Here is a 70,605-nt window from a genome sequence, read left to right on the forward strand (position 1 = left end):
GTCAAGCATTCAGACAGTCCTCGGGAGGCCAGCGCGTTATCACAGCAAAGTAGAGAAACTGCCAGCTGGGGGAAAAGAGGCCTGTGAGGTAGTTCACACCTGTTGGTGTTGGTCTTTGCAGATGAGTTTGTGCAAGTTTGTGACCTTGGTTGCCCCAGCCCAGAGCTGGCCAACCAGGGCCCACGGCTAAGTCTGGCTGGCTGGCTGCCTGCTCTCGTGAACAGAGTTCCACTGGAGCCAGCCTTGCTCATTGGTGCCCGTGTCCTCTCTGGCTTTTTTCACACCGCGGTGGCAGAGTTAAGTCAGAACGAGACTTTATGGACCGTAATGTCTGAAATATTTTGTCTAGCCCGCTGCAGAAGAAGTTTGCTGAGCCCCAACCTGACCTCTCTGAACGTGTCTCTCCATCTGTAAGATGGAGCGTAGCCATCAGCAGCACAGCCGCGTCCGTGAGAGGAGGTAGATTTCAGCTTCGCACAGTGATGACAGTCTTCGAAGGTACCTTAAGCCCAAGGTGAAAAATCCCTGGCAGTGATGTGAATTCATGCAAAATGCATCCATCTACTCTTTAAATATCTACCCACCATCCACGTGACATCAGGCACCAAACAAACTAAACAGTTAGGGGAATACTTGTTAAGAGAAATAAGTCCTGTTTCAGTCAGTGGTGGAGGGACCATGTGGGAGTGGGGGTGCTATGTGGGATGGCCAGCTATCTTAAAATCAAGTCTTTCTGGCATTTTTAGTGTGAGTATTGCGATGAAGGCAAACTCCCCCGTCTTAGGTTCCCTGCCCTGGTTGTTTTCCTTGCCCTGAGGTGGTTTACAGGTGCATCACACCAGCTGTTCCATCGATTTGAGATGAACTCTCCCACACTTGGTTGGCTTGGCTATCCTTGATCCAGGCCCAAGAGCCCCCAGTCACATAATGTATTTATAACCATAAATAGACGGGACCAAAGAAATTGATTGAGAAATTCTGTCTCCAGGCACCAGAGATGTTCGATGAGATGGACATCTGAGCTTGGACACAGAAGGGTTTGAAGGGCACAGGCGGGTAAGTGCAGGGTTGTCTCAGGTGGAGGGACGCATGGTCTGTACAAAGCCACGGGGGTGCGACGTTCTGGACATGTTTGAGGACAACCAGGTAGCGCGGTTTGGTGGGAAGAGGCAGGAATACAGGGGAGTGGCGGGAGGTCAGCGGGGCGCTTGGGTTCTGGGGTTACAGGTCAGGTGGAGGGTGGAGAGCAATAGGAGGTCATGGAGGTCACGGATGGCGGCCAGTTGGATTGCACTTTGCCCTGCTAGCAGTGGGAAGCTCCTGGAAGCCTGGGACAAGAGCAGTGAGCTAGTAGTTTTCTGAGTATTGGGGGCTAGTGGTGCTGCTCTGCCTGCTCTAAGCTGAACAGGGGCAGACATTTGCCAAATGGGACCAAACAAAAGACCAGCTTCTACTGCCTCAATTTCAGCCCAGAAATGTTTGGACAGGGATTTATAACAGATGGGTTCTACTGTATGAGAAACATGGGCGGTTATTGTTTCTGCACACACACGCCTTCCCTGAAGGCTTCAACCTGCTTCTCTGTAGTGTTGGCCACGGCTCCACCACTCCCCTTCCTCTGGCCGGGGGTCTTTTCCCAGCCCTGCTGCCCCACGCTCATCAGACCCAGCTCCCTGCTCAGGCTGCTCCTCCAAGTGGGCCTTGGTCTCCTCCTCCTCTCTGCCTCCTCCTGGTCCCCCTCCCCTCCCCCACCTTCTCCTTCTCCTGTGGTCCCTCAGAGCCCTCTTAGGACTCACCTCCCCAGAGAGGCCCTCCCTAACCACCCCAGTCCCCCTGGGGTCTCCCTGCTTTGTCCCATCACCCTGTCCCACTCACGTCGGCACCGCTCCCAGAATGGAGCTCAGTCATTCCGCGGGCCCACCTTGCTAAGCCTTGCTTCCTAGGCCAGGCCTATTTGCAGTGCACCTAAGGGCTCAGTCGATATTTGTTCAACTGAAGTGGACTTCCTACAATCAGACCACTTCATTTTACTAAATACGTTAGGTTTGTGTTTAAAATTGTACCACCGCCCAAGCCTTCCTCACGCAGCTCTCAGTGGACCTGAGCTTCTGCTGGGGAGCAGTGGTGCCCTGGACAAGCGGTGATGGAGAAGTGGGGGTAACGGAGCGTCTGTGCCCTGCCTCTCCCTGCAGGGGACCGATGGCTCCCATCCACGACGTAGGTACCTCAGGAGTGGCAAAAAGAAGCATCCGGCCATTTTGCAGATACAGCCTCATTTTTGTTCTCTAAAAAGTAGTTATTTAATATTTCCTGTATATCACTACATTAAAATAGTTATTCACAAATCATTTATATTTACACCTATATAAACGTGAAAGAACAAGGCCTGTTTGATTTCCATACAGACACTAGGCTTATGATTCTTCTGAGACTTCCCGGGACGTTATCCATTTAGCTCGTTGACAAATCTGAGGGGAAACGGAGTATTTTGATATGCCATTATACCGGGTGATAATTTCAGAGAGTCTCCCTTTTATTAGAATTATGCAGCATTATTCAATGCTTTGTAATTTTGTCTATAACTAAGGTCATACAGTAGGGCTATTTCTTATAAAATCCTATATTCTAGGATATTTTAACCTTACATAAAAGATACATCCGTTGAGTTTTAATTCAGTAGAGATTGTTGACTCCCACCCACGTTTTTACCTGAACCACATTTCAGAACAAGTGGGAAGGAGCCTTTGCGTGTATCTGACGTCTCACCTAAAATTCCCTTCAATTTGTCCCATTCGGGCCACTGATCATAAAGCAATAAGTGTAAAACTTGGCAATATTCCCCCTTGTCATGGCTTTCCATTTACTGAAAATTAAGTAACTCCCTGTAGAGGAGAAATCATTAAATATATAGTAAATAATGAGGTTAATTAATTTAACCCCTTCTAATTAGGAAGCTAATTAAATCAGAAAATTAAAACTGACACAAGACATTCAAATAGGGAAATTCTGAACTTAGACCTAACAGCCATCTCTTCATCCTCCACCAGCTCAAAAGAGGAAGAGGTATTAGCTACAAAAATATTAACCAGTGGACTGTTTTCAATCTATGTAGTTAAACTTTCCATACCACAAATGTTATTTTTAGAGTTTACTTTTTTCCTACTTCTATTTAATATACAATTAAATCTTGTTCAGTTTTTTAAAGAATGAATTAGAAGAAGCCCAAAAAGATGAATTTAGCCCAAATCCTGCTAGTAACTGTCATCAACCGAGCAAGTCACTTAAATTCTCTGATCCTCAGTTTTCTCATCCTCAGTGTATCGTATTAAAAAAAGTGAGATCGTCTCACAGTGTCTTGGAGATGGAAATACATCTCAGTGGGAGGAACAGATCAGGCAGCTAGAGTTGGAAAAGATGGTTAAAATCGTTATCGGTGCGTTACAGCGCAGAACCGTCCCAGCTTAGGATCTTTGGTAATTAGTTGAACAATCTGAGATAAAATTAAAGATACGTTTTCTTTTTTTTTAATTTTTATTTTTTTAACATTTTTTTATTGATTTATAATCATTTTACAATGTTGTATCAAATTCCAGTGTTCAGCACAATTTTTCAGTCATACATGGACATATACACACTCATCACATTTTTTTCTCTGTGAGCTACCATAACATTTTGTGTATATTTCTCTGTGCTATACAGTATAATCTTGTTTATCTATTCTACAATTTTGAAATCCCAGTCTATCCCTTCCCACCCTCCGCCCCCCGACAACCACAAGTCTGTATTCTGTCTATGAGTCTATTTCTGTCCTGTATTTATGCTTTGTTTTTGTTTGTTTGTTTGTTTGTTTTTGTTTTTAGATTCCACATATGAGCAATCTTATATGGTATTTTTCTTTCTCTTTCTGGTTTACTTCACTTAGAGGAACATCCATGTTGCTGCAAATGGCGTTATGTTGTCAGTTTTTATGGCTGAGTAGTATTCCATTGTATAAATATACCACATCATCTTTATCCAGTCACCTGTTGATGCACATTTAGGCTGTTTCCATGTTTTGGCTATTGTGAATAGTGCTGCTATGAACATTGGGGTGCAGGTGTCATCCTGAAGTAGGGTTCCTTCTGGATACAAGCCCAGGAGTGGGATTCCTGGGTCATATGGTAAGTCTATTCCTAGTCTTTTGAGGAATCTCCACACTGTTTTCCATAATGTCTGCACCAAACTGCATTCCCACCAGCAGTGTAGGAGGGTTCCCCTTTCTCCACAGCCTCTCCAGCATTTGTCATTTGTGGATTTTTGAAAGACTGAATCAAGAAGAAACTGACCACTTGAACAATCCGATCACTAGAAAGGAAATAGGAATAGCAATTAAAAACCTCCCTACAAATAAAAGTCCAGGACCGGACGGCTTCACCAGGGACTTCTACCAAACATACAAAGAAGAACTCATACAGGTCCCTCTCAAACTCTTCCAGAAGATTGAAAAGGAGGGAATACTCCCAAACTCATTCTATGAAGCCACCATCACCCTGATACCAAAAGCAGACAAAGACACCACAAAAAAGAATTATAGGCCAATATCACTGATGAACATAAGACACCAAAATCCTCACCAAAATATTAGCAAATAGAATCCAACAGCACATAAAAAAGATTATACATCATGACCAAGTGGGGTTCATCCCAGGGACACAAGGGTGGTTCAACATACGCAAATCAATCAATGTAACACATCACATCAACAAGAGAAAGGACAAAAACCACATGATCATCTCAGTCGATGCAGAAAAAGCATTTGATAAAAATCAACACCCATTTATGATAAAAACTCTCGCCAAAGTGGGTATAGAGGGAAGCTACGTTTTCAAAGAAGCGCAGCTCTCCCTGGGCTGCTAGAGAGATGCCTGCCACCGTCATCTTTGGGTGTAATTTCCAGCCTCTAAGAAAAGCCTCAGAGCAGAGTAACAGCAGAATGGAGATTAGAGTTGGTGTTTAGTGCCGTTGGCAAAGGTGTTTCTAAACTTAAACGTATCTAAGCAGGGATCCTGCTAGAAGGTTTTGGACTCTGCTAGCAATTGTCAAGGGCACGGAGCACTGCGGTCAAGGCCCTTTGGTGGGGTCTGCTCTGGGTGGTAAGTTAATATGGATTCCCCAAAGCCAGCACCAAAGATCACTTTGACCCGAAGGGATCCTTGACAGACATTTGGTCTTACCTACAGGGAGGTGAGTAGCCACAGTTTGTAGACAGTCTCCCAGATTCCGAGGCTCGTACTTCGTACGTGCTTCCTTACCTGTTGCCTGCGCACCGTGACAGAAGTCAAGTGCAGCCAGTCCGGGCAAGGCTTTATAAACCACTGACGGAGCACAATTTCTCCCCCCAAATTTGAATGCTTAATTCATTGATTTAAATTACTATGTGTTCTAATTCCTTGGCATGTTAATACTGCTGGGTGCTTGACATCAAATGGTCAGCACAATTCACGATGACGACTGTGTCTTTACACACTGCGAAGGCCTTAAGCGAAGCAGCTGTCAATCCTATAGCCAGCCTGCCACAAAGTGTGTAACCTTAAGGAGCTAGTGAACTATTTTCCTCCTGTACCACGGCTGCAGGACTATTCTGCACCTCAGAGTCAACAGCCTGCTCTGGGACCCCAGGATCTGCATATCCTTGGCATTTATTTTGAATTAGTTCCCATTTTTTTTCTTGTATCAAATAACCAATTACTTAATATCTAGAATGCACAGCTTTTTATTCAGTACCAACATTCTGACCTCACACCTCTTATCTGTGGTTTCCTCCGCTCCAAGAATTACCCCTTCCGCATCCACTGTATCCAAGAAGGTTGCCCCAGCTGTCAGTGGGTGCACCAGGCACTCAGGGAGCTCTTCTCTGAATCTCTGCTGCATTTATTAATAGTCCCACTAGTGTTACACTTGTGTATCCAAGTGTTTGTTAGCTTTTTGAGGACAAACATAATATCTTACTTGAAAGAAAAAAGTTCTCAATGTCCCTACCAGGTTTTCATGTTCACTATATAATTGGGGTCACACCTGGGGTAGCACACTCAAATTAGCATCATCTGAGAAAGCTTATTAATAAAAGGAGTATTACAGAGGTGCAGGCAGGATGTGTGGATGGTGACGTAACCCAGGTCCAGAGGGGTAAGAGGAAGGAAGGATGACCAGAACCTGGAAGGAGAGAGGTGTCTCGAACAGGTTACTTTGCCAGCTCAAGGACACCTGACAGGGAACCTGGAAATAGTGTAATCCCACGCTTCGCCCTCCCCTCGCCTCTCAGCTCTCTGCTGGGGTTCCTCACTCAGCTGACTGAACTGGGAGCCAGAGTACACGGGAGCCTATTGAGATACTCCTGTGAGGGCAGCATCCTGGACTGAGAACAAGGTAGAGGATGGAGCGTCGATCTGGGGGTGGAGAAAGATGAACGCAGGATACCCAGCACGTCCATTAGAGGCCTGCAGCAGACACCTGATCACTTTCTAATAGAGCACTGTTCACCCTTTCCATAGAAAGCCAACAGCCCCCAATTCAGCATGTATCTATTGGGTCACTATGTACGAGCATGGTTTTTTAAAAATTACGAATTTTTTGTTTTATGTTGTGTTGCATTCTGTAATCTTAATTTGTAGACTTGTTTTGAAAACTAAAAAAAAATGGCAGAAGTTGGCAAAATGCCATCAATCCCACTTCCTGTTCCTGGATACACAGCAAGACTACATTGCCCAGCCTCCCTTGCAGTTTAGGGTGAGGTCAGAAGACCAGGTTCTGGCCAATGGAAGTGGGTGGACAAGGAGTAAACCTCTTTGTAGGCTGGCCATAGGACCCTCTGCGGGATATTCTACTGGCTTTCTCCCGTCTGTAGAGTTGGAAGCAAGCAGCTCTCAGGGAGCAGAGCCACACGATGACTGAAGCCCTGAGTGCCCGTGTGTCCAGCCAATGGAATGCTCTAGTTTGTTACATCATCTTAAGCCAGGTTTCTCCACAGCAGTGCAAAGGACATTTTGCACAGGGTAGCTGTTGTGGGGGCTGTCCTGTGCATCGTGGGGCGTTTAGCAGCTTCCTGGCCTCGACCACTAGATGTCAGTTGTACCCCCTCCATAGTCTTGACAACGGAGAATGTTTCCAGGAATTGCCAGATGCCCCCTTGGGGGCAAAACTGCCCATACTTAAGAACCACTGATCTAAGTCCTCTTGACTAACAGGCTGACTGGGTGCCAGTCGCTGTGCTCAGAGTGAAGGGGGAGCAGTGTGTGGGCACCTTCTGACCTTGGAGCATAATGTGTAATACATTATACGTGCGTGCTTATTCTAAGATGACTGCTTCATCGCAGTATTGTCTGTGTTAAATTGGAAACAACAAACGTGCAACAACACAGTTGATTAAGGCAATTTAAAATGGGGCATTATATATTCATTAAATGATGTAATCTATTATCTACTGACATGGAAGGACATTCTTGTTTTTGTTTTTTTAAGCTGCAGAAGAGTGTGTGGAGTATAATTATTTTTAGGGAAAAAAATGTATTTGTATGGGAGTGTCTGGGAGGGTTCGGGCAGTGCTGCCTCTGGGTGAATCTGAAGTCATCTGAATTTTTCCCTTAACTCATGTTTTCTAATTTTTGTGCACTGAGTAGCTGGATGACCACTGGCGGCAACTGTGTCCTGTGGCTCAGGAGGATCTCTCCGGTGAAGAAACATGCCTTTTGGTTTCCAGGTTCTCCTGTGGTAAAACTCTGCCTTGCTTATGCCTCTAACTTAAGTACTCCCTTTCATGAAAAGGTTACATGTTGTAGTCTATAAACCCAGACTAAACACTGATAACACCTAACTTTAAGAAGTATGTGATGAGCTGAACTGAACACGAGAACAAGACTGAGACTGCTGTCTACCACACAGAGATGTTTTTTTAAAAGCCATTTGCAAATACTTAACTGCCTCGAGTCCCCCACCAGTAGGCACACTTTGAGTTAGTATTTCCAACTTTCCTTTTCCATTTTCTAATTTCACTTTTTTCCTAGCCTGGAGTTATCTCATTTTGCAAAATAGAAAATGAGATGCATTACCGTATTTATCAAATTAGTATTAAACAGGCTATTTATTCTCTGAAGTTCATCAAAATGAGCATGCTTTGAACTCAGTTGGGAGAAGTGTAAAAATATTAATGCTCAAGGGTTGTATTTAGATGTCATTGATGTAGCAAAGTTAAAGAAATACAAAGCTTCTGTTAAATGAACTGATACTTCTCCAGAACATCCCTTAGCCGCATGAAATTTGGTTTCATCTGAAGATGTTTTTCATTACTGGCAAAGTAGCAGTGTTTGATACACTCTACGGAAGGTTTTGTGGGCCACTGGACCAGGGCCTTCCTGACGCTGGTGCTGTTAGGCCCACACGTGTGTACAGCACTGACCTTGCACAATACGCTGATGGTTTACAACCTCTCACAGGTTGATGGGATTCTAATTAGATTTCTTAGTCCCACAGTCCGCCTTCTTGACTATCAAAGTCACGGTAGGGTAAACCTGCCCTGCTCAATGTTACAAGTTCTTTTTTAGCTTACAAAATAAAATACCCAGTTGAGGTATGCTTTAAGACTTTTAACATAAAATTACATGTTTAGTTCCTGTTTAGGGAAGAAAAGAGCTAAAAAAAAAAGTTCTTCTCTCACACAGGTCAATAAAGGGCATGCTAATTTTGGTTCGGTATTTATAAATAATTTATCACTCAGACATTTTTGTTAACAGGGAAGGTAAAATGTTACAAGGGTCAATACCAAATATATGCTTGGGTATTCAAAGGAAAAATATTCATTTAGGCAAGTACTCATTGTTTTTATTTGTAAAAGAAATTTGTTAGCTTTAGAATAGGGCTGTTTCAGACTGTTCAGAAGACAAATGAAAAAGACAAAACCCAGAAAACATCAGTAAGATAAAACATAAGTATATTTAAAAGGCTTACTGAGTGCTCACTTTCTGCGTGTACAAAATCATTTATTACATACATGCAAGCGTACAGTCAAAGCCGTATTCACCTGATCACAAAGAGCCAGTGCTGATCAATGAACCAATCACAACTTTTACTTTCAGAACCGATCATCAAACACTGAAAGCGACAAAACAAAGGCCTCAGAAGTGACTTAATGTTACATTAGGGTGCCACGGTAATTCTGAAAGGTTTCTTTTAACCAGTTTCGGTATATTTACTTAAAGTGGCTTTGTGTTTAGCAGCAACAGTAGGCGATGCCTTCAGCCCCGTGGGGAGGAAACGACCCGACTCGCGTTCCTCTTGGTTCGCCCGCTCCTCATGCCGCCCGGCTCCCTTGAGGACCCGGGCCGCGCAGGTGCGCCCGCGAGCCGCGCAGGTGCGTGCAGAGCGCGGAGTCCCCTCGCGCCGCGGCGCCGCCGGATGACGTCAGAGCGCGGCCGCACGTCACGGCCGGGTGTCGTCACAGGTGCCCAGAGGGAGGGCAACGGGCCTCGTTCCGACGGCCAAGGTCCCCGCAGGAGCGGGGTCGGAGGTCGAGGGGAGGCCCATGGGGCGCCTGGGCCAGCCCGTGGGGCCCGGTCCGCGACGCGGCCCAGCGCCCCCGCCCTTCAGCCGGGCCTGAGGAGTTACCTCGGGTCCCGTCAGGCAGTAGCTGGCGACGCTCCGCTCCCCTGCTCCCGAGGCCCCGACCCCAGGCCCCGGGGCGCAGGACGCGCTCCCGGTCCCGGTGCCGCCGCCGCCGCCGCCCGGCCCGCGGGCCCACCCCCTCCGCCGCGCGCATGCGCCGCCCGAGCGGCCGCGCGTGTTGACGGGAGGGGCCTCCGCGTTCCCTTCTTTCCCGGGACCGGCCCACTCTGGCTCCACCAAGGGGGGAGCGGGTTTCCCAGCGACCCCGGGGCAGCTTCCCGCGGGGGCAGCGCCGGCCACGGGCCCCTGTCTCCGGAGCGGACTGCTCAGTGGCCAGGTCCCCGGGGCCGCGGGCCGCAGCGAGGCGCTGGGCAGCGTCGGCTGAGGCCCTGCCCTCGTCAGCCTCCCCCTCAGCGGCGGGCGGGATGGTGCGTCCCGCAGGGCGCGCGCGGCTCCCGCGCTTGGGCCGCTCGGCGCGGGCGGGGGCGCGGAGGGCGGGGGAGCGGGCCCGACTCGCAGGACCGGGCCGGGGCCGCGCGGGCCGCGCCGTTGGGGAGCGGGCCCCGCGGGCCGGGCGGGGCGGGGGCCGCCGCGACCATGTCGGACCAGGCGCCCAAAGTTCCGGAGGAGATGTTCAGGGAGGTCAAGTACTACGCGGTGGGCGACATCGACCCGCAGGTACCTCGCCGCCCCCCGTCCGCGTCCCCGGCTCCCGCTCCCACCGCGGGCACGCGCCCGGCCGCGGACGTCGGGGCCTCGCCGCCGGGTCCCTGCCGGCCTGGCTGCGCGGAGGCCGGGCCTCCTGGCGCCGAGCAGGCCGGCAGCGGGCCCCAGAGGGGAGGGGTGCTGACCCTTGTCTGCGGGTCGGCGGGACCCCGGGAGCGGACCTGGGGAGGGGACTGCGGGACTCACGGCCGGGAGGGGACTTGAAGACTACATGCCCAGACCCGAGAGGAGGAGGGCACATGGGTGGGGGTCCGCGCCAATTGCCCAGCGTCGATTGTCGCCGTCCCCGCGCGGTGGGGGACCGGCGTGCTGTCGTGTGGCCGTGAGCCCCCACGCCCGCCTCGCCAGCCTCGTCCGCTTCCCACTCTGCTCCTTTCTGGAGCGGGATTCAGCCAGGGACTCCCTTCCTGCTGCCCGCTCCGGCCGCCTGGGCCCCCGCAGCGGCGGTTGCAGGCCGGGCGGGGTGACGGGGTGGCCGCGGGAACTCTAGCAGGTGGAGCTGGGAGGGACCCCAGTTCCGGGCTGCAGAGGGGACAGTCAGCCGCCCCTCGGGTGGCAGCCTCCCGAGGTCGCATGTCTGCAGCCTGAGTTCACCGGCGAATTCATATTCCTCGCTTTTCCTAATTGAGTGAATTATATAGTTAAGTGTGGGAAATACCCCGGTAACACCATCACACTAAGCACTTAATTTCTTGCCATTTGGGCTCGTGCAAAAGGATTTTGTGGCTTTTCCTAAGCTTTTCTGAGTACTGCATCTGTTTGAATGTCAGAATGTTATTCTTCCATGGTGGGAATGAACCTTAGTTAAATACTCAGATGAATGTTCACAATTTTCTTTTTCTGGAAGTTTATGGATTCAGTTATATGGCCTTGGTGTTTCCTTAGCAGTGAGTGCTGCGCCTGGAGGAGAGGCCTGTGGGGCCTGATGGACGGAACTCAGGCCTGGGCTGGATGAGTGGGGACTGACTCTTAGGCTGACGAGTAGTCTTGGTTGGCATACGGGGAACGTGGAAGGCTGAGTGGTCCTGGCCTTCTAGAGGCTTGTGTGTGGGTATGTTTGTACCTAAACTCTTTTGGAGGACCCCAAAGGTGGATTCTTTGCCTACTTTAACTGTAAGATAAAGAGGCTTTGAATTTAGAGGTAAGCGGTGCTGAGCCCAGAGTGCTGAAAATGAGCGCCCGCAAGGTGGTGGCTTTTTCCAGTGTCGGTTTTCCTTTTTTTCGCTGTCCACCGGTCTTCTCCCCACTGGCTTTCCTGCTCCCGTTTCATTTTAGGATTTTGGCCCTTAAGGGGAACTTGAACCAAATGTTACTTAAAACCTGGAACAAGCTGAACTGGAGCTGTATTGACTCAACTGTGAATCAAATCTAAGGGCTTAAAAATTTAAACTATCCTTGGTGAGCCACTCTGATCTGAAACAGTCTATTTTCTAAAAAGTTTAGAGCCAGAATATTCAATTCTGTCAATCTTCTAAGTGTGGATTCAGAGAGTTCACATGTGTGGAACATGTAGTCCGCCTCCAGACGTGGCGTGCATGCCCTGCTCCGAGTGCACAGCCTGCTCCTCCGACCCTCGCCTGGCCTCCACCTGCCCCTCAGGTCTCCACTGCGGTCTCGTGGCCTCCGTTCATTTACTGCTTCCTGCTCGGGGTCTCATTCGCTCTCCAAGCTTTGGCCCCGTCTCTCTAATATGCTGATGACTCCACTCGGGGGACCCAGGTCTTGTCCCAGATGCACTGGATGTCTTGCTAGATCTTACACTGGCAGAGAAGGACGCGCCCTAAACTAAAAGACTTCCTTGTTCCCCCACCTCTGCTGGTACTGGTCCCTGGTGAGTGGTGCTCCTGTCCCCCCAGCGCTTCTCTTCTCTTGCACCTCCGTCCGTTTCCGTCACCAAGTCTTGCTGGTTCATGTCATCTTCCCACCCCTAATGACATCCTTTAGTTCAGTTACCTGCCCTTCCACCTGGGTTACTGCAGTTGTTCCTTAGCAGGTGTTCTGGCTCCTGTCCTGCAGCCAGCCCAGTGCGTTCCTCTCACACTGACAGTGATCTTCCTGTAAGAGCTGATCACGCCACGTCCCTGTGTAACACCCTTCCACGTCTCACCAGAAGACACTCTGTACCTTATTTCAGCATAAAGTACAAATGTTTTGCTTAGTGTATGTGAAAGACCACTGATGGTCTAATTCATATTCACCTGTCTTGTGTGTTGAACCCTGCTCCCTCCACACAAAGTGTGTGGTTTTGCCTGGCTAACTTCTTTAGATTCATAAGGATTCTGCTCATGTAGCTCCTCTTCCAGAAACTTCTCCGTTTATCAGAACTATCTGTCCCCAAGCCCTCATGTTTGAGACACGGGAGTGCTGTGTGCTAGCTCAGTCTCAGCACTGCTGGTGTCGTGTTCTACTTGTCTGTCAGTCCTTCTGTCCTCAGGACAGACACTGGCTAGTACCTGATTCACAGCACCTCCACACTCACCTGTCAGTGTCCGCAAATGTGTCATTGCATATGACTCAGGGTAAAGGTTATTAATGCTATGTGGAGAACATGGTATGTGTTTATTAGAATTTTTGTTGTTTATAATAATTTGTACAAAATGAGAATGAAATGCAGTATTTTCCATTCTAATCTGTGTGGGTTTTTAAAGGTTATTCAGCTTCTGAAAGCTGGAAAAGCTAAGGAAGTGTCGTACAATGCGCTGGCCTCACACATAATTTCAGAAGACGGGGACAACCCGGAGGTGGGAGAAGCTCGGGAAGTCTTCGATTTACCTGTCGTAAAGGTCAGTAGTAAGTCTAACCTATTGTGAGCATTTCATGACGTGCCTTGAAAGCAGAACATTGATACTTCATTGCGGCTCTTCTCCAAAGTGTTTGCCAAGTGTTGTTCCGGGTGGGCCGCTGCCGGCTCCGGGAGGGACGCTGCCGGCTCCGGGAGGGACGCTGCCGGACGAGTAAAGCCCTTCTGGCACCTCGGGACCTCAGCGTAAGCTCTGTAAGCTAAGCCGCACTGTAGCAAGGTTTCTGCTTATGCACCTGATATGGGCAACCCCATTTTGTCACTGTCTGGAAGCTCCCGAGCCAAGGAAGGAAGGAGGTGGACATGCTGAAGCAGGTGAAGCCTCCTGAGAAAGTGTGTTTGATTCCGAAAGCAGGTGAAGCCCTGCCAAGGGCAGCTCCTGAGCCCCGGCCCCTCCCTCCCCGCCAAGGCAAGCGGTCCTGGTTTCCAGGTGCACAAGTTGAGGGAGCCCTGCGCCCTCTGGGCCATGTCACTGCTCTCCAGCGAGGGTCACAGTGACCGCCTTTTCCACTGTCCCCTGGTGGCCGTCTGTGCTGCTATCCAGCTTGACCGTGGGTAGTTTATTCTAGAAAATGGGGCCTCAGCTGGTGGGTGAATAGGTCAGATTTTGTTGATGTACGTATTGTGCAGCTCTGTTGCGGCTGGTAGTTGAATGGATTGCTGTTAAATGTGGGTTTTTTAATCTTAATTTTGTACTTTTGGTCCTTCAGCTTTTTTTCCTCAGCTCCTGTATTATGTACTTGTTTTAGAAAGGTTCTGTTCTACTACGGTTTTTTTCTCCCTTCTTGATGCTGTTTCATGTGTCACTTTAAGAAAAATCAGGATGGAAGTTGCTGTGGTTTGGTAACACAAGAGGTTCGAGTTGGGAGAGTGTGCCGTTGAGTCAGGCTGGCGGCGGAGACGCCGGCTTGCTGCCGGGTGGAGGTGGGGTGGGGGCGACTCAAACCTCACCAGCATCCAGGGCCTGAAACCCTGCCTCGGAAACTCAGAAACCTGGTTTTTGAAAATAAACCTGAAAGCGGATCTGTCTCACAAGAAGGTTCTCATAAACCAAACCCTCACAAACCTGCTGTTTAAGTCAAAATGACTGTTTACTTGGCAGCGATGAAATGCGGCGGTCACGTTCCGCGCGGGAATGCGTGTCTCCATGAGCCCAGCTCGTCCTCCCCCGGGCGGTCCCTTGTGAAGCCTGAGTGTCAGCGGGTTTCCTGCCTGGCGCACCTGGTGCCGCTCGGCCAGAGAGACGGCCCCGCGGACACGAGGCGGTGTCCCCAGCCGCCCTGAGCCCTGTTCTGGTCTGTGGTGTGCTTCCTTTCCTCTTTCGCTGCAGGGACGGTATCTCATCCCGTCCCTTGTCTGCAGACTTTCTTCCTCTCAGGCAGGGGCCTGGAGCCTTCTGTCTCATCATCCGAGTGATGGCACAGGTGTTGTGGGGATTTCTTAGTGAACCTTAAAAGGGTGGCTTGTTAACAGATCTGGGTGCCCAGGTCATTGTTCCCAGACCACTTACAGCAGTGCTTCTTAAATCTGGTGACCTCCCCAAGCCCTTTTTGTAGCAAATATTTTGTAACACCCCCTTTATTATCCTGAAATGAAATTCCTAGGTAAGGTAACATCACAAGACTTAAATCTCTGTTTGTGTATAAATTGCCCAAACTGAAATGGAAAGGAGAGGGAAAAAGGGAAACAAACAACAAGTGCACATTTCAGTGTAAATACTCCATCCCCTGCAGGGTGGGCGTGGAACCAGTGTCCCACAGCTGCAGGCGCCAGCTGCGGGGTGACTTTGCAGAATGGTGATCAACCCTTGCTAAAATTCTGAGCTAAACAACAGAAGTTGAATTGCCAGAAGAATCCGTCTAATATGCTGCATAAAAATCGCTGTTTCCCAGCTTCCCTGTCAGCCCCGTGTTGTCGCCTGGCTTAGTACCCCCCACCCTCCTTTCCCCGTCTTGGCTGCAGTGTTTCCCAGGGGCCCCGGGGATGCTGTTCTTCCGTCCTCTTCAGCATCCAGCCTACTTTGAATCTGTGCCAGCACCTGTGCTGTGCAGGATTACAGTGTTACATGACGGGATGACAGAGTTTCCCAGAACCGATCCAGCTGCGCCCACTCCCAGAGAGGACTGGCAGACCCTCAGGTTCCTGTCTGAACCTAACTGGCCTTTGCTGTTGGGGCTGCTCTCAGCAGTGGGGTCTGGGTCCAGCTCGAGGCAGAGGCCTGCTTCTCTGAGCCCATATTCCTTGGCCTTGACCTTAATATTAAATATGACAAATATATTTTAAAAACAAGGCATCCTTTTGCCTGGGGACAGTTTATCACATATTTGAATTTTATCGATTTTAGAACTTGCTTCTTTAGGCACTAAAACTTTTTAATTAAATTTTTAGTGTACCGCTGTACGTGCTGTTGCGTGTCAGCTGCGCTGAGCTGCCGTGCGCTTACCCTGTGTGTGCTCTTGCTTGCCGTCTGGGTAAAAGTTCCTCGTTGCTGTCCTCTCCCAGTTGCCCACTCCTGCTGTGTTACCGGCAGTGGGTCCCACCTCCTGACTCTGCGCTGTCTCACCCAGACTCACCTGAAAGCGGACCCCGGGGTGATTCTGTTCTGTGTAGCCTTTGTAACAGCCCGCCCAGCGGTAGTCAACTGGGGTACCCGCACTTACCCTCCCCAAGGCCCCGGGGGACCACCTTCCAGGGCGAGTGCTGTGTGGGCGCCTTCCAGGCTCTCGGCCTCCTTACATGGCCTTTCCTCAGGCGGCCTGAGGTCCCTCCTCAGGTCACGCTCGCTCTTCCACTGTGCCCGGGAGAGTCGTGCCCGTACCATCCGAGTCACGTTCCAGCGCGCTGACCTGGCTCTGCACCTCCTCCCGGACACCCCGCAGAGGGGTGATCGGGAACACTGGTGTAGAAAGCCGCCCTGGTGCTTCACCAGGCGCCGAGGAACCCAGGGGCTCTGGTGTTACTGCTGAGAATTAAGCTTGGCTCACGTGAAGAAGACCTGAACATAGGAGTCAGAGCTGATACGGGGCACTGATGCTGGCCAGTTCCTCAGGTTTAACTGGAGTTTCCCCAGGACTGTCAAAAGTGAAGATTCACTGGGTAAAGTGTGTGGATAGAAACACTGAATGCTTTCTTTTAGCTTGGTGCACTTTGTCCAATGTTAGTTAAAACATTTGGTGAAATTCTCACATCATCATGAAATAATTATCCCAAGTAGGACCCATCTTTATCTTGTAAAACGTTTGGTGTTTCTGCAGTGCTCACAGATGTACTTACATGGCCTGACACTGAAAGATTGCTTATGTCACCTTAGAAATGGTGGGGGTGCTTTATTTTCTGAAGTTCTTTCAAGGTGTACATGATGCATGAGAAATGAATAGGTTTCAATTGGCTGAAGTTTCTGGAAGTCACCTGGCTAAGTGGGATATTACTGTACTTTTTATAGTAATTTTTGAAGCAGAGCTATTGGGATAATGATTAATGTATTTTTCTAAAGTAAATGTAGAAGTATAAGATAATTTTTCAAAAATATAAATAACCCAATAAAGTAGTAATTAAGGAGTTTTTATAATTAATCTGAGTTTTGTAATGCATAGAAAGATTACCAGACAGAAATACTTACGATTTACAAACACTGTGTCTGCTTGGCTTCACTGAAAAAACTCATAAATGTAGACTTGACTGGACTCAGGACTCCAGAAGGGAACTTAGGAGGGGCAGTCTGTACCTTGGACGGGGGCAGGGAGGGCATTCAGCTCCCCGTCCCACCAGCTTTGAGGACAGTTTCTAGCCAGTCTAGAAGCTTAAGCAGTAATAAGTGTGTAAACCAGGAATTTAAATGTCTAGACATAATTTTTTTTAAGATCTGTGGTGTTTTATTCTATAATTGGGCTCTTTATCTTGGGCACCAATAACTAATCTTGGACTCTGGGATTTGCACAACTTGAATACTTATGGTTGTCACCTGGTGCTTTATAGTTGGTTATAACAGAGCCTTTAATTTCTAGAAGCAAAACCAGTAACATAATGCTGTTTTGATTATGAACTAGAACTGTTTTTGATTTGCTTTAATGTTTTCTTTTTCAGCCTTCTTGGGTGATTTTGTCCGTTCAGTGTGGAGCTCTCCTGCCGTATCCTTTTTGGGGAAGCGGGGAGGGGAGGGCTAACTCTGGGTTTGAGACAGAAATGAGCATCACTTACTGAAACGATCGTCAGTGAGGACAGACTGTGTTGTGTGCACTGTGTCCCTGCTCTTTTTCATCCCGCATCAACTTCTGTGTACCTTGTCCTTGTCATTCCCCACGGGAAAGGGGACCAGCTGTGCGGAGGTAGCTCCAGGCTGGGCACAGAGGGACAAATTCTGGTTCTCCTACGACTTGGCTTTCTGGTCTTGGGCAGTCTGGACCTCCGTTTTCTGGTCTTTGTAACAGTTTTTGTGCTGTCTAGTTAGATGGAATAGTTCAAAATTCTAAGTCTATGTGAACCAAATCATGAATTATTTGAAGAATGGATTGGGGAAAAGAACGTCAGAACATTTTTAGCTTTATAGCATGCACCCTAAAGTATGCACGTCATCGGAGAGCGTAATCTGATTTTGGAAATCACCTCTGTTGAGAGTCCTGCTCCCATACAGTTACGACGCCCCAGTGTAGACCCGGGCAGAGACGGAGTCGTTCACACTGCTTTGTTTTGCAGCCGTGCCAGGCCGATCCTGCAAGTGCGTTTGTTACTGAATAGACCACCGTCTGCCAGATAGAGGGACGCTTCCTACATTAAATACTTACGGGGGCCTCAGATGGAGAAAATACCCCTTCATAAGCAGTTCTTGGAGAATGTGCACAACTTGTAGCAACTCTGTCTCAAAAATTCTAAGATTTCTCTTCCACAGTACGAAGAGTTACAGAAAATTGGCTCCTGGTTAGTTTCTGGCTTTGGTTAGTTAGGGGTTTGAGGTCTGTGGTTTGACTTCTTTATCAGCACAGGTGGGAGAGTAGGAGCAGGGGTGACGTTTTTGAAGATAGGAGGCTTGTTCCCTTCCTCCACTGGGTCCAGTGCTCTCCACGCAAGATGCCCTGAGAAGCTGTCATCTTGTTTGAGCTCCTGCTGGCCGCTCCCGAGAAGATTAAAGGGACAGAAAGGAAACTCCCAGACTTGGTTAGACAACACATTCGTAATTTGCCTTTGCTCATGTTTCCCCAAGTCTCTGGAAGTAGGAAATCCCCAAACTGAGGTAGGAGGTGGGAAACATCTTGGATAACGGGCTGAAGGCACGGTGCTGGGGCCTGCAGAGCGCAGTGGCAGGCAGGCTCGCGTCTCCACGCGGTTTCGCGGTGGGCCTGTGCGGGAGACTTCCATACTGCGGTGGGACGTTCAGTCTGATCTTTTTTCCTTGGTTCACCTACCTTGATAGGTGTACTTTTCTCCTGGAGAGAGGAAGCAATGCTTGAACCCATTTTGAATTCTAGACACTCCAAAGTCTTTAAAAAGTTGTCACATTTGCTTTTGAATAGACTGTAAAGTGCAGACACCTCGAGGGGCCCTCTGCCGGTGTCTCGCACACTGCAAGCTCTCAGTAGATATGTCTGTGGATTTTAAAAGTCAGAGCTTTCGAACTGGGAAGATCTGGAGAATTGTATATGCTAACTATTTTTAGCAAACGGGAAGCTGACGCTCAGAGTTGCCTTGCCCAAGTTCACAAGGACCTATGATGTAATAAACCTAGAACTCAGTTCTTTTATGAAAGATTCTCCTGTGCTTATATTTCATTCTAAAAAATGGACTTAGGACTTCCAGTGTGCTTTTAAAATAATGGCTATGCTGTGTGTGTGCCTGTGTGTTTATATAGGTGTATGTAGTTGGCTAGCTCTCAGAGGTCTAATGTTTTCCCCTGTGAATATGATACCCATTCTCTTGATGATATAAGGGGAGAGACTGGATTTGAAGATGCATTTTGCAGAAGACCCCTCAGTTTCTGTGCTATCAGCCTCTCTTTTTCCCAGCCTGCCCTGCACATTTCTTGGGTCATCTTGAGTCTGCCTCTTTTCCTGAGTGGGTTGAGTGGGAAGGAGTGGGTGGCCAGGGTCCAAATGGGCCAGTAGAACAGGATGTGTCTGTGAAATACAGGTGGCACTAATCTCATTTCATTGGAATCTTAATAACTGTAAAACAGAGTAAATGGTTTTTCTCCAGAGTCGTGTCAGATTTTTTTTGGAATCACTGCCTGCCTCTCTCAGGTAAGCATGTTTACAGTTAGTCTTATTTATGTGTGACGGTTGTGAGTTTTTATAGATTGGATTTATGACCTATTTGTAAACCAGTTTTAGAGATGCTGTGTACTAAATTGTGTATTCAGTATGATCTTATGACACACTTATTTGAGTTTCATACTTGGTTTCAAGATTTAAAGTTTTAATGGGTGAAAATGGTCTTTCTAATCTAAAAAATTACATAGATTTAAAACTTGAATATGAAAAAATAGCAAAAATGAGATGGAAAGATGACAATGAAATTCAGAAATTTAGAATTTTTTTTTTTAGTAAATAAGGGGCTCATGGATCAACATGAAAAAAGAAGACCTCCGTAGATAAGGCAGAAAAATGAATTTACAACTTTTTATAAAGAGGAGTTAGAAATAAGTATAACAAAATGTTTGATACACTTTGTAAACAAAGAGATGAACATTTTAGTAGCCCTGAGATAAGAATTTCTCCTTATCAAATTTGTAACAGTGTATTCACTGCAGACCAGCTTCCCGTCCCTGCCGGCAGGAGTGCAGCTTTTCTAGAAAAGCTGAGCCATGTCAGAGCCTTAAAATACTTGTTTCGTCTGCAGCTCTCTGTGTTCAGAGATTTGTCCCAGGTTGATAGAAGTAAGGGCAGGTGGATGCATAAGGTGTGCAGTGCAGCAGCATTTGTAAGAGGGTAAAGTTGGAGACAGTCAGATTGTCCAGTATTTGGAGATGTTTAGGAAACCTGTACCTTAACGCAGCAGTCTAGCTCCGGCGCCGGCTTGTGGCTTTGTTTTGTGAGTAAGTGTAAGATGTGGGAAGAAAACCCAGGATATAACATAGTTACGTGCAGTATTACAGAAGCAAGTAAGGTCTGTGAGAAGTACCTAAAGGAGGCCCAGAGCATTAACGGTGGGGAGTTCTGGGTAGTGAGAGAAGTGACCGTTAGCGTTCTTCTCTTGTTTTCTCTCCCCTGAACTCCTGGTGAGAAGGGTTCCGACTATTAAACATTATAGTAAAAAATCAGGTTGGTGTTGTTTAAACTCATTTTTTAAGTTACATGGAATAATTTGTTTAAAATGAGCAGCCGTTGGGCAGGAAAAAGGCCAGTTTAGAGTGTGTGCCGCCTGTCTTCCCCGACCTCCCGGTTGCTCCTTCGGGGCTGTTTTGAGGGCCTGCTGAGTCCTCGTCTCAGTTTGAGCAGGCCGCGCATCCAGGATGCGAGGGCAGTCGGACAGGAATTTGAGCACAGTTGTGCCTGTTTCCTCACGCCTTGGTCACAGAGGGGCGTGGAACCGGCTGGTGGGCTGGGGCTGTCAGATCACCGGCCAGACTCAGCTGTTCGTGCACGTGGTCTGAGTTTGAGCCCTTCTCTGTCTACGCAATAAGGAAGATTAATTATGGTTATTACGCTTTTGTGTCTCCTGTAAATTCTGGAAGTTCTTTAAATGATAAAATCCTCCTTTTGTTTTTGCTACATTGATTTAATAGAGATCCTTGAAAAATTGGCTTTTTTCCTTAAGCTCAGGAATCCTGTTGGTATTTGTATTCAGTGTTTGTCACATTTTTGCCCTGAATGTGTACTGATGTGATGATCTTTACAGGTAACTAGCGTGAGACCTTTGAATGATGTGTATAGTGGTTACATGTCACTTTTATTGGTGTCTTTATACTTCTCTGTCTGTTCCAAACTTATAAGAAACATTGGAAAAGGTTTTTGAATGAAAACATTTTATTATTACTCCTTATGCATAAACACAATGTACTTGGCTAAAATGTGAATTTGTGTTCATTGGATCTCTGGGTTCAGAGAGTCAGAGCTCGCTATCCCGAGAGAAGAGGCGGGGGTGTGGAGTCCTGTGGGTATTTCCTGCAGTCAGGGTCACAGTGACATGGTATTTGGGAGACCTGACTTGGCGAAATGAGTAAGAAAATCAGGAGTATGTGAATATGAGATGAGTACAGGGTTTTAAGTTAGATGATTAGACATTGTTAAGTATTGACTATGAGTCTAGCACTAGAGCACCCTTTCAGTCGTGGTTACACTCAGCGGAGGTCATGATCTACATCATAGATTTTATACATTCAGCATGGAAGGTCCCAGTGTGCGCAGTGCACAGGTGTGATGTGCTCAGTCGTGGCCCGGGTGTGAGTGTGCAAGTGTGGACGGCAGGTTAGGAAGCCCTGATGGAGGCTGTCGCAAAGAACTGGCGGAGCCAGTAGGACTGGGAGCTGGGTAGGACTGGGGGCCGGGAGAGGGCGTTCTAAATGAAGCGAGGTGGAGGGGGTGGGAAGCCCAGGTGTGAGGAGATGGACCTTGACAAGGTGTGTGATTGGGCGCAGAGGAGAAGGACAAGTGGGTGGGTGGGGGCAGGAAATACGGAAAAGCATGGAAGCTGGTGGATGTATGAGTTTGAGCTTGATAAAGTAGCCGGCAGGGTGCCTCTTCACCTTTTCTTCCTTATATATGTAACCTTGGATTGCAAGTGTTTACATTAGAGCATTTGGAAAACATAGAGAAAAGCAAACAGATTAAAATAATTTGCAGTCCTGTGGATAAAGCTGGTCTGGGAGCTCTAAGCATGACACAGGGCGGAGAGTGGGGGCTGATGGGAGGGAAAGTCACGTCTTTTAGACTTGATGAAGATCTGGATTCAGGTGAGCACTGTGTAAATGAAGACAACACGGACCCTAGGAGCAGCTGGGAATCATGGCTCTTGGTGCCTTGGGAATGCTGTGGGGTAAAGGAGGAGGAGCCAGCGCTCCCAGTGGGCCTCTGCATGCGGACCCTGTGGTGGGTGCTCCACACTGAGGGCACAGGTCTGATGAGTTCCTCGTTTGAGATTAGGAGCATTGCTGCAGATGGGAAACAGGGGAGCCTGATTTTTGAGGGAAGATAGTGAAGTTAGATTGGAACACCTTGAGTCTGGATCAGCTATCCAGATGCTGGGACTTGGGGATGTGGTGTGAAGGGCTGAGAATGACTCGTTCTGCAGAGGAGGGAGAGAGAGCAGAAAATCGGGAACAGAGCCTTGAGTGATGGGCACAGTTTAGGAGATTTGGAAAAAAAGGAAAGTTGAACATAAAGAGAGATGACATTGGAGGAGCAGGGTTTTATTTTTAGCAGGCGTTTATCCAGGTGCAGAGCTCACCATGGGGGGTGGCTGGAGCCATGGTGGACAGAAAGGTGACTGTAGGGGGCTACAGCTCAGTGGTAGAGTGTGTATCTAGCATGCACAGGGTCCTGGGTTCGATCCCCAGGCCCTCCATTAAAAATAAATAAATAAATAACCTAATTACCTTCCCCCTAAAATAAAAAATAAATAAAAATAAAGATGTGAAGTTTTTTTTAAAGTGAATGTAGCAAGAACTTTCCCAAGCTTTATATCCTCTTAAGCAAATTAGGAGTAAAAATGAGAACCCAGAATCAGTGTCCTGCGCTTACATTTACAGCTCATCACTCATGCTGGTGAATTGAAATCCCCGATGTGTAATAAATACAGAAGCTTTGCTTTATTTGAATAAAGAGTGTTTAGATAAAAATGGGGAAGGCTTTCCTGGATAGTACTTACGAAGAAAGCCTGGTTAAGAAAAGTGCATGGGACACCCATATTTTGTGGTTGCTAAAAAATGTTACTTCAGTTGTAAGATACATGTTTGATGTGCATCTAAGGGACTTTGGTTCAACAGATACGTGGTGATACTCTGTGATGGGGACAGTGCCCGGGGGTGCAGATAAAGTACCGTGAATCTTTCCCCTCGGGTAAGGTACATTCTAGAAGGGGAGACAGCACGTGAACAAATACAGTCTGTTGTAACGTTTGCAAAGATGAAGTGGGTCAGGATGTGGGAACAGTACCAGGAGGGGTGGTCACGGTGCTCCCTCCGCACCCAGAGGACTCTGGGATGCCTGCAAGTGCACACGCCGGGCAGGACCCAACCATCACGAGAGGACTGTTTGCTTGGTGGTTGTCAGTGACCTTCTGTCTTTTCCCCGTCAGGGTGTTGATACAAGCTGGAGCTCTTTGTTGGAGTCTTCCAGAGCTCTCCCAGGGAGAGGGAGGGAAGGGAGCTTGTGCTGGCAGAAGTCGGGAAGCACAGACATCAGCTGCCTTCTCCTGACCCGGTACTGATGCAGGCTGAGGCCTCTGTTGTAATGTGCTGGGTAGGTTTCTGGGGTAGGTTCCGAGTGATGGAGAGCCTGGCCAGGGTCGTGATTTAAATCTGGAAGCCCTTTCCATTCTGTATTTCAATCAACAAATATTTCTTGACTGCCTGCCCATGTGCCTTGCACTGTGCTAGGTACTATCAAAGGTTCCAAAGACGGTTAAGACGTAATTCATTCAGAAGACTCCAGTCTCTGAGATGCAGGATGCTGGTCCCTAGTCAAGACTGGACAGAGAGGAGTTTACGGGAGCTCTAGCCCAGGAGCATCTGACTGGGGGAGGCCCGGAGGAGGAGGGCGCTCCTGGGGTCCGGAGGTGGGAGTGCGGGGGAGTTGCAGCCCTCTGCTCCAAGCCCCCAGAGGGCAGTGCGGGAGGGACGCGCAGGGGCGCTCAGGGAGTGGTCCGCGTTCAGGTTCGGGCAGCTTGCCTTGGGAGTGCAGGTCCAGGGCCTGGGGGGTGGGAGGCAGGGTAGGGGTGGCAGCGGGAGGAGGGCCGCTCTGGGAGGGTGCACTGCGGGAGCGGCAAGCAGCGAGGGACAGGTGAGCAGGGCCTCAGGCACCGCCTGGAGTCTGAGCCTTAAGGTGTTGGAACATCAGGCTCTCTTAGCTGAGACCAGAGTTGTAGTTCGGGAAAGTGGCTTTTTTAAAAAAAGAAAAGCAGTGTTCCCCAGTTATAAAATTAATGCTCTTGAAAATTTGGAAAATACAGAAAAGTATAAAAATGAAAATAAAAATGTCCATAATCTTGTCACCTCTAGGTAACTTAACATTTTGGTGTGGAAAAGCTTGCTTTATGTGCTGATACAGATTCATTACATGAGCTGCTGTGGGCATTCAGTCATTAACCAAATGTATGTCGATTGAGAATCTGACTCAAGGAAGTTTCCCAAGTTGCTAGAAGCTCCTCTGGGAGCTGTTCCAGGCCTCGCTTCCTCCCTGCCCAGTGGGCTTTCCACAGCGACACTGCGCCCCGCCAGATGCAGGCGGGCAAGGCGCGGGACTGGGTCTCTGCAGTCCGTGAGATAAACGTGAGACCCAGACGCGTAGCCACATCTTTGTAATAAAGGCATATCTAGAGTATGCTATTTCACTTTTAATAAAGATTATACAGTGATTCATTGGAGTAATCTGTATTATCATGTAATTAAATCTCACCTCCCCAAACGCTGCAGGACATAAGTGTTTTTGTGAAAGTCTCTAATAAAAACAGCAATCTTCTGATCCAGTCTTCTGACATGTGACACTGACCTAACTAAATTAAAGAGATTAAACAAAATGATTTTAAGGTGATTTCATAAAATTAATATGCTCTTGTTATTATTCACAGAGTAGTGTGGAATGCAAAGTAATTTCTAGAAATTTTTGTAAGATGGATGAAGGCAGCTGTAGAATGTTAGTTTTTGGCAAGCTGAGTAATGGCAGTTAAAAAGGAAAAACATGCTGTTTATCACTGCTTTAAAAAATGAACTTGAGACAAAGTTCAGGATCCTTAACCATAATTCTCAATTTATAAAAGGTTATCTAGAAAAAAATCAACTTATTATCTTAGAATAACACTCACCTATGTTTTTCTTGAATGTTTCTTTTGTCTTTCAGATTCTAAAATTTTATTTTTTAGAGATTATTTTTGGCAGTAACTGCCCTTAGAGAAGTAGTAACAAACAGTGGTAAAATACAGTTTGGAGTTAGGCCTGAGTTTAGGCAGACCTGGGTTTTAAAAGCCAGCTTTTCCAATTATTAGCTGTAATTTCCGCGAGTTCCGTACGGGTTGGGGCTAACGATCCCTACCTGCCCCGGGTCACACAGACTGGGGGTAGGTGTGAGGCACCTGGCACAGGTCCTGGCACTTAGGAGGCAGGCAGTAAATGGTAGCCGTCCTGGCTTGTCGTGAAAGCCTGATTCACAGCCTCAGCCATCGCGCCTGGGGTCGGCCTCGTCTCTTACGCAAGCATGAGAGTGACCCCTTCTATGCTTGCCTGATTTTTGTGTGTCTGAGATTCACATTTCCCCCCGAGCTTACACACCACTGTCTTTATCTTGTTACTTCATCCATTTCATACTTAGTGTTTACTTGTTACCTGTTAATTATTAAGGAGTCCTCCAACATGATTTCGATACCGTTGTGTTTACACATTCCCACGAGTGGCCTGACGGGGAGACGAGCAGCTTTCTCTTCTTTCTTCCCTGTCGTTTGTGGTATGGAGTGAAATAATCCTCCATTCAGTCTCTGGAGTGTGAATATAAGTTTTTTTATTTGGTGACAAAGCAAATAAAGTGATGTTTATAAAACTGTTATGATAGGAATAAAAGCTTCTATTATTATTATTACAAGCAAAGAGCTAAAAGCTTACCTATTTTAGGTGGATTTCATTTAATAAGGGAGAAAGTTGACAAAGCAAAAGTGTTACGATGTCACAGTGCATTTTGATCATGGAGCAAGTAGGTAAGCAGAGATGGAGGCTCGTGATGAAAGCTTGATTTCTGGTCCTGCCAGGTGTCACCTGAAGACAGAAGCGCGCTATGGGCGATGCTCACTTTCCACGGCGGGGGCTGCCAGCTGAACCTCAACAGGAAGTGCACACACTTGGTCGTTCCCGAGCCGAAGGGGGTAAGCGCCCCACGTACATCCTCCTGAGCGCCGTTCAGGTGTCTCCAGGAATCAGATGTCTTCTTCTGACTTTTAAATTAGTCACTTGATTCCATTTACAGAAGCTGATTATTATGAGTTTATATTATTTATATGTGACTTCATTCCACAAAGGATGTGAGATGATTTATAAGTTTTATTTTGAGCCAGATGTGATGTTTAAGTACAAAGAAATCTGGGATTATTTCATGGAGAAAATAGGATGGTTTTTTGAATCTCTGGAGTTTTCTTTCACATCCAATAGAACTTCATTTTTATTTGTGAAAATATGTATTTTTAATCCTCTTCACAGTTTTTTAAAAAGCTTGTGCTGAACATAATTATAAACATGCATTTGGTAAGGTTCTCAACATATCCTTCTTAATAACCTCAAATATTTAAAATTGTGTTTATCTCCTTAAGCTCAGGGTTCTTATCTCTAAAGCACTGGTGGGGCCGTAGGGATTTTGGTCCTTCAAGTGGTGTCCCCAGGTCAGTAGCACCAGCCTCCCCTGGGACCTGTTAGAATTACCTGCTCCAGGCCCCGTCAGTCAGAACCTGCCAGGACGGGGAGCCCAGGAATCTGTGACCCTCAACCCCCTGGCCACCCCCAAGAGTTCTGCTGAACACTGACCTTTGGTAAATCAAACTTTTTCCCTCCTATGAACAATTATTTGTAACTTTGAGAAGTATAGTGTATGCATAGTAGGAAGGTCTTTTTTGACTAGTTAATGTTTCCACATATCAGTCATTACCTCCTTTTTTATTGCCTTCAGTCTGAATCGGCATGGCATGACGAAACTATCTTTTGTATTCCTGAATTTTTTAAAAAGTTTAAATTGAGAAGAATGGAGGAATTTATTTAATAACAAAATCTACAGAAAAACAAAGTGTGCTGAGTAGTGTTGGGGGTGGCAGCTGGTTTCCGAGTGTGAATGTTCGCTCCTCTGCTGAAGGCTGAGCTGGGAAGAGACCCCCCCCACGGGAAGTGGGTTTGTTTTGTCAGCCGCTAGAGCAGGCTGGGGGTCTGTCAGCTGGCTGAGCCGCGTCCCAGACTTGCTGCTCTAGAGCCACTCTGTCACATGGCTCTTGGGTGACGTTTGCGGCTTGTCTCCCTCCCCTTCCACATGTTCCCTTTTGCGCCTGCGCGGCGCGCCCTCTCCCGCCTGCTGATGCCGGGGCTGCGGTCCACACCCGCGGAACCCCGTCCCTGCCCGCGTGACTAGCGCTGTTCCCTGCTGTGTTCCCTGCGTGTTTATTTCTCTTCAGCTGTAAGGTGGAAGCCTCGCTCGGTCAGAGGGCTGTTGTGTCCTGTCTTTTTTTTCCCTTTCAACACCTCTACTGTGGTGTGGTTCGTGTACAGTGAACTACACATATTTCCGATGAACAGTTTGATGAATTTTGATAGAAACCAGCACCACAATCAAGACAGCTAGCATTGCCGTCCCTCCCCAGGAGATGCAGGTCTCCAACTGCTGACTTAACTCCTTCCTGCCCCCTTTCCCCCTTGGTAACCAGAAGTTTGTCCTCCATGTCTGTGAGTCTGTCTCTGTTTTGTAGGTAAGTTCACTTGTGTCCTTTTTTTTTTTAATTAGGGGGAGATAAATGGGTTTATTTATTTATTTATATTTGGAGGGGATACTGGGGGTCAAACCCAGGCCCTCGTGCATGCCAAGCATGTGCTCTGTCACTTGAACTATACCCTCCCCTCTTGTGTCTATTTTTTTTTTTTTGTATTCCACATATGAGTGATGTCATACAGTATTTTTCTTCTTCTGGCTTACTTCATGTAGAATGATCATCTCCAGGTGTCTTATGTAGAATAAACACCTGACTGAGGAAGTTCCCACACTCCTGTGATGGTGCCTCAAGTCCTGAGGATGCTCTGCCCACAGTTACACTTTGTGTCGAGCGTTGGTCTGTGGTAGCCAGAGCTGATGGCCGTCACCTTTCATCCCAAAGAGAGTTTTTTGTGGGGTTCCAAGCGCTACGCATTGTGTCTAAAATGTCCTTTATAAAAGCTATTTTGAAACAAAATCTTTTACGACCCTTGCCGGCGGGCGCCAGACGTCCTGTGGCCACTGATACGTGGTCCGTTGTGTCCTGTGTCCCCTGGCTGAGGGCGTACCCATTTCTTGTGTGTGAAGTGGCAGTGACAGGTGCCGCGTCCCTCTCCTAAAGTGCTGTCTGTGATGCTCAGCTCCAGGGCGTCTGGCCAGACCTGCAGCTCTGTTTCTGTGTGTTTATGTTTCCCCCACAGGAGAAATATGAATGTGCTTTAAAGAGAGCAGGTATTAAGATCGTGACCCCCGACTGGGTCCTGGACTGCATATCTGAGAAGACCAAAAAGGACGAAGCACTTTATCACCCCCGGCTCATTATTTATGAAGAGGAAGAAGAGGAGGAAGAGGAGGAGGAGGAGGCAGAAAATGAGGAGCAGGGTTCCCAGAACGAGGGCAGCACAGATGAGAAGTCGAGCCCTCCCAGTTCCCAGGAAGGCTCTCCTCCTGGGGACCGACAGTTCTCACCCAAATCAAACACTGACAAGTCCAAAGGGGAACTGATGTTTGACGATTCATCAGATTCATCACCTGAAAAACAGGAGAGAAATTTAAACTGGACGCCGGCCGAAGTCCCCCAGTTAGCGGCAGTGAAGCGCAGGCTGCCTCCTGGCAAGGAGCCCGGCTTGATTAACTTGTGCGCCAACGTGCCGCCCGTTCCGGGGAGCATCCTGCCTCCCGAGGTGCGCGGTAACCTCATGGCCTCGGGACAGAACCTCCAAAGTTCTGAAAGATCAGAGATGATGGCTTCTTGGAGTCCAGCTGTGCGGACACTGAGAAATATCACTAATAATGCTGACATTCAGCAGATTAACCGACCGTCCAACGTAGCACACGTAAGTCACTCTTTAAAAAAACAGAACTTTAAGTACTGGATTTTACAATCTTTATATTATAGTTTCATTTATTGTTTTCTGCCTCTTTAGAACAGTCAAGTTACCAGCAGTGTTTATTTGCATGGGAAGTTAGTTTATGGCCTTTTATATACATACACATACACACGTACTTCAGTGTCATAAATTCTGTCATGGGAGGTGGCCTGACCGTGCGCACCTAGGGGGAGCCCTCAGCTGCGGAGGTGGCGTCAGGACCCTGGGGACGAGTGCTCTCCCTGGGAGCGTGACCTCCACTCTCACCCAGGCCAGCTGGCTCTGGGGACAGAGCGAAGCGCAAGGTTTCCCGGCTGTCCCTTGTTCACTTGTGATAGTAACACAGCAGAAGCTCACTCACTCGTTGAAGAAGCCTTAACACGAGCTCACAGGTTTATGATTGGAGCTTGTTGGTTCAGCATGGACTTGAAAAGTTTCAGTAAATTGTTTTCAATTTAAGGCAGAAAGAAGGTAGTTGAGGTGGTGTTTTGGCCCGTTTGCATTTTTGTGGGCCTTGGAGACAAAATGGTAAATCAGAAAGACCTCGTTTTAAGTGGGAAAGACAGATAGTAACCAGATAAACCTGAAGGGCTTCTGACTGGTACAGGTGTTTTGAAGACAGTAACAAGGCGTCACATAATAGCAGTTGGGGGAGGAGGCTGCTGTAAGTTAAATGCTGGGGAGCGCCTCATGGAGGGAGCAGCTTAACTCAAGGAGGCCCTGGGAAGCGCCAGGGGACGGGAACAGCGCTGTGAAGACCCAAAAGTAGGCGTGAGTTTGCTGTGTTCTAAGAAAAGAAAGTGAGACTTGAAGGCAAGGCACATTGGGTGTATTAGGGACACCGAGAAGGGGCCTTGGCACACAGGCCCCACGTCTTGCCTGAAGGGTGGCCAAATAGGTATTTCTTACTTTGAATGGCAACACCACGATTGAGTCTGATGGTGGTGGCGGCTGTAAAAAGCCTCTGTTGAGTAAAGATGTGTAAAAACTGATTTTTTTCTTCCTTCCTGCCCTCCCTTGGGTTAAGCAATAGCTAATTGATAATACCTGGTCTTGAGGTGCTGGGAGTGGGTGGAGCCAGAGAAAGGCTGAAGAAAGCGCACACTTGAGATGTTAGAAGGAAGACGGGAGACGTGTGAGCAGGGCAGGAAGAGAGGGTCAGGGATGTTCGGGAGTGAGGTTTCCAGGTGTTGACACTGGCATCTGGGAAGGCGGCGTTGCCGGAGCTGGTCAGGAGCCCGTGTGAGCTGGCGCCCCCCCCCCGCCCCCGCCCCGCGCTCAGGATGTTAGCAGGAGTGAGTGCAGCGGGTCTGACTCTGGCCAGGGGAGGTGGGGGGCCGGCGCAGGAGAGCCGCCTGCCTCCGCGGTGACAGGTGATGATGGTGACGGGGCCGGGTGGTGGGGGTAGCTGGCAGCCCCGAGGGAGGGGCCGGTATGGTAGGAGCTTGGCGTGTGTGGATTAGCGGGTTTGGGGATGCACTGGCCTTGGATGACGAGACGGAGACTGATGGGTCACATTCTGCTCAACACATTTAGTTTTGTCCAAATAATTTAAATTTGACTTCTTTGCCTAAGTTGGGAGATTCTCCATGAAGATGGCCCTTTGGCCAGTCTCGAGAAGTGGGGCATGCAGTGTAACGCGGAGCTGGGTTTGGGAGTCTGAATGGTCCTTTGGCTGAGCAGCAGCTGCCCTCTGTGAAGTGAGGCTCCGTCCGTGTGCTCACTGCCCACACCCTGTCCTTGCTTAGCTCTGCCCCGTCACACCAGTGTTACCTGCCGGGTCCTGGAGGTGAATTTTAGTTTGCAGCAGACTACAGTCTGGAGGGTGATTGGCATCGAGTGTCTGAGGGAAGGAGGAGGGGCTCCCTGAGATGAGGTGGACAGAGGACAGCAGGGCCAGGCCTCGTCAGATGGGATCACTGGGGCGCAGGGGAGAGGGGGAGCCCAGGGCCCATGGGCATCGGCCCCCAGCAAGGGCGGCGGCGGGTAAAGCAAGGCCGGGAGCAGAGTCCCAGCCAAGCCGGGCCTTGGGGAGGCCGGGGAGGCCAGAAGGGCGGGTGGGGATGCCAGGCCAGAGGCAAAGAGGGGGAGAAACTAGACATTAGAGGTGGGGGAGGCTGCCGGGGAGCTGGTCTGGAGAGACGACCTGACTGTCCCGGGGGGACTGGCCCTGCTGGCAGGCGGAGACCTGCACGTGCACCCCCAGGAAGGTCTGTCCCGCGGCGTTGGTGCGAGGATTACTGAGCCGATGTGCAAAGCCGCTGGCGGCTGGGAAGTGTTACCCTCCAGCTTCCCTCAGCTGAGGAGCTAGGGATGGGCGCCAGCTGTTTCACACAGAACGGAGTGTGCTCTGCTCTGCATTCACCTGCAGGCAGAAAGCGCTGCAGATCGGGTACGGGCACCTCTACTGCGTTCTGTGCTTGGTTTAAATCCCAAGTTCCCTGAACTTGTGTTTGGAAGTAGAGAAAATAATCTCGTGTGAAATGGCAGTGATGACTCCCCGGGGGCCCTGGGCACATCTCTACTTTGGAAGGTGTCCTGCAGGTGCGACATCCTTCGAGGGTGAACTTGCCCACTGCGCTGTGTGTGCGGAGCGGCCGGGGCACTCAGTCCACTTTGAGTGAGGGAGCGGGGTTGATCACCAGTGAGAACAGCTATGAAGAAGTTTCCTACGAGTTTTTTGGCAATGTCAGAACGTTAGGACATTTTGCTGCTAGAGATGAAGAAAACGAATCTTTGAAATGTTATGAATAAAAGACTTAGATTAAAATTAGGTCGGGGGTTGAGGAAGCAAAGCAACCATCAAAATCCTCTTTCAATCACCGATTTGGGTGGTCAGCAGCCCTGTGGTGGTGTCATGCTGCTTTTTGTGTTGTGGCACTAGGTATTAAGTAATTTAAACAAGGACTTGACAGCTGTAAGGGGAAAAGTCATACTTGACATTCATTAAAAGTTGTTTACAGTATGGCAAATTATGTGCTCAAGCAATTAAGAGTTTTTCCTTTGATTCTTCAGGATTAACATAGGTTTTCAGCCAGAGGTACCTCGGGGTTGAAAGGGGAAGGAAGGTGTGCTTAGAGGCATCCCAGTGCCCACTCCCCAGCCAGGCCCGCCGGGCTGGCCTTCCCAGACCAGCGTCCACCGTCGTTCCCGGCTGGGCTCCGGTCTCCAGTTGCTCTCCTGTAGCCTCCCAGCCACCTCTGCCCCTCAGATGGTGGTCACCTGGACAGAGGGCAAGTCCAGCCCAGGCCTGGCCAGTCTGAGAAGTGAGGGCTGAGGGGGGTGGCCCTCCTCACGTGAGATTCCCCCCGACCCAGGGTCCAGGAGCAGCACGTGGCAGACAGGCGTTTATTTCCTCCTGATTAACTTTCAAATTTATAAAGGTTGCTCATTTCGGAGGGTGAAAGAGTAATACATGTGCAAGATTTTAAAAGTTCAGAAGGTGCCGAAGGCTCCAAAGTGGCGCTCGCCGCCCTCGCCCCGACGCCCGCTGGCTGCTGCTGGGGCTGCCGAGAGGCACACGGGCAGGCGTGCCCCCGCCCACGAGCTTTCTCGTGGAAACGGCAGCATCCCAGATGCTGTTCTGCACTTGGGCAGGGCTCTGGCGGGGTTAATTCTCCATCCACTTTACTGGGTATTTTTTAATACTTGCACAGAGAAGAAATAGTTGTCCTGTTGTTTACAGATTAAAGACTTCTTTTCCTGTTTAGAGCTCCACAGAGGAGTTTTGAATGACGTGCTGAAAGTCCCCTTAGGAAGCTGTCTTACCTGTACGAGGACTGCACAGATGTACCCGAGCCCTTGAGTTTGACTTATTTCAGTTTTAAACTCATTTGTTTCATCACTAAATCCAGTCTATTACTATTGCAAATGATATAACCTTTATGTTTTAGAGTCAGTATTTAAGTGTAAGATTCATGTTAAAAACATGTGTGAGATTTTCATGTAGCTTTGATTTATGTGAAAGTTGAATTTCTGGGGTTGCATTTAAATGACAAGGGTGCTTTAATAGGGGTAAGTTGTGTTGGTTGAGTGCAGTAAGATGGTTACTGGTTTCCCTGACCGCAAGAAGCTGACTTCCAGCCTTTGTTATTTGAGCAACACGGGGGAGACTCACAGTCTGACATGTTTGTTTTGTTCTGTCCCGCACTGCGCGAGGCGGTGGGTGACCTGCTGTGTGAGGCTCGCCTGGCCTGGCGGTGTCCCCTGGCTCCCAGTGCGGCTGGTACTGCTCTCAGCTGACTCCCGTCACTGGGAAGCAGGGTGCACAAAAGGGGACGGCTGCTGGTGTCAGGGTTTCCTCCAGCCTGAGGCCCTTTGTCCTGTGTAGAGAGCCCGAGTCACTTCTGAGGAAGGCCAGCTTCCCAGCTGTGCTGATGCCCTCAGGTGGGGGAACGTTGGCGTCTCCTCTGTCCCTCGTGCATGTGCTGGCATGCAGGGTGGGGCCACCACAGATGGGGGCCTGGTGAATGCCGTTGGGGGTTGCTCATGTCCCACGCCTTCACTCTGGAGGGTTCTTCCTGGCCTCCTCTACTGCACCAGCCATGGAGGGGAGGCCAAGGTCAGGCCTTCCTGGCTCGTCACTCCCCGAGTGTCGCTGGGCTCAGAGAAGGCTTTTGGTGTGGACGGGAGAGGGACTCCGCGTGCCAGGCGGTGCAGGACTCCGACGCCCCAAGGCCTAAGAAGTCAAAGGGACAGAACTCCTCCCTTTTCAATACCAGTTGATAACCAGGACATGGAAAATTCCCAGCAGACCCACAAGAAACTACTACCAGTGGTTGTCCCCAGGGGTGGGCTGGAAGTCGGTGTTTGGAAAGGAGCATCAGTTTTTTGCCACCATGTCACTCAGCCCTAAAACGCATCAGCTGTAGGGGTTTTTGTGTCTGTCAACTTTAATTCATGGGCTTGTTCCATTTTTCTTACTCGGTTTCAAATGTTGGTGGTCTCAGAATATAAATTTGTTTACTTCCTTGAACTTGGCAGCGCTCAGTAAACACAGCTGAGAACTGGAGCACGGTTCTGAGTGTCCCCGTGGTGGGCGGTGGGGACCGTGGGGGCTGGGCTGTCACTCTCTGGACTAAGGGGACGTGAGTGCCTTTCAGCGACTCTTGATGCTGACTTGGCCTTCTCTTTGTCTTCCAGATCTTGCAGTCCCTCTCAGCACCTACGAAAACCTTGGAGCCGCAGGTGAACCACAGCCAGCAGGGCCACGCGAGCGCGGTGCTGTTAGGGCAGGTGAAGGCGACTCCTGAGCCGCATGTGCCACCGCCGCAGCCGCACCCGGTGCTGCACCTGCCGCCCCAGCAGATCGTGCAGCTGCAGCCGCCACCGCCGCATGCGGCCCCGCAGCCTTACCCCCCGCCGCCGCCACACCTGTTCCCGCAGCCACCGCCGCCCCGGCCGCCGCCACCGGCCCTGCAGCAGCAGCTGCACCAGCTGCAGCAGCACCAGCTGGCCCAGCTGCACCAGCAGCAACTCCAGCGCCTGCACCAGCCGCCGCCGCCGCCGCCCCTGCAGGGCCCGGCGCCCCCACCGCAGCCCCCACCGCAGCCCCCGCACGTGCAGCCCCAGCTGTTTGGACACGACCCGGCAGTGGACAGTCAGTGATGGGGTTTCCTTTTTTCTCCTAAAGTCCTGTGTGTACAGAAGCACTCCGGTGGGGTGCAGGGGGGCCGTATCAGAGCACCTCTCACCAGGCGGGAGCGTGGGCCTCGCTGCCTAACAAGGCACATGGCTGCAGCCTGGGGCCGCTGGGTTTCCTCGGCTCTCTGGGGCACTGCGCCCACAGTCCCTGTGTGTCCGTAGGACATCAGGCCGCCCCGGCCCAACTTAGAGCCTTCAGTGCCTAGGCATGAGCTCTGTTGGTTTCACTTTTTAAATCATTTTGTATAAACAGGCAGCTCTGTTGGTGGTAGTATTCCGAGTGTGCTCAGACCGCTGGTGGGGACATCACGGCCGAGAGTCATTAATTAACTTCGTGAATTCATATGGAACTCTGCAGAATGAGCTTTTTTATTTTTTGCACACACATTCATGGGGTTGGGCTTTTGACTTGGCTTTTCTTGTATAATTCTATTCCAGTTCCAGAAGAAGGCTTCTTACTGGGCTGCGTGTTTGCAGTTGCAGACTACCCAGAGCAGATGTCTGACAGACAGCTGCTGGCCACCTGGAAAAGGGTGAGGTTCCCGGGACACACATGTGCTCTGAGTGCTTATGGGCACTTTATTAACACTCTGTCACCTTGGGCAGATCACTTTTCTGGGCTGCAGTTTTCTTCACTGTGAGGGGAAAATGTTGGACTTTCTCCATTCTTAAAATTCTTTTCAGTCCTGACATTCTAAGGGTCATGAATTACTTATGTGTAACTGGGGCTGCCGGAAGATCTGATTTTAGTGACCTTGAGTAGGACATCGACTTGTACATGCCTTAGTCATTTCTGTGCTCCAAAGGCTAGCAGGAAAAAACCCTGGTCTCCAGGTTAGAAGGGGCCTCAGTCTTCTAGCCCGGGTGTGGAACTGTATTTTGAAATATCAGTTTAATTAATTAATTACTTTGCATGGTGGCCTTTAAAGAAAAGAAAAAGTAAACGCTTCTTCTTGCAATGCCACCACTGCATCAAAATTGAGTCAAAATGTTGTTTGAAAAAAAAAAAGAGTGTGAGCATGTCAGCTACATGTTGAATGTGCTTCCCGGCCAGCTCTCTCGGCGCTGGGCCCTGCGGTGTGCCTGGCCCGCTGCAGGGCTTGGGAGCGCTGGTGACCACACAAGGCTCGGGGAGCTGTGAGCCAGCTGGGGAAGCAGCCACACGCGCAGATGACGGTGTGGTGGGTGCGGGGGGCCCTGAGAAAGTACACTCATTAGCCCATCAGGGTGCTCGTTGAGAGGGGTCTGCAGGAGGAGTGGTTCCTGGACCGAGTCTTGAAGGACACGTAGGAGTCAGAGTTCAGGGGAAGACGTCCCAGATAGCGTGGCACAGGCAGAGACACTTGGCTGCAGAGGGGGACGGGGCGGCAGGAAACCCACACTGCTGGGGGTGGGCGGGCCTGGGGGCAGGGAGGCCGTCCCGTCCCAGACCTTATTATGTGCCGTGTTATGGAAATTGGGGTTCATCCCCGTGGTTTTTAAAGCATACAGAAAGGGGGGAGATGCACATTTTAATCGTGAGTGTAGAATAAGGAAGACTGGGGGATGGCCACGCCGTGGGCTGGTGGAGACACGGTGATGACCTGGACAGGGGCAGTGGCTGGGCCAGGGAGGGAGGCCTGTCTGAGAATCACAGCAGCAATTTTTTTTTTTTAATCATGGAAGTGTAGGAGGTAATGTTTAGAAACCGTCCTTAAAAAACTAGAACAAAACTCAAAGATTAGAAAAGGTATGCCTTTGGTTTGTGGGGGTTTTGATTTTGCTTAAGGTAAAGGGTTAGTCCAAGAGGCCCAACATTAAATAACACAGGTTTGGAGACAGGAGACGAAGGCAAGGAAGTTGAAAGGAAATCGCCTACAACCGAGGGACCAAAGGGCGCTCCTCCAGGGGAGCGGGGCCGCGGGGAGCTTGCGGGGAGCCCGAGTGCAGCTGGAAGAGCGCAGGAGCTGAGGGGTGACCATCACGAGCTGGGGTGTCTGGCTTCTCAGGCACAGCCCAGCAGCTGGAAGACAGTTGACTTATGTCTTCAAGATTCTGAGGGAAAGGAATCTCCAGCCTAGACTCCTGTAGCCAGCCTGCCAGTTGAATGAGACTACGTCAAGCTGTTTTCAGGCTTGCACCATGAAAACGCGTACTGCCCACGTGCCCGCTCTTAGGAAGCCACTGCACGGGCAGAGAGGGGTGTGGGCACCCAGGGTGGGGCTCTGGCCCCCAGAAGGAAGGGACTCGCAGGGTGAGGGGGAAGGGAATCCAGATGGACGTGGAAGCAGGCTGGAGGTGGAGGGGGGCCAGGGTCCAGCAGAGACGGCACGTGGGAAAGGTGGCAGGTGACCAGCGAGCCATAACACAGACGATGCTGCCTCAGCTGTCCAGTGCTGTGACACATGCTCCCAAAGTTTAGGGACCTAAACTACAGACGTTCACTGTCTTGTGATTTCTTCCCAGGTGGGAAAACCCGAAGTGGCTTAGCAGTGGTGGTGGCTCGGCCCCCTCAGTGTGGCGCTGGCTCCCCAGGTGTCTGACCTGTGACAGGGAGGGCGCAGCATTGTCTTTCCCAGCTTTGTCTGGAGACACGTGCCGTGGTCTGTCTGTGGTCTGTCAGCCCGGCCCATGCTCCAGGCCGAGTCCGGCTCTGGCTCCGGGAGGAGTGACAGGGGACTTGTCCACACACTTATGAGGCAGCATGTTATGTTTCTTTGAAGAGTCTGGAAATGAAACAGTGACAGGTGCCTAGAAAACTAAGACCAAGACAGGTGAGAAGGAGAGGAATAAGACATTTATTAGCACCAGGGAAAGCAAAAGTTTGTACCAGAAGGGAGCTGGTACCTGTCCTGGTATGCCTTAGGAAAGCAGGTGGCTGAGCCACATGCTTTAAATCCCAGAGACTGATTTAAACAGGAATCGTGATAGAACCTAGTCAGAAGGCTTGTGTGCGCGCGCGCGCGTGTGTGTGTGTGTGTGTTACTTGGGGGACCCTGGCTCCACAGTAGGAGGCTGGTGGGTAACACCTAAAACCAGAAAACAGGAAGAGCATGACGTGCTAGTTAGGGTCTGTCAGTGACGACTGGAAGAAACAGGTCACGAGCCAGTGTGGTGGCCTTCAGGGCGAGGACATGAGTGGGACAGGAGGCTGCTGGTTCTGTCCTGGGCCTTGTCCAACTGTGTTTATGAATCACTGTGTGAAACATAAAAATTAATTTTAAAAAGTTGTGAATGAAGTGGAGTCATTCTGTGGGGCAGGCCTTTAACATATGATCAAATTCTCACTTTTTTGGTGTACAGGGTTATGAATTTGACACGTGCCACTAGTGCCGTGTAACCACGTAACCACAACAGTCGAGGCACTGAGTAGTCCCCTCATCCCAAAAAACTGAATGTTTTTTAAAATAAATTTTTGATGCTCACCGACTTCATTCAGATTTGCTTTTTTTCCTTTTGGAATAGTGTTGCTTAAAAGCAGAGACTTTGGTGCCCCCCCCCCCCCCCCGGGGGATGTCCAGCAGTGTGTGGAACGGCTCTAGTTGTCACAGCTGGGGGAGCGCTGTCGCATAGAGTGGTTGGAGTTGGGGCACTGCCAGCCTCCCAGGGTGTGCGGGACAGCCCCTCACTCAGAACCAGCTGCTCCGAAACGTCAGTGGTGCCAGCCCAGAGACCCTGTTCTGGAAAGACACCTTCCACTTTTCTTCTTTCCCTCTGGAAATGGAGATGAGACAAGTGTTGTCCACTTCTGTTTTATAGTGATAGGTCCGCACACAGAACCAACACGTACCTTTCACACTTGGGGGAAGTGTACGGTGTGAACACACAGCAGACACTGTAATATCCGTCGTACCTGAAGTGAGTTCTTGTCTCCTGGGTGCGGACTCTGACGATGTGGGTCTTGTGTGTCTAGATAATCCGGGCGCACGGCGGCACTGTGGACCCCACGCTCTCCAGCCGCTGCACGCACCTCCTCTGTGAGAGCCAGGTCAGCGGGCTGTTCGCACAGGTGAGTGGGGGCTCAGCTGGGGCTGGGACAGGTCTGAATGTCCCTTTCTAGGGACCACGTGGGGCTCGGTAACTCCAGTGATGACATGTTTGGAAAGGGTTTGTTTCCACCGCTGGAAATAGGCGAGTTGCTTGGTTCCAGTTTCCATGGATCTTTGGTGGGATGGGTAGCTCTGTGGCCCTCAGGCTTCTCTGTCTTTGAGGAACAGGGACAGGAAGGAGAGGGTGGACACCCTTCCCCTCAAACCCCAGGTCACACTGAGCGCCCAGTGGGGATGCAGGGCTCCTCGGCTGGCGGGGGACTTGGCGCAGGTCTGTCTGGGCATGGCCTCACAGGCCTACAGCTTCCTCCCCAGCGTCACCTCCCATCCCTCCAGGTCCATTTCTCCCCATTTCTTAGAAATGTGCTTATCTGTGGGCAAACCAGCACTTTGTGTGTGTGTGTGTGTGACAAAGGGCCTCTAAGAAGCTCTTCCTAAAGGTTCACTGGTTCCACCTCCAGCTAAAAATGCGGAACACTTAAAAGAGGTTGGTCCCCCTCGAGGCTGATTTCAGGTGGGCGGTTAGTTTTTCATTACTCGTTGTGTCTGTGTGGTGATTTTGATGACCATAAACGTCATCTCCTTCCGTGACGAAGGTCATTTCCAGGGTAGCTGTCCGAGGTGGTGCCTCCCTCCGCCGGGAGGGCCCTGCTCCCTGTGGGCAGTCACAGCCTGGGCTGCAGTAAGTCCCCTGCTGCATGGCGGTAGTCTGTTACTTCAGTAAACTGGGTGCTGAGCCCGTGAAACCCCCCGATCGATGGGGCTTCCAGTGAGCCTCGCACTTGCACGCGTAGCCTGCGGCTGAGACCCCAGGCGACAAGCCCGTCCTGCTCTGTCCTGTCCCATCCGCAGGCGATGAAGGAGCGACGGCGGTGCGTCACGGCGCACTGGCTGAACGCTGTCCTCAAGAAGAAGCAGATGGTGCCGCCGCACCGGGCGCTGCACTTCCCGGTGGCCTTCCCCCCGGGCGGGAAGCCCTGCTCCCAGCACGTAAGGCACATCCCTGCCTGCTCCTCTCGGGCTCCTGTAGCATCACAGCTTCCTGCACAGGGCAGATGTTTAATTCATTCTCCAGAGTCCTTGACGCTATTCAGATTCCTAAAATCAATCAGCGTCTTACACCAGCAGTGGCCACTACCAGACAGACCTTCTCACTTGGTTACAGGTTCTCCCACCCAGATGAGCACCAAACTGGCATCAGCAAAGAGAAGGGGAAGTGACTAATATTTACATGCTTAATAAAATGACTTAACATTTTCTGAATAGTGTCATATTAACACAAAAAAGGTCCCCCCGCCCTTGATACTGAGTATGTAACATTTTTAACCGTTAACAAAACTCTGGCTTTGACATTCTTAGGAATGCTGTGACCAGATCTCTTGTAATACCAGAGAAGGGTGGGAAAGCACGTGTCTGCGAAACCGCCAGAATGGAGAGGAGGGAGTTGCGTTAACCGGGTCGCACTGCTGCGCTCTGACCTTTGTGCTCTTTCTCTTAGATTATCTCCGTAACTGGGTTTGTCGACAGCGACAGGGATGACCTCAAGTTAATGGCCTACCTAGCCGGCGCCAGGTACACAGGCTACCTGTGTCGCAGCAACACGGTCCTCATCTGCAAGGAGTAAGCACGGTTGGAAACCACGTTTCATCTTAAGTCTGCACACAGTGTAGTGGCCGCTTCGGCAGTTATGTATTTCTTCATATATCACGGTTTTGTGGTGGAAATTTGAGCATCAGAATCAAAGTCTGCTGAGAGAATGACAGTGATGTTCGTGATGATGTGGCCAGAATTACCTGTACAGCATTTGAAAGGAATTAGATTGTTTGCCCAAAACTGAAAATGATACAAAGGTCTGTCAGCAAGTGAATGGATAAATAAACTGTGGTATATCTGTACAGTGTAATACTACTCAGTTAAAAATGAAGAAGCCATGCCATTTGCAGCAACACAGATAGACCTAGAGATGATCGTACTGACTGAAGTCAGTCAAAGATAGAGACTGTGATACCACATATGTGGAACCTAGAAAAATGACACAAATGACTTACGAAACAGAGAGACACAGACATAGGAAAAAACCAAGGATATAAAGGGGAAAGTGGGGGAAGGGATAAATTAGGAGTTTGGGATGAACAGATACAGAGCTGATGGAATTTAAGTTAAATTAGTAACAGCGACGAGGCGTCGGTCTCATAGCCCACCCATACCTTCCAGGCGCACTTAATGACCAGCCGGGGGCGCTGTCAGCTTTGCAGAAACGCCCCTACCATTTCTAGTGTGAGAAAAACGTGGGTTGACTTGTTGAAAATAAATAGAAATTTGAATGTGGACAGCTTTAACATTTAATAAGTGTGTTTTCTCCCCACCTCACCCCACCCCACCCCACCTCCTCAAAAGACCCACCGGTTTAAAGTATGAGAAAGCCAGAGAGTGGAGGATCCCGTGTGTGAACGCCCAGTGGCTGGGAGACATCCTCCTCGGGAACTTCGAGGCCCTGCGGCAGATCCAGTACGGCCGCTACACGGCCTTCAACCTGCAGGACCCCTTTGCCCCGACGCCGCACCTGGTGTTGAACCTGCTAGGTGAGGGGGCTCCCCGCGGGTCAGCTCGCGCACCTGCCCGTGCCCCGCCCCGTGCCCCCGCCCCGTGCCCCCGCCACCGCGCGTGCGCCAGCCACTGGCCTCGGCTTCAGCTTCCTCCTCAGGGCTTGTTTCCTTTTCTGTGTCCTCGCCACAATTTCTCCTTCCGTGCCCGCTGCTCAGGAGTGCTTGTTGGTTTGCGGGTTTGTTCTGGGGTTTTTTCTTTTGCTTTTTTTAAATTGAAGCATAGTTGATTTATAATGCTGTGTCAGTTTCTGGTTGTACAGCAGTGATTCAGTTATACATACGTATGTTCCTTTTCATGTTCTTTATAGGTTATTATAAGCTACTGAATATAGTTCCGTGGGCTACACAGTCGGACCTTGTGGTTTTATTGGTTTGGTGTTTTTGTTTGCTTTTTCTAACGGACCCTAGAGGTGGAAGGAGCATTCGTGCCTTCTGGGTTTTGCTCTGGAGCCAGCTCCCGTTTGTCTCGTGGCCCATGGATGTGGCCTGCCCTCCCTCAGGTGTGGGCCTGCTCCTCCCCTCGCAGCTGCACTGAGCGTCTGCAAGGAGCACTACCCTGAGTGTATACATTACAGGACTTCATTTCACTACGTTTTTTCGAGTTGACCATTACTCCAGAAAATGGTCTTTCAGACTCGGTTTAACACGCTCTCTCTTCAAGCCTGTTATGTCCCGCTTTTGAATGGCTTTAATCCCGAGAAAGCACCTTATCTTGAGCCATAATCTGCTTGCTTCTCTGCGGTGTGTCTGCTGGTCTGACTCCAGCTCTGAAGCTGCCACGCAGGCTGCTGTCTTCCCTCGTCCACACGCTCTTCAGGACTCAGCGTGGGTGCCACGTGAGGGACGAGTTGGTCCCCGCAGCTGTCCCCCGTGCTGCGACCCTGTGTCAGCCGCCACGTTGTAACCCTGGGAGCTCCCAGAGCCGGCTAACGGGACAGCACACGCGGGGTGGGCGGTGCCTCTGCTGGGCCACGTGCTGCGGCTTGGGCTTGGGTCAGTTCTGCCTCGTACGGGGCACTGGGCCCGGGGCCCTCCAGGGCCACCGCTCCCTTCCTGTGCGCCCAGGCTCTCCTTTGAACTCGGTGATAGCCCTTACCTTTCTCCTTACCAGATGCTGTCAGCCACACCGCCTGTGCATCTGGGGGTACCCACTCCTGACAAGGCTTCTGTTGCAGGGCTTCTCCATGTACCCAGTATGTCTGAAAAATAACCTGTTTCTCTCTAGATGCTTGGAGAGTGCCATTGAAGGTGTCACCAGAGCTGCTGACGGTACGTCAAGCTAGCCTTACCCGGGCTGTTAGTGCGCCGTGAAAGTGCAGCAGGGCTGTGCCCGCGTCTGTGAATTAGAGACTCTTCCAGTGATTTGCCGTCATAACAGATTAAGGCTTTATCTTCTCACTGAGGTATCTGTATGCACCCCGTGTCTTGTTCTCTCTTAACTGATGCTGTCAGATCTTCATATTTATATGTGGTCGGAACATTATTTGCTTCAGAGAACTCTGTGACTGCTGACAGAACTGGAGAAGAGAACAAAATAAGACATCTGTCGTCACAGGGTTAGAGGCAGGGCTGGAGGCTCTGGTGCCTCAGGAGGGCTGCACCTACATCTCCTCCCAGGGAGGCGCGGCCCGCTGCTGCCTCACGCCCTGGGTGCGGCTGCTCCGCGTGGGCTGAGGGCTCTGATGTGACACTTTCGGGACGGGCCCTTCTGGACGTTCCAGGGCTAGAGGTGCTTCCGGAGCAGGGCTGCTTTTCAATGGGGTAGGGGTGAGGATGCAGTCCCCTCTCCGGCTGAGAGGGCGTTGCTTCAGAAAGTAAAGCCCTGTGTGTGGACAGTCCATGGTCAGGATGTGGGGGAGCGGGGAGCAGCAGCTGTGCAGAGAGGCTGGCCGAGGGAGGCCTCCGGGGGCTCCCGCTGGTCCCGGGAACGTGGGTGCCGCATCTGGGGGACCGAGTGGCCCCCAACACCCTGCCCTCCGTGGCGCCGTGACCTGATTGCCCTTAACCCTCACAGGTGAAATTTCGTATAAGGAATAGCCTTTTTTTTTTTTTTAGGGGATATAAATGAGTATGTTTTCCAAGTTCCAACTTGGGACTCAAAAGATGAAATCATTGAAGTGAAAAGTGTTCTGAAAAGTTCAGGGTTGAGGATAGAATCTGTAACAAGAACTGAGAGGGGGAGGGTCGAAGAATTTTAAGAACTGCTGGCTCTGGGAAGAGCAGAGGGCACCACTGCCTGGAGGGCTGCCCTGGAAGGCGGCCTTGGCGCCCGGCTCCCGCCCGGAGGGCTGCCCAGGCAGACGCTGGTGTTGATGTGGAGAGCTGCTTTACGCAAGGTCGATACTGGCATGTGCCTGTCTCGATGCCACCGTGTTACCTGGGAGATGGATTAAAGGAAATAATATCTTAATTACAGGGCGTAAGGCTGCCTCCCAAACTGAAACAGAATGAAGTAACTAACATCCAGCCTTCTTCCAAAAGAGCCAGGTAGGAAGCAGCACCTTACTGTCTTCTGTGGTTGGTGGCCTTTTCCAGATTTGTTTTAGAAAATGGTAGCAGTTGGGAGAGTGTCTGTAATTTTCACATTAGTAGGTTTGGAAAGATTTGCTGATCACATCAGCCCTCTATTGTGACGTCTCATTTCGTTGCCAGAGATAAATGGGGAATAGTGTTTTTCTTCCCCGACGGGGGAGGGCATAGCTCAGTGGTAGAGCACATGCTTAGCATGCGTGAGGTCCTGGGTTCAATTCAAAGTACCTCCATTAAATAAATGAACCAATAAACCCAATGATCTCCCCCCGCAAAATAAAAGTTGTCTTTGCCCAAAGCTGCACCAGCACCCCCAGTGTGCAAGACACGAGCTGCTGTGTGGAATGCCCCCTCGGACTGCAACTTCATTGTGCCCTTGGAGTCTGTGTCCTGACCCCTGACGGGAGGGGGAACACAGCAGGACCAGGTGGGAGGGGCGGAGACCCCTCCGCAGGCCCCTGGGGTGGGCATGGACGCACAGACTGTCCCGGTCTCAGTTGGTAGAGACAGGCTGGTGGGCTACTTAGGAGGGCGTGGCCCGGGCAGCCCTGGTGCTGGGGAGCATCGTCTGCTGCAGCCGCCAGTGTTTATACCTTTTTTCTTCCCTATGAATTACTGGATATTTTAGTAAAAGCCCAATTATGTGATTATATATTTTAAAGACTGCCATCAAAGTGCCACAAACAAAAATTTTTTAATAGACTATCTCAAATATAAGCTAAGACAGCTTATATTTGAAATTCAAGGAAATCCTTGATCCTTGGATTTGAAATTTAAGGAAATATAAAAAGACTGAGAGGTTCAATTTAAAACGTGTGGATGAGTCCGTGCTTCCTGGCAGAAGACGGGGCGGGCAGAAGACAGGCTGGGAGCAGGAAGACGTGGACTCTGGCGTTAGAACCATGAGCTAGAGGCCTGGGGCGGGGACCGGCGAGGAAGTGGGGACTCTGCATCTCAACCATTAGGTGAGGGGCTGCTTCCCTTGGAGGCGCCACAGTCCTTCAGGGGTGACGGTGGGAAAATGGTGGAAAGGGCAGGCAAGTCACAGCCCTTGAAGGAAAGAAACCACACACACTGAAAGCTGTTAAAGCTGGTTAAGTCCCTATCTTCTAAAGAACATTTTTACTCTTACAATGAAATCACCATTCTGTGTATTTTTATTTTATAGAATTGAAGATATACCACCACCCACCAAAAAGTTAACGCCAGAATTGACCCCTTTTGTGCTTTTCACTGGATTTGAGCCTGTTCAAGTTCAACAGTATATTAAGGTAACATTTTACTTTATTTAGCATGATGATTTCTGCTTACATTTGCTTTCGGCCAGCAGTTTTATGAAACCAACATTTAATCAGGAATAACTTACACCAGTGTTTACAATGTGTTATTTATAAACTGCTTGTAACAGTGTTTAAAGTCATTAAATCAGTGACTTCCCACTTTTAGTAGAAAAGGGGTTCAGGTGAGTAGACCAAGAGCATTTTTATAATCGTGTGAGCGTCTGCAAGGCTGCAGCAACATTATTCTCATACACACATGCACGCAGCAGCCGCGGCTTCGGGTTCCGAGTCCGCGGTCTTCTCGGGGTTGGTTTTCTTGAGAAGGACAGGCCAGTGCCAGAGAGCTGGATTTGTGTATTTAGATAATACACTTCTTGCAATAATAGTATGAGGGCTTATGGGATTTTGTTTTGTTATTTTGGGGAGGGGAGGTTGTTGATTAAGAGTATAAATTGACCTGTAGCACGTTGGATTCATACATTTTACTTTTTTTTTTTTTAAAGAAAAACAATTATAAACGCTTTTGAATTTAGTACAATTTTTTTACCTTTAAAATTGAGTAGTTATTGAGACCATCCTTTATAGTCGTCTTAGTCAATTTTTATGTCACTTTTTTAAACTAGAGACTATCTTAATGTGCCTCACTGACACTCATTTCAGCTTGAAGTCTGGGCACGTTTGTCCCCTGCAATGTGCGCTGCGCCGTCCTCGGGGCAGTTTACTTACTCACAGGAAGGCCTGAGTGGTGTCCAACAGTGAGTTCAGCCTTTAACCTTGAGTTGTTGCAGGGCACCAATCGTAGAAACACACACTGGAAGTTCTAGTTTCTACTCCTCTCCTACGGTGGCGGAGGCTTGGTCTGGCCTTACCAGCTGCACCACTTTCCACGGCTGGGAATGCTCCGTAACCTTAGCTTCCTCTGAGCCACGCCTCTGGCTCTGCAGACTTAGCTCTCACCTGTGTCCATGACCTCCAGAAGCTCTACATCCTTGGCGGGGAGGTCGCCGAGTCTGCGCAGAAGTGCACCCACCTCATCGCCAGCAAGGTGACACGCACGGTGAAGTTCCTGACGGCCGTGTCCGTGGTGAAGCACATCGTGACTCCGGAGTGGCTGGAGGAGTGCTTCCGGTGCCAGAAGTTCATTGGTGAGTCGCAGCAGCGGGCCCTCAGCGAGTTTATCTCCACCTTCATCCCAGCAAACATCTAGCTCGTTTCTTAACTCACGGGTGTCCATTTAAATTTGTAAGTTTATTCCATGTCCCAGTGAGACAGTGGCTGGGTAGCTCTGCGTACTGGCTGTGGTGGTTTGGATGGTGTCCGTAGGAAAGTAAGCTCTGGGCCCCTGCTTTGTCGTGTCCTGATCACTGTACTTTGGAAACGTGGCTGTTGAATGAGGTTCCACCTGCAGTACAGCAGACAGGAAAGTGAGGGGAGGCCAGGAGTGTCCTGTGAACATCAGGTGGGGGGACAGGGTGTGACCCCCGCTGCGCAGAGCACCGGACGTGAACCACCTTTGCTGGCACTCACACTTGGTACGGAGTGTTCCTGGAGCCTCGCTAGTGAAGCAGCGCCGAGTGTAAATCCAGAGGCTTCTCTCCCCGCGGAGGCGCTCCAGTGGGACGGACTTGCAGCCCCGTCGGCTCGGGCAGCAGCGGGGTCTTCCTCGACGTGCAGGCGCGGGTGCCGTCGGGACAGAACCCCTAAGCCCACCCCACGTCCTCAGCCCCCGTCTGGCTGGAGCAGAAGAGGCGCTTGGCCCGGTAACGAGCTTCACTGCAGTCCCAGTGTTGTTTCTCGTTTTGGGTATTTACACCCCAGTCAGAGGGCACTGCACCCTAACCACCACCACCCCCCACCCCCGTCACGGCACAGGGCGCACACCCCTAGCTGTGCTGCCGTGCTTGGCCCTGTGCTCTGCTCGCACCTTCTCACAGCCCACCCTTTAGGTAGTGGAATGAACACAGCTGCCCAAGGACAGGCAGGCGGCATGGTCAGGGGACCCGCAGAGACGTCAGGGGCACACCCTGTCCCCATGGGCCCTGTGCTCTTCTGACTGAACTAACCCCTCACTACTCGTGAGGACAAGGCATGGGTGAGTTAACATATTTTACATCCGTGTCTTCTTGGCCTTTGGTATCTTTAGTGTTAATAAAAGTACACATTTTAAAGTTCAAAGGTCATGTAGTCTAATCTTACAAATGAGGAATTAAGACTGAGAAAAAGATTTTGAAGTTTACTATTTGTAGCAAAGTTAGAACCAAACTTAAAATTCCCTGATAGTAAAACCTAGGAAAGAATAAATCATCAATATGAAAATCAATACGAAAAAAACTAAATCCGAGGACTTCCAGTCAAGATGGCAGAGTGGTAGGACCATGAGCTCACCTCTCCCCACGACAACCACCACACCACAACTGCATGCTAAGCAGCCATTGGAAAAAAAGAGAAACCTAGCAAAAAAGCTCTTCAGCTGGAGACATGAGAGGGGGAACCACAGCAGGACAGCACGAGGGGCGTGCCCACAGTATGCTCAGGCCCATTCAGCCCAGGGGGCGACCCACAAGCTGAAGAACAGTTTAGTCGCAGAGGCCCTTCCACAGGAGGGAGAGTTCTGAGCCCCACGTCAGGCTCCCCAGCCCGGGTTCTGGCACTGGGAGGAGGAGGAGACCGCAGGACATCTGGTTTTGAAGGCCAGCAGGGCTCAGCTCCAGGAGCCCCAGGGACTGGGGGAAACAGACTTCACTCCCTTGGGAAGTGCACACAGACTCTTGTGTGCACCAGGTCCAAGGGCAGAGGTCGTGATTTCATAGGAACCTGGGCCAGGCCTGCCTGCTGGATCTGGAGGGTCTCCTGGGGATGTGGGGGATGGCTGCGGCTCACCCAGGGGACATAAAAGCTGGTGATGGACATTCAGGGAGTGTTCATCTACTTGAGCTTTCCTGGAGGCTGACATCTTGACTGGATCTTTAGCACCAAGACCAAGCCCCACCCAACAGCCGGTAGGGAGGCCTCAGGCCAGACAACACACAGGGTGGAAGCACAGCCACACCCAGCAGCAGACCTCCTGAGCCACAGAGGCCTCTAGACACGGCCCTACCCACCAGAGGTCCAGGACCAAGCTCCACCCAGCAGGGGAGAGGCACCGGCTCCTCCTGCCAAGAAGCCTACATAAGCCTCTAGTCCAGCCTCATCCACCAGGGCAGGTACCAGAAATGAGAAAACAATAATCCCAAAGCCTGTGGAAGAAGTCCACACACACAGGCCAGACTCCACACTGGGACCAACAGGACCCTGGCCCTTGGGGGACAAGAGGAGTGCGCTGCTGGGACACACAGGACATCTCCCACAGAGGGCCACCTCGCCAAGGGCGAGAAAGAGACTAACCTACCGAAAACTACATGGATAGACGACATGGGGCAGCAGCGGAGTGTGTCCCAGGCCAAGGCACAAGACAGAATCCCAGAAGAAATAAGTGGTGAGGCGATAGGCAGTTTACCCAAGAAAGAGTTGAGTAACGATGGCGAAGATGATATTCAGAGAACTCAAGAGGAGTACAGATGCACAGAGCGAGGTTATAGCAAAGAAAGAACTGGAAAATATAAAGAATACGCAGAGTTGAAGAATAAAATCACTGAAATGAGTAACACACTAGAAGGAACCAAGAAGAGACTAAATGAGGCAGAAAAGATCGGTGAGCTAGAAGACAGATGAGTGGAAATCACTACTGCAGAACAGAAGAAAAAAAAAATGAGGGTAGTTTAAGAGAACTCTGGGACAACATGAAGTGCACTGATATTCGCATCATAGGGGTCCCAGAAAGAGAAGAGAGAGAGGACCTGAGAAAATTTTTGGAGAGAGAATCACTGAAAACGTCTCCAACTTGGGAAAGGAAACAGTCACCCAAGTCCAGGAAGCGCAGAGAGTTCCACCCAAAATCACAGAGGATCCACCCAAAGAGGGGCACACGAAGGCACACAGTCATCAAATTGACAACAATTAAGGACAAGGAGAAAATATTAAAATCAGCAAGAGGAAAGAAAGAAACATACAAGGGAGCTCCCATAGGTGATCAGCTGATTTCTCAGCAGAAGCCCTTCAGGCCAGAAGGGAGTGCCATGATGATATAAAGTGATAAAAGGGAAAAACTTAGAACCAAGAATACTCTACCCAGCAAGGCTCTCCTTCAGATTTGAGGGAGAAATCAAAAGCTTCACAGATAAACAAAAGCTGAATGATTTCAGCACCAAACCAGCTTTACAACAAATGTTAAAGGACCTTCTCTAGTCATCAAACTACAGGAAAAGAGAACAAAAAGAAGAAAGAAAAAGCACACCTACAAAATATTGCTTTGGCCATTTGGGGTCTTTTGCGGTTCCTTATAAATTTTGGAATTGCTTGTTCTAGTTCTGCAAATATTTTGACGGGTTGCGCTGGATCTGTGGGTTGCTTTGGGCAGTGTGGCCGTTTTGATAGTGTGGATTCTTCCCATCCAAGAGCACAAGGTATCTCTCCATTGCTTTGTATCTTCAATTTCCTTCATCGATGTTTTAATTTTCTGAGTATAGGTAACCTCCTCTGTTAAGTTTATTTCTGGTGTTTTATTGTTTTTGATGCCATGGAAATGTTTATGCCAGTTACAAAATTCTGGTTTTTGAAGCACACAAAAAAAGTGAAGAGCCACAAGTGGCAAGATACCCTTCTTTTATGTGGGTGCGGTGTGTTCCATCGCACATGTGAGCAACAGCTTTATCCAGTCGTCTGTTGATGTGCACTTGGGATGCTTCCATGTCTTGGCAATTGTAAATAGTGCTGCTTTTAACAGCAGGGTGTATGCATCTTTCTGAATTAATGTTTTTGTTCTTCTCGGATATGTTCCTGGGAGTGGAATTGCTGGGTCATATTCTAGTCTTAGGTTTTGGGGAAACCTCCATTTTGTTTTCCATGGTGGCTGCACCAGTTTACATTCCCACCAGCAGTGTCCAGGGTTCCCTTTTCTCCAGACCCTTGGCAACATTTGTTACTTGTGTTCTTGACAATGGCCACTCTGGCAGCTGTGGGACGATGCCTCGTGGTTTTTATTTGCAGTTCTGTGATACTGGAGATGTTGAGCGACTTCTCATGTTCCCGTGGGCATCTGCATTTCCTCTTTCGGAAAAATGTTCAGTTCTTCTGCCCTGTTTTTAATGGGTTGTTTGCTTTTAAATTGAAGTACAGTTGATATAAAATGTTGTGTTAGTTTCTGGGGTGCAGCATGGATGGACTTGGAGGGCATCATGCCGAGTGAAATAAGTCAGACAAAGACAAATACTGTAAGATACCACTTACATGTGGAATCTGAAAAATACAACAAACTAGCGAATATAGCAGAAAAGAAACCGGCTCACAGAGGGAGAGAAGGAACTCGTGGTACCAGCGGGGGGAGGGGGGGGAGGGGCAAGGCGGGGGGGGTAGTAAGAGGTGCAAACTCTCAGGTAAAATAAGCTGCACGGACGTGCTGCGCAGCACGGGGAACGTGGCCAGTGCTTTGTAACAGCTGTAAACGGAGTATAACCCTTACAAACTGTGAATCACTATCTTACATACCTGTAACATGTAACATTGCACATCAACTGTACTTCAATTTTAAAAATATATTGTAAAATAAATACATAAATTAAAAACTACACCTGCAGTAATAGTTGATTCTTGTTACGGTGCCGTGTTCTCTAAAGTGGCTACAGTGATGATGGAATTAGTGCACGTTGACCCGTGGCTCCCGAGGGGTGGGTTCCTGTGAGCCTCAGTCACCTTGTCCTCAGCTGGTGGTACATCACCTTGTCTGTGTCAGTAAAACTTTGTTGCATGTGTGTGGTTTATGACGCCTTACTGCATACACAGTTCATCCCTGAACACAGATTTGAACTGCACGGTCCACTGATACGCAGATTTTTTTCAATAAATGTGTACAGACCTCACGACCCACAGTTGGTTGAATCCAAGGACACGGAGGGCCAACTGTAAAGTTATAAGCAGATTTTTGACTACGAGGCAGCGGGTTGGCACCCCAGACCCCGTGTCATTCAGGGGTCTCTGTCTCCTCGATTTGTTAACACTGAACTCCCGGCCATCATGCTGGACTCCGCCTGAACGAGGTCACACTGCTCTGCGAGGCCAGACAGCCTCTGGCCCTCGGGGCTGGACAGCACGACGCAGGGCCACCAACAGATGCACAGGACTGTGGAGAGAGTGGCGCTAAACATGCCACGAGCAGGACAGTGAGCTGGACCGTGCGCCCGGCGGGGGCCCCACGCCTGTCCACAAGTGACCCGAAGGCCTTGAGCCCTGGGAACAGGGCAGGCAGAAGGGAGACGCAGGGACAGCTCCCGTCAGTGTGGGTGTCAGCGCTCAGTCCTGTGTAAGTTTTAACATTCACAGTGAGAGTCTGTTCTTTAAATGAAATGTGAGGGGCTTAATTATCAAGCTTACCAGTTTGTAAAAACATTTTTTATCTGCTTATAAGCTTTATAACATTTCTTATTTGATGAGAGATTTTTGGTTGACTTTCATTTCTTTATGGCATTAATGCTTGTCGTGTCGATCTGAGGGTCCTGAGGTGGTTCAGTCACGCTGTAACCATTTCACATGCAACACTAATGAGCCAAACGTTTCATATCTGATCCTTCAAGTTTCAGGATTTCTTAAGAGAACTTTTCTAGTTTATAGTAATTGCCTTTTCCAGAATGTCCTAGAGGCGGAATCATGTAAGATGCATCCTGTTCAGACTGTCTTCTTTCACTTAGGGACACACATTTAAGCGCCGTCTGTGTCCCTCTGGCTTCACAGCTCATTTCTGTTTAGCCCCAAGTCCTGTTCCGTAGTCTGGACGTGGCACTCCCCAACTGAAGGGCATCACGCTGCTCCCGAGCTTCTGGTTTCACAGATGCAGCTGCGTCCTGTGTGCGGCTTGTGGGTGGATGTAAGTTTTCAGCTCCTCTGGCTACGAACCAAGCAGTGCGACTGCTGGACCAGGAGCACGTTGCCAAATTGCAGTACCATTACCCCTGACGCCTGAGCCTGTTTCCTACGAACGGGGACGTTCTTGTGGCTGGTCGTGACACAGCCCTCAAAGGACCACTCCGTCAAGTCGGTGTAACTCACCTGTTCCTTTTCAAAGAGCAGAATGCCAGCCGCAGCTGGGACAGGACTGGTTTACTGCTGTTACTCAGTGTCATTTATGATGAGAGAACAAGTACTGACTCCTTGATGATGCTCACGGTTCTTCAGAAGGCCTGCCACCTGTACTTTTGCCCAAGAAGCTGACATTTCAAATGTCTCATGTGTGTCAGCACTTTGTTTTCTAATTCATCGCCTCTTGGTGATTCTTCCTCCACCTGACACGGTGCAGCAGCCTTACTCACCTGCTGGATGACCCTGTATGTCTGGCAGTTGTGAAACAGACCTCAGCGTCTCCTTTCAGCGTCTCCTTAGTGATAACGATTGCTCTGCTCAGAAGTGAACTAAGAACGGTCTTTACGTTTTTAAAGCATTTTTTTTTAAAGGGCATGTAACGGAAACAGTATGTGGCCTGTAAGTCCTGCGGCAGGTGTCACCTGGCCAGCCCCCCGCCCAAGACGCCCCCTGTCTTGAACCCTTCGCATTACACTTCTTGGTTGTTTACAGAACATGAGACATACTCATGAGAAGACGAAAACACATTGCGATCTTTTGACTAATTCAGAAACCTTCAAAACTTGGCAAGACCATCCTTTATAAACTGCCCTGCACATTCACATACTTAAAAAGCAATGTTTTTAGTAAATCTATAAAATTTAATTGATTCTCAGATGATTGAGTCTAATGTCTCTAAGTCACTGTGTCCTTACATCACACCCTGGGTGTGACAACAGCTTTCAGCTTGTCCCTCTGGGACTGGGGTCTTAACCTGGGGCCTGTGGGCTTGGAGAGCGTGGAAACTCCCTAAAACGGTGAGGGGGCCGGGGGCGGGGTGGTGGGGCCACAGCTCTCAGTACATCTTTTCCAAGAAGCTAAGAAACACTGACCTAGGAGGAGGAATGTCTTCCCTTGGCCTGCTTGTTTTCAGGCGGAAAGTGAAATGTAATAGGTGAGACTTACGTGTTCAAAGGTTTCACAGGGAAACGCCTGCCAGCCGGGAGCCCCAGAGCAGGCCACACACGTGCGTCCCGGGCGCCGGCCGCTTTTCCGAGTGTGTGCTGCTCTGTTTTCCAGATGAGCAGAACTACCTCCTCCGAGACGCTGAGGCTGAGGTGTTGTTCTCCTTCAGTTTGGAAGAGTCCTTGAGGAGGGCACACGTCTCTCCGCTCTTTAAGGTACAGCTGGAAGGGAAGTCATAGGCCACCTAGACGCTCCAGGCAGCACGGCTGCGGGGACGGGGCACAGCGGCAGGCTCGTCCGAGGCGCGGGCTTCTCCCCGCATCCTTCTCGCGCTGGTCCTCCTGGGCTGTGCTGCTGGGGGCCCCCACCAGAGAAGCCCAGGGCCTCCGAGTGCTGCTCCCCACCGCGTCTCGTCGGGCTGAGAAAGGTGAACAGATCTGTGAGAGAGATGTGTTACAGACCCGGGCTCGGAGAGTGTGCTTATGAAAAACTTAATTGTAAGACATTTAAATTGATTTTTCTGCTTTGTTACTTAGTACTGTTTTCTTTAAACGTATATTCAGCTGGAGAGTGGGTAACATTCTTGGAAAAATATTAACTGAATGGGTGCCTAATAATTCAAGACTGAAATATTTAAATACTTGTTAGGTAAGATAGAACAGTTTGGAAATTTGTGTGTGTGTGTCAGTGGCCAAGTTAAAAAAGGGTTTTTTACCCTCTTGAGCCAACTTAGTAATCAGAAATGATTTGCAAAATAAGTTACGAGCATGCTACCTAAAGTCCGGTTTTTCTAAATATCTGAGTTTTTAACTTTTTTCCTATGAGCAATTTAAAACAAAATAGTATTATTTGGTACAGTTACAAGCAAGGGTGTTAGAAAATTACATCTTAACCATTGACATCATTTCCTGCTCTATTTGAGCCCAAATCATAAAGAAAGGAATACAGGTGCTTTGCCAGTCTCTCCAACAAGTAAACGTGAATACAATGTAGAATTTATAGAAATTGTGAAAGATGTTCTTGTCATCCTTGCTTTTATCACAGAAGTGTCCCTACTGCCTGTCTTTTAGGAACACAGTAAGTTCTGGGTGCTTTTAGTCACAGACGGCACTAACCTGTGGAAGTGCCTGAACTGCGTCTCACGCGCGGACCCCTCCGCGCCCTTCAGGCTGCGGACCAGGAGGGGCGCGCGCTGTGTAGCGCCGTGAAACGAGAAGTTCCGTCAGAAAGCGCCGAGCAGGCTTGGAGGAGCCGCGTGCTCTGAAGCCGAAGAGCGTTTACAGCGCAGCGCTCACCTGCTCATTGTACTTTCAGGCGAAGTACTTTTACATCACACCCGGCATCTGCCCGAGCCTGGCGACCATGAAGGCGATCGTGGAGTGCGCGGGGGGCAGGGTGCTGTCCCGGCAGCCGTCCTTCCGGAGGCTCATGGAGCACAAGCAGAACAAGGTGACGGGGGAGACGCGCCGCCGAGCCCGCCTCCGCGCGGACGAGATTCACGGCTTAGTCACGGCTGCTCGTTTTCTTTTCCGTAGAGTTTGTCAGAAATAATTTTAATATCCTGTGAAAATGACCTCCACTTGTGTCGAGAGTACTTCGCCCGAGGCATCGGTACGTAGCGCCCCGCCCGCCCGTCCCCGCGGCCCTGCGCGCGCCCTAACGCCCGCCCCGTGCCTTTCAGACGTCCACAACGCCGAGTTCGTCCTCACCGGAGTGCTGACGCAGACGCTGGACTACGAATCATATCCTTTGAGGGGTGCGCGGGGCAGAGCCCCGCACTGCGCTGCCCGAGCGCGCCGCGCTCTCGGCCTCCCGCGCGAGAAGGCCACCGCCCGCGGTGGTGGCGGTCGCGCGCTGGAAGCTGTGTTCCTCCCTCTCCGGCTTTCCCCACCGGCCACGTTCACCCGCGCGCACCCTTTCTGTGCTCCCGTTACTCTTGGAGCCTTTTCTCATGTCTGTGGCCTGAGAGTAGCCTGTGTTTTGCCCCAGGTGGGTGGCTGACAGTTGCCGGGGTTGGCCGGGGCCCAGAAGATGCAGGTAGGGGGCGGCTTTCCATGGTGGGGGTCAGGGGTGTCAGCCTTCCCACTCTGCAGGGCTCGGGGGTGGAAAGGACCCCGGGGGGGGGGGGCCTCGCCCAGGAGCCTGGGGCTGGGGCCTCGCCGCCCTGGGGCTGGGCGAGCAGCCCGACTGCCCGGCTGAAGCGGCCGAGAGAAGGGCGCTCACTGACCAGGCCTGCGGGTCTCGGGCGTCCCCCTCTTGCTGTCTGGAGGCTGTTTTCCTCAACGGGCCCACGTATAAGTTTAACTGAGGCACCTGCACTGCTGACCGGAGCTCAGACGCCCTTGTCTTCCAGCTAGTTTCTCCCCGTGCCGAGCGTTTTAAAGCAGGAAGACAAGCATAATATACTGCATCTTATTAAGGTGTGCGATTTTATCCTGAAGAAACATAAATTATGTTTTGTATTATACGACTTTAAGGGCCCACATTAGGTTTTATGATTCATTTGCCGGGTTTTTAAATGTTTTCACAGCACTGTTACTGGAATTTCAGCTACAAATAAAATGGTGTAAATAAAGACCTCACTCTAAATTATGGATATTAGATCTGAAATGTTTTGTACTTTTATTTGTATTTCTTATACTCTTTTCTTTTATATTGATACCTTGCCACATTTTAAATAAATGTACTTTTGAACTTTACTTAGAATTGAGTGATCCTTTGTTATTACCCATTTTTTGTGTTTATCGTTTGCATCAAAGTGGATCACATTTTAAGTAATTTTAAGACAAAATATTTTCTAGTAAAATTTTCTTCTGAAGCAATATATTTCTGGAAGGCAGCCGTTTTCTGTCAAGGCAATAAAATGTCTTAGCAGAGGCATATTCAGAACGTCTAGCAATTACCACGACACAAGCGCCCACCGGTCAGAGTCACTAATTCCGCAGGAGCCCTGTCTGCACTGTTCCTACTCCAGATCTGGTTCTGACACACGTCCTGCTGGACCGTAGGAGCAGAAACATAGTAAGAGACCATCAGCTTACCAGCAGCCCTAACACAGAAGGTGTAATGCACTGGCATTTACTGGTGTGTCAAGACGGACGCTGTCACCGGCGCAGCGCCGCCCTCCCGTCCCTGCCCATCAGGTGTGTTCCTGAACCTGAAGCGAGGAGTTTGTCTCCTCGCGATTCTGAGATGCCCTCCTAGAGACGTCCGTGACTGCTCGCGGTGCGCCCTCTAACTGCACGGTCTCTACAGCGTGGCTCTTGAACACGGCTGAGGTGGAGCGCACGTTATACAATGTTAACGGCGCGAATTCCACGTCACAGGAACTTCAGTGCTCCTGTAAGGCTCTGCCGCTGGTCACACACATTCAAGACATGATCACTTCAGCTGTTTCTCCCAACTCATGCAGGAGCACGTGGAGTTATTCCTACAAATGGAAAGAAACTCACACGATTTCAAAGTTTCAAAGTGAGGCTCCTGTCTTCACAGCACTGCCCGTTCCCTCTCGAGTGCCCTGACCTTGCTGAGCTCCGCGGACCCACCTGTTGCCGCGCGGGCGCGCCTTCAGCCTCCCTCACCGCGACTGGGTGACACTTACTGTCTGCTGGAGACATTCCTCTGTCCAGCTCTTCAAAATGCACCCGAGCAGCACTGTCCTCCAGACACCCCACGTGCTGGCGCCTGCCTGCGATGCTAACAAGCGGCATCGCAGCGTGTGGGCTTCGTACGCTCATACCTTGGTACGTAAGCAAACAGAGATGGTCGACGGAGAATCACCCTTTTCTCCTCACATACCATGAGTGGAATTACTGCTGCTGTGGAATAATTTACAGTCTGCAAAGTCCCAGAAACAGAAGACTTTCGTAAGTTGGAACAAAATCTTGACGGCACCGTGTTCAGAAAACTGCCTACTTGTACACCCGCCAAGGAAAGTGAAGGTGGTGGTGGAGTGAGTGCCCTCTGGGTGACTGCGTGCACCTGCTCAGTCTTCAGTGGAGACGGGGTGTGTGCTTAAGCAACATGCAGGTATGACTGATCTGATTAACCTTTCGATTTGTGGCTTTTTCCAAAGCTGCCAAGAAATAATCCTTAAAAACTCCAGGAGCTGTCGACAGCCAACTGGTTGGCACAGCTGCTAAGCTCTGGTTTGGAGGCTCAGAGGAAGTTACATACGAACATTTAAAAATAAAAAGTAAATCAATTTTGAGAAGCTGATTAGGTTAGAAAAGTTGATTCAGTTAGAAAAATTATTTCTCATAAGAAAGGAAGTCTTTCACTTAATCCTGCTCTTGTCTGGCTCAGAGTTAATAGAAATAATACAAACCACTAGTAATTTTAAAGTTTCAAGTAGCCACAGTGAAAAAAAAAAGCTTTTTGATTTTAGTTTCTAAAATTTAATATATCTAAAATACTGTTTTATTTACAAATAATATTTTCTAATTGAGTTTTACCTTTTTTTTTTTTTTTAAAGATTTCATACCACCTACAGTTTAAAAAGTAGATTTACATACCCAGGTTAATCTGAGTTTAAGTGTTCTCCAGCAACTGAGCGTGTCGCTTTTTAAGTTAAAATGAATGGTAAATAAGAGGAACAGGTCAATTCCCCGCTCACCCCCAGCACACCTCTGGCGCGCAGTGACCCGCGGGGGGCTGGTTGTGTTTGGGGGGCGGAAGCTGCCCTCAGCATCCTGTCGGACTTTGCAAATGAGGACAGAAGCAGCATGGGTGCCACGAAGGCAGCACCTGCTCCACCCGAGCAAGTTCAGGAAGAATCACTCACGTCTGCCTCCTCGGGAAGGTCGCGGGAGGTGTGCTCCCTGGAGGGCACGGCAGTGAGAGGCGGCGTGGGAGGAGTCAGCGTCCTCGCCCTGCAGGCTGACAGCCTCACTAGCAATACTGAACCCGCCTTAATCCTGCAGGTACCTGGTAATTCAAGAAAAGCTCTGTAGTCGCAGCCGAACGGCGCCATCTAAGTACTGGTGCTTGGAAAGAGCGAGGCCAATGAGACGGCTGCACCCTGACCTCCAAACCCAAGTGCTCTGTGGTCCCCCGGATCACTCGCTGCGTTGCATCGGAGCTAAGCGCGGATCCAGGCCCAGGTCTGGGGGTCCTGCCGCCAGCACCCCTTTCCAGGGGCTCAGTGCTCCCGGGCGGGGTGTATCCCCTGCCCTGCAGTTATCCGCATGTCCCCACCATGCTGAGCCACCACCACCACCACCCCGGTTGCTGCAGCTCAGAGTGTGTCACCGTGTCATCGTCCCTCCTGGTGCCTCCCACCTGCGCTCCCTTGACACAGAAGCACTCACATCGCCCCAACCTGTCACCACCACACTCATGTCCATCCCCCTCAGGAATCTCAGCGGGCTCCTAGTTGCCTCCTGCCTCAGCCTCCTCCCTGCCCAGCTGTCCGCCATCCTCTGGCAAGAGCAATTTTTTTCTGAAATAGAATCCGGGCTGTCACATCCCGGCTAAAAAGAAACATCGAACTGTGACGTTTGGAATCTGTCTTAATCTCCTGTGACCCGCTCACCCCATCAGCCACACAGGTTCACTTGCTGCTCCTCACACAAGCTAACACCCATGCCGGCCTGGCCAGCTTCCCTGCTCACTACGACGGGCAGAGCTCCTCCTGACTCTTCCAGGCTTTCTTGGGCGCTTCGTCCGCGCAGCCTTCGCCCTCCCACACAGTGATGCCTCAGAGGCACGGGGTGACTCCCTGCCGTCTCTCTGCACTGCTGTGACAAAGTACCAGCAGCAAAAGAGAAGACTGATCCGTTGGACCACATAGAAAATACAAACTTCAGTGCATCAAACAAAGGACACAGCAGAGTGAAATGCAACACACAGAACAGGTGAGAGAGCTGCCAGCCATGCGTCTGACAAGGGGCTAATACCCGAGGCATAAAAAGAACGACGACATTTCACCCAAAAAACCACCTCATTTTAAAATGAGTTAAGGACCTGAATAGACATTTCTCCAAAGAAGACATGTGAATGGCCAACCAGCACGTGAAGACGCTCAGCCTCCCTCCCCGTCGGGAGGCGCACGAGCAGCATGTGGCCCCACCTCACGCTCAGCGGGAAGGCTGCTCTCCGAAAATAAAACAAACGGCACAGTAAGTGCTGGTGAGGAGGTGGGGAGGTGGAAGCCGTGTGCACTGCCGGGATGCAAGATGGTGCAGCCACGTGGAAAACGATGTGGCCATTCCTCAAACTGTTTAAATATAATTACTGCATGATGCAGCAACTCTGCTTCTGGGGATGTACCCAAAAGGACTGAAAGCAAGGTCTCTGTGAGACATTTACATACCTGCGTCCACAGTAGCATTATTCACAACGACCAAAAGTTGGAAGCAAACTAAGTGTACACCAAGTGGTGAATGGATAAACAAAGTGTGGCTCCTCCATATGCCGGAGTGCTACTCAGTCTGTGAAAGGAAGGAGATTCTGACACACGCCACAATGCGGATGAAACTTGAGGACATAACGCTAAGTGAAATAAGCCAGACACAAAAGGGCAAATGCCATATGATTCTACTTACATGAGGTCCCCCAAGTGGTCAAATTCAGAGACAGTAGATGGTGGGGGAAGACAGTGGAGAGTCAGTGTTTCATGGGACGAGTTTCAGTTTGGGATGATGTAAAGTTCTGGAGATGGGGGGTGGTGATGGCCACACAACAACGTGAATGTCCCTAATGCCAGTTAATTGTACACTTAAAAATGACTATTTTGGAGGGGAGGTGCCAAGAGGGCGGAGTAGAGAGACTCACAGCTCGCCCTCTCCCACAAATACACCAAGAACTAAATCTACAAACCCGCTGAATCGCACAGAGCGCCTACTGAACTCTGGCAGTGTCTCTTGCTTCAAAATACAGGAGGATTCCTCACAAAATGGTAAGAGGGGAAAAAAAAAAAAAGAAAACCCCGGTGCAGGACAGGTCCTGCAGGGAGGGAGCGGCGTAGGAAGAAAGGCACCCTCACGCTGGGACACCCCCTCTCGCTGGGAGGTCAGTGGGGACAGAGGTGGAGCTTCCAAGGCTCGGAGGAGAAAGTGGCAGCTGCTTGACAACCAAAACCAAGATAAACTGGCAGGAGGGTCCCTGCGATCCCCGGCCCTAGACATGAGCCGGCAAGGACAAGCGGGACTGGCTGCTGGAGGTCAGCCTGGGGAGGGGGCTGGGGCCCACGGCACAGAGGCAGCCGCAGGGGACTGGAGGGTGTGTGCGGGGCAGAGCAGCCTGGGACCCCCATAAAAAAGCACCACTGCTGGTGTGGGGGGGTGTGCAGTGCAGCTGCGCCACACCACTTTGTCTGCTTGGCTCCGTCCTTGGTGTGTTCGCAGAAGCTGGGGGGGCCGGGTCACAGCCATCACTGCTGCGCAGAGCGGGGCTGACGGCTGAACCCACACCCCGCAACCTCGCAGGCAGGCCTGAGGCTGGTTTACTCTCTCTGGCCCCTTTGTGGCCCCGGGCCTCTGAGCAGAGTTGACTCCCAGCGGGGGGAGTGTGGGTGTCTGCCCCAGGCCGGCGCACCCTGCTGCATGCAGAGGTGGGGCCGGGGGCTGCACTGCCCCCGGGGGCACCGCGGAGTCACACTCGCTCTGGCGGGTCCTGGCGCCCGACATTGGCGGATCTGCACTGGTGGTTCCTGGGGCCCCGAACCTGGGAGACACCAGAGCAGGTGGCCGACATTCCTGCAGCTAAGGCAGGGACAAAGGCAGTGTCAATAGAGTACTTTGCAAGCCCGCATAACAAGTGACAGACACCACCACAGAGGCACTGCCCAGGGGGCATCTCCTACAGAGGAACACTCAGCAGCTCTTCTCCCCAGCTGAAGTGCTCCAGCCCCACCTACCGCACACCGCAGCTCAGAAACGGGTCAAGAAGCCTCTGTTCCAGCAACAGGGGAGCAGACCTGGCCCCTGGCAAGGCTGTGACAACCACAGAACAAAAAAGGAGGCCTCGCTCAACAACAACACTGAGGGCAGGCTCCGATCACACAGCACCAAGCACAGCCCCATCAAAGGGGCAACAGCCAGCGCAGAAGGGAGACATGCTGACCACGCACACTAAGAACAGCCCCACAACAGAACTGCTAGACGCACAGTCTGCACAGGAGTGCTCCCACTGTAAATAAAGATACACAAAATAAAGCAGCCCTCCAAGGCCACAGCAGACAACTGATGCTCCTAGATCCACGGAGCCAGAGAAATGCAAGTAAAACGAAGCAGCAGAGGAACCACTCCCAACTAAAAGAACAAGAGAAGCCCCCTAAGAGAACGAACAATGAGACAAACCTGGACAGTCTACTAGATCATGACTTCAAAAAGGGGGTGATAAAAGCACTGAAGGAAATAAAAGAGACTATGAATAGAGATGCAGAATACTATAAAAAGGGGACTCAATGGCTGAGACAAGAGCCGAGTTACAGGCAGTCAAAAGCAGAGTAGGCAATACAGAGGGGCGAATGAGTGACTTAGAAGACAGGATAACAGAAGTCATCCAATCAGAACAGCAGACAGAAAAGCAGGTAAAAACCAATGAAAGCAATATAAGGGACCTATGGGATAATGCAAAGCATGCCAACCTACACTTAATAGGCGCCCCAGAAGAGGAAAGAGAAAAGGGGGTTGAAAAGGTATTTGAAGAAATTATGACTGAAAACTTTCCAAATCTAACGAAGGAAACAGATATCCAAATACAAGAAGCACAGAGGGTCCCCAGCAAGAAGAACCCAGACAGACCGACACCAGGACATATTACAACTAAGATGGCCAAGGTGAAAGATAACGGATTCTAAAGGCAGCAAGAGAAAAATAAAGAGTTAGTTTCAAGGGAAACTTTGTAAGGCTTTCAGCTGATTTATCTACACCAACACTGCTGGCCAGAAAGGACTGGCAAGATATATTCAAAGTCCTGAATGAGAAAAAGCTGCAACCTGGAATACTTTATCCAGCAAGGCTATCCTTTAGAATAGAAGGGGAGAGAAAGAATTTCACAGACAAGCAAAAACTAAAAGAATTCAGCAATACTAAACGTATTCTAAAAGAAATATTGAAAGGTCTACTCTAAATAAAAAAGAAGCAGGAAGCTATAGAAAGAAGAAAACCACAATTGGAAACATGATAACTACAATGAGTTGCAAGAGAATAAACATAAAGATGTAAAAACAAACAAACAAAAAAAGGCAAGGGGATATCAAAATCATAAAAGGTGGGAGACGGGAGCAAGAAAATACAGATTTTTTTTTCCTCTTTTTTTTTCTCTTTGTTTTTTCCTTCATTCTCTTTAGGATGTATTTGAGCCTACAGGATTACCAGTCTAAAGCAAACATATAGTAAGTGGTTAACACACTTGAAAAATAGAGTAACCACAAATCCAAAGCATGTAATAAAGTCACAAAAACCAAAAAGAAACCAAGCTAATACAAAAGAAAATTATCAAACCACAAAAAGAAAAACAAAAAGGAAAAGAAAGGAACAAACAGGAAATACCAAATCAACTGGAAAGCAAAGTTCAAAATGGCACTAAACACATCTATCAATAACTACTATAAATTAATTATTAATTACTATAGATTAATTATTTAGTCAGTGGATTAAATGTTCCAATCAAAGGACACAGAGTGGCAGATTGATAATAAAACAAAAGCCTACAATAAGCTGCATACAAGAGTCCCACTTTAGAGCGAAGGACACACACAGATTGAAAGTGACAGGATGGAAAAGATATTTCATGCAAATGGAAATGACAATAAAGCAGGAGTAGCAATACTCACATCAGACAAAACGGACTTTAAAACAAAGGCTGTAAAGAAAGATAAAGAAGGACACTGTATAATGATCTAAGGAGCAATACAAGATGAGGGTATTACACTCCTTAACATACAGGCATCCAATACAGGTGCACATAAATAGATAAAACAAATACTAACAGACGTAATAGGAGAAATTGACAGTAATAGTAGGAGACTTTAACATCCACGCACATCACTGGACAGGTCTTCCAGACAGAAAGTCAGTAAGTCAATGATAATAATAAGGAGATATTAAATGACACAATAGAACAGTTGGACTTGGTCGATATTTTCAGGACTTTACATCCCCCCAAAACAGAATATACATTCTTTTCAAGTGCTTATGGAACATTCTCTAGGATAGACCACATATTCAGGCACAAAAGAAGTCTCAACAAATTTAAGAAGATAGAAATCACTTTATGTATATTCTCTGATCACAATGGCATGAAACTAGAAATCAACCACAGAAAAACAAATGAGGAAAAAATGACAGCATGGAGACTAAACAACATGCTACTAAAAACCAGTGGGTCAATGATGAAATCAAAGAAGAAATTAAAAATACCTTGAGACAAATGACAATGAAAACACAGCCACACAAAATCTATGGGATGCAGCAAAAGCAGTCCTAAGAGGGAAGTTCACAGTGATACAGGTCTTCCTCAAAAGACAAAAACACTCTCAAACAATCTAACCTGCTACCTAAAAGAATCAGAAAAAGAACAAACGAAACCTGAAGTCAGCAGAAGGAAAGAAATAATAAAGATCAGAGAGGAAATAAATAAAATAGAGATTAAAAAACAATAGGAAAAAAATCAATCAAACCAAGAGCTGGTTTTTTGAAAGAGTGAACGAAATTCACAAACCTCTGGCCAGGCTCACCAAGAAGAAAAGAGAGAGGACACAAACAAGATAAGAAAGGAAAACAGAGGGATTATAACCAACACCACAGAAATGCAAAATATGAGAATACCATGAACAACTTTATGGCAATAAACTGGACAACTTAGAAGAAATGGACAAGTTTCTAGAAACATACAGTCCACCAAAACTGAATCAAGAAGAAACAGACCACTGAATAGACCCATCACAAGAAGTGAAACATAACCGGCAACAAAAAACCTCCCTGCAAACAACAGTCCAGGGCCAGAAGGCCGCCCTGGGGAACTCTGTCAAACCTACGAAGCCGGGCTCAGATCATCCTTCTCAAACTCTTCCATATAACTGAAGAGGAGGGAATGCTCACAAACTCATTCTATGAAGCCATCATCACCCTGATACCAAAGCCAAAGACACCATCATAAAAGAGAATTACAGGCCAATATCACTGATGAACATAGATGCAAAAATCCTCACCAAAATATTAGCAAATAGAATCCAACAGCACATAAAAAAGATTAGACATCATGACCAAGTGGGGTTCATCCCAGGAACACAAGGGTGGTTTAATATACGCAAATCAATCAATGTAATACATCACATCAACAAGAGAAAGGACAAAAACCACATGATCATCTCAATAGATGCAGAAAAAGCATCTGATAAAATTCATCACCCATTTATGATAAAAAATCTCACCAAAGTGGGTATAGAGGGAACATATCTCAACATAATAAAAGCTATATATGACAAACCTACAGCCAGCATAGTACTCAGCAGTGAAAAGCTGAAAACCTTCCCTCTAAAATCTGGAATAAGACAAGGATGACCACTCTCACCACTTCTGTTCAGCATAGTCTTGGAAGTCCTAGCCATAGCAGTTAGACAAGAAAAAGAAATGAAAGGGATCCAAATTGGAAGAGAAGAGGTAAAATTGTCACTATATGTGGATGACATGATACTATATACAGAAAACCCTAAAGGCTCCACAGAAAAGCTACTAGAGCTGATAAAAGAATTTGGCGCCATAGCAGGATACAAGATCAACATACAGAAATCAGTGGCCTTTCTTTACACTAACAATGAAATATCAGAAAAGGAAAGAAAAAATAAAAAAGCCCTTTAAAAATCACATCAAAGAAAGAATACTTAGGAATAAACCTGATCAATGATGTGAGACATACACAGAGAACTATAAAACACTAAGGAAATTAAAGATGACTTAAAGAAATGTAAAGATATCCCATGCTCTTGGATTGGAAGAATTTATATTATTAAAATGGCCACACCACCCAAAGCATTCTACAGACTTAATGCAATCCCTATCAAACTACCTAGGATATTTTTCACAGAACTAGAATAAAAAATCCTAAAATTTACATGGAGTCACAAAATACCCAGACTTGCCAAAGCAATACTGAAGAAAAAGAATGAAGCTGGAGGAATAACCCTCTCAGTCTTCACACAATACTACAGAGCTACAGTAATCAAAACAGCATGATATTGATACAAAGACATATGGATCAATGGAACAGAATAGAGAGCCCAGAAATAAACCTACAAACTTTTGGTCAATTAATCTTTGACAAAGGACATAAGAACATACAATGGAGTAAAGACAGTCTCTTCAGCAAATGGGGCTGGGAAAACTGAACAGCTGCATGTAAATCAATAAAGTTAGAACACTCCCTCACACCAGACACAAAAATAAACTGAAAATGGCTTAAAGACTTAAACATAAGACAAGATACTATAAGCCTCTTAGAAGAAAACATAAGAACACATTATCCAACATAAATCTCAGCAATGTTATCCTAGGACAGTCTACCCAAGCAATAGAAATAAGAGCAGAAATTAACAAATTGGACCTAATTAAACTTACAAGCTTTTGCACAGAAAAGGAAACCATAAGTAAAACAAAAAGACCACCTATGGAATGGAAGAAAATATTTGCAAAAGAGGAGACTGACAAGGGTTTAATTTCCAGAATATATAAACAGCTCATTCAAATTAATAATAAAAAAAACCCCCAATTCAAAAATGGGCAGAAGATTTAAATAAGCAATTCTCCAATGAAGACATACAAATGGCCAATAAGCACATGAAAAAAAAAATGCTCAATATCACTAATTATTAGAGAAATGCAAGTCAAAACTACAATGAGGTACCACCTCACACCAGTAAGAATGGCCATCGTTCAAAAGTCCACAAACGATAAATGCTGGAGAGGGTGTGGAGAAAAGGGAACCCTCCTAGACTGCTGGTGGGATGTAGTTTGGTGCAGCCATTATGGAAAACAGTATGGAGATTCCTCAAAAGACTAAAAATAGACTTGCCATATGATCCAGCAATCTCACTCCTGGGCATGTATCTGGAGGGAACCTTAACTCAAAAAGATATATGCACCCCAGTGGTCATAGCAGCACTATTTACGATAGCCAAGACATGGAAGCAACCTAAATGTCCGCCGAAAGATGACTGGATAAAGTAGTTGTGGTATATTTATACAGTGGAATACTACTCAGCCATAAAAAAGAATAAAATAATGCCATTTGCAGCAACATGGTTGAACCTGGAGATTGTCATTCTAAGTGAAGTAAGCCAGAAAGAGAAAGAAAAATACCATATGATATCGCTTATATGTGGAATCTTAAAAAAAAAATTCGCAAAACAGAAAGACTCAGAGACAGAAAACAAACTTATGGTTACCATGGGGGAAGGGGATGGGGAGGGATAAATTGGGAATTTGAGACATGCAGATACTAACTACTGTATATAAAATAGATAAACAGCAAGGTCCTACTGTAGAGCACAGGGAACTCTATTCAGTATCTTGTAGTGACCTATAATGAAAAAGAATATGAAAACGAATATATGTATGTTGATGTATGACTGAAACATTATGCTGTCCACCAGAAACTGACACAACATTGTAAACTGACTGTACTTCAAGAAAAAAATATATACACAAAAAAAGGTATCTCGGGTAACTATGTATGGTGATCGATGTTAACTAGACTTACCGTGATGACTGTCTAACAATATATAAAAACACTGAATCAGTTTTTTAGAATGGCTGTTCCAGAAAGTTTTATGTGTATTTCACAATTTAAAAAAAAGAACCAAGAAAAGGAGACACATAACACAGTTAAGCCAGTGAGCAGTTAAGGGGTGGGGAGCAAGAGTCGATGCTGAGCTCAACCTTTTTTTTTTCAAATTGATTAATCAACCTTCTGTCTTTAAAGCTGTCACCGAACTCTCTTAAAACCAAGGGTTCAAAGCCTCAAATTCACTTGTAGAATTAAATTCTAAAAAACGTATCAGAGCGTGTCCACGCACGTGTGTGTACACATTTTCCTGTGGCTTACATCACATCTGAAAAGGGTTTTGAGCCAGAAAAGAGCCCACATGTATTGTGTGACAGACAGACAACAATGGATGGAGAAGCGCTTCGGGAAAGACAGGACCTCCGACTGCGGCTCCGTAAAAAAGGCCCCGAGAACCCAGACCCCGACGGGCAAACCCGGGCGGCCCTGTGCGCGCAGCGGCGCGGGGCCTGGGGCTCAGGCGCCTGAGGCGCCGCGGGGGGGACGCGCTGGGGCCCTGCTGCCGGAAGGGGGCCCGGCGGCCGCCGCCCCCCCCCCCCCCCCCGTGGCTCCGCCGAGTCGCCGGCTGAGGGAAGGCTCGCCGCCTGGGAGGGAGCGGGGGCACGAAGGAGGCCGAGACGCCCAAGGGGAGGGCTCAGAACCCCGCCACCTGACAGGCGCACTTAGGGGCGAGGCGCGCGGCTCCCGCGGCCCCGTGTGTAACTGCCAGGGTCGCGCTGGGCGTCTTGCTCTCCAAGGGAGCACCAGAGGTTTGGAACTGGCCCGCTGGCCCCAGGAAGAGCGGAGGGGACGAGCCGGAGCCTCCGGAGCGGGTTCTAAGGTGCAGGAAGGAAAGGTGAGGTGGCACTTTCTCCACGAGGCGAAAGCACGGGAAACACTGCCCTGCGGGGAGGCTCAGCTGGACGAGCGGCTGCATGTGCGGCCAGAGGCAGGAGGCAGGAGGCGAGCGGGAGCTGCTGCACACCCCGCGACGTGTCGGCGATGGCCTCGGGCCCGACGAGCCTGGCGGCGCAGCACCCATCACCACCCCACCCCGAGGGTGGCACCGACCTCGTGGATTCCCGCAGGACATATGGTGGGCACCTAGGGGCTGCCACCCACCCGAAACCATCCCGCCAGCTCCCGGACTCCCTCCTGTCCTCAGGCAAAGATCACATGGCTCCACTTTCCCGTCCTGGACCAAGAGGGACATGCCGTTCTCCTCAGGGACATGCGGAAGCTACCGGAGGGCAGACGATGAGACCCTGGGGGTCACACTGCATCGGCAGGTCTCAGTGACAGCAGCACAGCCGTCTACACGGCGACGACAGTGCTGCATGACAGCGGAGTGTTCACCTGGATGGAGGTGCAGGTCTCCCAGGAACCTGTCCCTCTGATACCCAGTAACACAGAGCCTCCTGCCCCCTCTCCACAGGGTCGGCCTTGGCCGCTGAGTGGGAAAGAGGAGCACCCTGACCTCTGACCCCCGCCCACTGCGCAGCTGATGGCTGCCTGGCTGGGGGGGAATCTGCGGACCAGGTGGGGTTTTCACAAGTTCTCAATGTCAGTCCCCTTTGACATTTTTGGGGATCTTTACCGAAGACTCCCAGATCCACCTTAAGAACCACAACAAAACAGGCACCTCATCCTCAGGTCAGGGGAGCACAGGTGTGCCCAGGGTCATGGCCTGACCTTCCAGGATTTGGGACCTAAACTCCAGAGTCAGCTGCACCTCAGATTAACCATGACCCCGACCGGGCCGCCCACCACAGCCACCAGAGGGACACGCTGCCAGCGGGCCCAGAGACGCCGGCGGCTTGTACTGACAGACGTGCAGCCGCTAACGTGTTCAAGTGCCGTCTGCGCGCTCCCCTCCGCTGACTCTCCTGAGCGGCACTCTTGTTTTTCCCGGATAGGGATTCAGTGCAGTGCCGACACTGCGGAGGTGAAACGTGACCGGGGCACGGGGCATCTCCCCTGAACTATTTCAACACTCTCAGCTGCCCTGATTATTTTCAGTTGGGATTTATCATGAAACTTTGTTTTGCATATTCATGTAAAATAGTTGTTTTTTCTTTCAACTTATTCCTATTTGCAGATTTTTTTTTCTAATACAGAGATTAGGTATGACTGTTGTCATCATTATCACCTGGTGTCATCAGACACAGAAGGGAGATGACCCCAGGCTTGGGCTGTGGGCAGTCATGCTCCTCTCCCTTAGGAAAATGTCTTTTCACATGGAAGGTTATTCAGAGAAGGGCTGGCAGACAGTACACCATGCTGCCGCCTTTGCACACACATCTATTTCACCCAGAGAAAGGTTTGAACTTTTAAAAACCTGCCTGTGTATAACAAGGAACAAAGTTACCTTCTGAGTTTGGACACAATCGTATCAGAGCCTAAGAACTGGTTACCAGGGCGCAATTCACAGCTAGACTGCAATGCCTCATAGGGCCCCCAAACTCCTGCTTTCACAGCTCAGGAAAACCAGCAACACTGCTGCTTTGGGACAAGTGAATCACAGGCAACAAAAGCAGCCCCTGCGGGAAAACATCTTTAGAAAATGCAGAGAAGAGAGGGCTTACCCGCTAACCCACAGGCTGTCACTCACCGTGTTTCAGCACCTACTGCCGAACTCACAGTTGCTCATCAGCTGCTCAGTTATCAGCCCTCATTAGACCACCTCCCCACTTGCCCCCCTCTTCCCCCTCCTCCCCCACCCCCTGCACTGCCTCCGACCCCTGGCCCCAGGAGAAGCCCCTGTACGGACACTGCTTATTCCAGAAAGAACCAGACACACCGCAGGATGACAGACTCTCAGCTTCAATGAACGGCTGGAAACCAGTGAGGCCGGGCGAGGGTACAGCCGCCGCCAAGGGCCGTGGGGGCCCGACTGAGCGCCCCGGACTCGGGCCATGCACGTTTTACTCACAGAGACACCCCAAAGAAGGACAGTCTGCCTGAAGCTGACATTACCTGATGTCTCCAAAACGGCAAAGCGGCGGACGTAGCCGGGCGTCCGCGGCCCTGGGCTGCGGCGTCCTGGCGGAGGTGCGGAGCTTGCTACCCAGCAGGTTCCCTCTGCCTGGTGCACAGCCAGCCGAGCGCCCAGACGCGGGGGTCTGTTACAAGGCGGCCAAGCAGGAAGACGGGGGAAGAATCTCAGATCTGCCTCCGGGAGGGCAAGGGGCTGGGGTTTGTGTCGGACAGACAACAAGGAGGAGGGCAGGCTGGGGCGGGCCGGCGTGCGAAGCGCGAGGAAAAGTTATGGGAAAACAGGTGCCGAACCGCTGTTCTGCGCAGGCGTAACTGGGCTGCAAGCCTCCCCACGGTCACAAGGGCCCTGCTGATGCTCGCGCAGGCCCAGTTGGAAGATCGGTGGTCCCATCCAGTCTCAACCAGCTCAGCTGGAACCAGATGCAGCTGACTTCAAGTTCCTAGAAAACTCCAGAAAACATCTTGTTTAGGCCACGTGCTGCGTGGAGGATGTGCTGAGTCTTAAAACGAGCTTGAGAAGTGAAGGCAGGTGACGTGGATT

The 70,605-nt window shown here is 49.4% G+C and overlaps 1 protein-coding gene across 4 annotated transcripts; it reads left to right on the forward strand.

Annotated features, from left to right (window-relative positions):
- The first annotated feature begins 10,122 nt into the window (after positions 1-10,122).
- PAXIP1 (PAX interacting protein 1) lies at positions 10,123-55,999 on the forward strand. Of its 4 annotated transcripts, XM_064487175.1 has the most exons (21): positions 10,125-10,311; positions 13,008-13,142; positions 17,243-17,286; positions 19,326-19,389; positions 26,042-26,155; positions 28,434-29,069; positions 34,245-34,701; positions 35,184-35,278; positions 38,638-38,733; positions 39,626-39,763; positions 40,272-40,393; positions 41,171-41,355; positions 42,605-42,648; positions 43,796-43,866; positions 45,077-45,179; positions 46,165-46,333; positions 53,415-53,515; positions 54,615-54,749; positions 54,836-54,911; positions 54,982-55,041; positions 55,592-55,999. In XM_064487175.1, exons 1-21 carry the CDS (start codon positions 10,231-10,233, stop codon positions 55,606-55,608), a joined length of 2,943 nt encoding a protein of 980 aa, XP_064343245.1. In that variant the 5' UTR covers positions 10,125-10,230; the 3' UTR covers positions 55,609-55,999. The 4 variants fall into 4 exon arrangements, 3 of the variants coding, with proteins under 3 accessions (XP_064343246.1, XP_064343245.1, XP_064343247.1); XM_064487176.1 differs by lacking the exon at positions 39,626-39,763 and having other exon boundaries at positions 10,124-10,311; XR_010381515.1 differs by lacking the exons at positions 54,836-54,911; positions 54,982-55,041; positions 55,592-55,999 and having other exon boundaries at positions 10,123-10,311; positions 53,415-53,797.
- Positions 56,000-70,605: the final 14,606 nt, after the last annotated feature.

Source organism: Camelus dromedarius, chromosome 7, assembly GCF_036321535.1.
Source record: "Camelus dromedarius isolate mCamDro1 chromosome 7, mCamDro1.pat, whole genome shotgun sequence".
NCBI classification, from domain to species: Eukaryota; Metazoa; Chordata; class Mammalia; order Artiodactyla; family Camelidae; genus Camelus; species Camelus dromedarius.

Coding starts and splice junctions, on each gene's coding strand:
- PAXIP1 (XM_064487175.1), top strand. CDS start 10,231: ATGTCGGACCAGGCGCCCAAAGTTCCGGAGGAGATGTTCAGGGAGGTC. Junction 38,734..39,625: donor TCAGCGGGCTGTTCGCACAG/GTGAGTGGGGGC, acceptor TCCCATCCGCAG/GCGATGAAGGAGCGACGGCG. Junction 40,394..41,170: donor ACGGTCCTCATCTGCAAGGA/GTAAGCACGGTT, acceptor CCTCCTCAAAAG/ACCCACCGGTTTAAAGTATG.